We start from the raw sequence: 69,186 nt of genomic DNA, 5'->3' as shown, positions 1-69,186 counted from the left end.
AGCGGCTGGGCCCGTGAGCCATGGCCGCTGAGCCTGCGCGTCCGGAGCCTGTGCTTCGCAACGGGAAGAGGCCACAACAGAGGGAGGCCCGCATACCACTAAAAAAAAAAAAAGAAGAAAAATGAAGGATGATGCTGTATCTTATCTCTTAAATTACATTAACATTAAAATGGTCTATGCAAGTGACAATAACACAAAATGTGGGGTCTTATAATTTAATAAGTTTTCACTTTTTAATTCCTCTCAACTTTAAATGCAACTAATTCAAATACTAAGGATGAAAAAATTTTAAATATTTTATTGAAATAAAATATAGGTACAGATGAAGAAACATTAAATGACCAGTATCCTCAGAAGCCCCCTCCATGCTCCCTTCTGGAAAGTCACTATCCCCAACAAAAAAGTAACCAGTATCCTGACTTCAAACACCATAAAATACTTTTGCCTGGTTTGCATTTTATGTAAACAGAGTCATACAGTATGTGCTCTCTTCTGTGTATGGCTTGTTTCACTCAACATCACATTTGTGAAATTCAAGGAATGCTAATTTTGCGGTACGCGGGCCTCTCCCGTTGCAGAGCACAGGCTCCGGACGCGCAGGCTCAGAGGCCATGGCTCACGGGCCCAGCCGCTCCACGGCACGTGGGATCCTCCCGGACCGGGGCACGAACCCGCGTCCCCTGCATCGGCAGGAGGACTCTCAACCACTGCGCCACCAGGGAAGCCCAAGGAATGCTAATTTTAAAATGACTTTTGTTATTAAATAAGTAATATCTAGTCAACATTAAAAAATTGGAAAACACACCATCATTTTTAATTAGTTTAATGTCTGTACATAATTTATTTGATCAAGATTATAAGCTTTTACAAAGGTCCTGCATAAAAAGTTCGCGTTTTTTTAAAATTCTAAAGAGAGCAAATATCCATTTCTTTTTTTTTAAATTGAAGTATAGTTGATTTACAGTGTTGTGTTAGTTTCAGGTATACAGCAAAGTAATTCAGTTATATATATAATATATATATTCTTTTTCAGATACTTTTCCACTATAGATTATTACAAGATATGGAATATATCAATAATTCCCTGTGCTGTACAGTAGGTCATTGTTGTTTATCTATTTTATATATAGTAGTGTGTATCTGTTAATCCCAACTCCTAATTTATCCCTCCCTCCCCCCTCCTTCCCCAGAAAAGTTCTCATTTCTTTTTTGACCTTTTTATTAATCCTTTTATCCTGGCCTATTATTATGACTATTAATCCCATTTCTCCCAAACTTAATCCTTAGTCAGCTCCTAGTGCTTTACAATCCTTGCAGCATGTTTATAATAAGAAGAGGAATATAAGGATAAGATACAGGAGATTATTTTCCAGCTGGTGTGCTCACTGGTAGCTGGTAGCCACAACTACACAAGTAGTTGTGTTGCCAGCTCCGCCCCTGTAAGGACATCTGTCATCTGTCAGAGCAACACTCTAGGGCTTGCTCAGAAGAGTGGTGTGCATCTAAGACTTAAAGTCAAGAATCAAGGTTTGATTGTGTCTACTCACCTCATTATAAGCATTACTCCAATTCAAAATTGTCCATCTATCTCATAAACTACCCAGTAAGCACAGGAACCTCCGCCCTTGGCAAGACATTGTGTAGATTTGTGGCTTAATTGTCCAGGCATAATGTAGTGCACAGGTGCCTGTCACATAAATTAACTCACCGTGAACCACAACCATGCCCAGCACTGCCCTGAGATACAAGCTTTTTTTTTCCAATTTTTAAAATTGTGGTAACATACACATATAAAATTTACCATCTTAATCATTTTTAAGTGGTACTAAGCGGTACTAAGTACATTCATGTTATTGTGCAACCATCACCACCATCTATCCCCAGAACTCTTTTCATCTTGCAAAACTGAAACACTGTACTCGCTGACTAATAACTCCCCATTTGCTCCTCACCCCAGCTCCTGGCAACCACCATTCTTCTTTCTTTGAGATACGGACTCTTAAAACACAAAATGCAAAATTCTTTCTCATGCACTCAAGCCAGGCTCCTGGGACACAAGTTTTCCTTATGGGAAGTTGCTCTCTGCCCTCCAGGATGAACCCCAGCTCATTACCTCCGCTGTCTTCATCTTTACAGAGGTCATCATCCTAATGTCTGGATCCCCTTTGGTGAAATCAGACCACTTAGGCAGGAAGGAGAGGTTACTTCGTTTAAATGTAAGGACCTAGATGGTATCTCACCCTCGGCCATCTCTTAATGTCAATTCCAGTTCTTCCCATTCCAGAAAGTGCTCCAGTGGATTGCACTGGTTCACACAGTGCCTTCTGCTGACTTAGGAATCTTCTCAAACTCCATGTGGCAGGATGGGCTGTGAGTAACTGCTTTCTGCAACTAGGAAATTTCTGACCTTGTTCTAAGATTCAGTCCTTTACTTCTTAATTCTTGGCTACCTTATCCTGCCTGACCCAATGGATCTGCTGTTAACTAAAAGCCCTGCCATCAGAGACTTCCAGCCATAGCTGGTTGAGAAGATCAGCAATGATCTCCCCAAAATGCAATCATAAAACTGGACAAAACTGACCAAAACGAGACTTCCCTGGCGGTCCAGTGGTTAAGACTCTGCGTTCCCAATGCAGGGGGCACAGTTTCAATCCCTGGTCAGGGAACTAAGATCCCGCATGTTGCAGGCCTTAAAAAAAAAAAAGACCAAAATAAACTTTTCAGCCCTCTGAGAATAGATCAAAGACACACAACAATCTGAAAAGTGCTCATGCTTGAACTTCAGGTAAGAACAGTGGGAGTCTGTGGCATTCTGGCCCCTCCCATTTTCCTCCCTGCCCCCACCCCAGGTTGGCCAATGTAGATGTTCTGTCGGGGCAGAGCAGGCTGTCAGTACCAACAGTACCTCTGCCACAGTTGAAGGGGCTCATTCAGTTTGGAGTGCCCATACCCACAGGGAGAAATGAAGATTACCAGAGATGATAATTATATGGGCTAATATAAAAGACTGCAGTTATCTATTTCTCATGTCTTAACTTCTTTAAATACATACAATTATTTAAAGCAATAATCACAACATTGTATTGTTGGTTTTATAGCATATATAGATGTAACATATATGACAATAATAGCACAAAAGGGGAGAAGGGAATAGAGATATACTGAAGCAAAGTTTCTGTATTTTTCTAGAATTAAATTAGTATTAATCTGAAGTAAATTGTGATAAATTAAGATGCATATTGTAATCCTTAGATTATAATCCCTAAAAAAACTAAATAATTTTTCAAAATTAACAGAATAATTTAAATGTTACACTGAAAATATTTAACACAAAAGAAGCCAGTCAAGGCAGAGAAGAAGAATGAAAAAGAGAATTGAGCTATAGAAAACAAATAGATAAATGGCAAATATAAGTCCAACCATATCAATAATTACATTAAATGTGAAGAGTCTAAACACCCCAATCAAAATGCAGAGATTGTCAGACTGGATAAAAAGGCAAGATCCAACTATATGCTGTCTACAAGAGACACATCTTAGATTCAAAGGCATAAATAGGTTGAAAGTGAAAGGATGGAAAAAGATATTCCATTCAAACAGTAACCATTAGAGAACTGAAGTGGTTATATTAATATTAGACAAAACAGACTTTAAGACAAGAAATATTACTAGAGACTAAGAGGGACATTTCATAAAGATAAGAGTCAATACATCAGGAAAATTTAACAATTATAAATATATGTGCACTTAACAACTAGGACTCAAAATACACAAAGTGAAAACTGACACCTATCTCAGAAATAACCCAGGTGAAAAAAGGGGAGGCAAGGTTACTGTTTCCTGATCCCACCAACTCTGTCATGTCCCCCACCTTATTCTGCCAAGTTACATAGCATTTATCGTGACATGTTGTAATCATGGATTTACTTATTTAGCTTACTTAGAGCCTTTTTGCCATTTGTATTCCCAGTATATTGCACTCTTTAGGACATACAGTTTGTTTTTAAAAATTAATTGATTAATAAGTGAATGACAACCCAGGCAGAGTGAGGAGAAACGAAAGAGAGTATGGCATATTCCAGGAACTCTGATGCCTTCAGTAGCATTTCCCAAATTGAATTCCTTGAGATGTTAATAGAGTTTGGTGCTCAAACTTGACCCACTCTGTTCATTTCTTGGACAGTCTCAATGCATATTACTGTGTTGAAATGTGTTTTCATCCTTTCTCAAACTCATTTGCCCAGACTTTTATTAATATCTTGAGGAAGTGCAGCTCAGAACAGCATTGGCGATGCTGACCTAGAGAGTAGGATAGCTATGAGGGGTTGCTGGGAGAAGAGCCCACAGAGTTGAGTCGTGGCCAGGCCGTGAGGAACCTGGTATGAAATACAAGGAAACTTGAACTTTACTTTGCAGACTACATATAGTCATTGAAAGATTTTTAGACAAGGGAGTAACACTGTCTAAATTATATTTTATAAGGATCATCCTGGAAGTAACATAGATGATAAATTGGAGGGAGGCCCAACTAGAGGCAGAAGGAATGGTTGGAAGGTGATGGCAGTGAATCCAGGCAATAAATGATGAAAGTCTGGACCATGGCAAATGGGAGCAGGGAGGAGGGACTAAATTAAGAAAACATATTTAGGAAGCAGAGTTGACAGATCTTTGTGATTAATTGCATCGAAGGGTGAGAGAGAGGGAGATATCCGTGAAACATTCCAGTTTTCTGACTTGGTGGGTGGGGGTGATGTTCACGAGACAGGGAAGAGAGGGACAGAACTATGGAGGAAGGGGTTTAGTTTGCAGTACCCAGGAGTGTCCAGCTGGAACTTCAGATGTGGAGCTCAGGAGAAAGTTCTGGGCTAAATGTGAAGAGGGGAGAGTCCCTGGAATATTGGTTCAGTTGAAGCCATAGGTTTGGATTAGGCTACTCAGTAACAGTACACGGTTTGAGAAGGAAGTGGGCAGGAGACTGAACTTTGGGGAACATCAATGTGTAAGAGATTAACAGAGGAAGAGGACACTGCAAAGGAAGAAATGGAAAGTTAGAAGGGAAACCCAAAAGGATAACAGGAAACCAAGGTGGGTAGGAAGAGAATATTAACAGATCAACATCTAAAGCTAGAAAATCATAAAAAAAGATGAAGCATGATAAGGAAAGGAAAGTACCATTGTATTTGAGAATTTGAATGTAATTGTTAACTTTAGGAGAGAAGTTTCAGTGGAGTGGTGGACTGGGGTAGAGATAGTTGAAAGTTAAGGTAGGGTGAGCCAAATGATGATGGATCGAATTAGAGATGAGGAAGTGTGGATGAGGAATGCATATAACTCTTCCAAGAAATTTAATTTTGAACAGAGAACAAGAGAGCGAGAGAACAGTAGCTCAAGGGCTGGGGTTTTCAGAGATGCTGTTTTCTTAAAGTTGAATGACATTTAAAAAGAGGGGAAAGCCTGCAGATGTGCCCACGGGAAGCCAGAGAGCGGGAGCGGGTGACATGGCAGGGGACTGAGCAACACCGCTGAGGAGGCAGGATAAGTGGTACAGGTGAGGCCCCTGCAATAGACCCGGCAGTATTTTCTTACACTAGTCTTTTCACCGTCATTTGGTGAATATCCCTAGACACAATTTTTAGAATAGATTCAGTAAATTGGGTAGAGAAGTCTTCTTACATATTTTTGGATTCCCTACCATAGTATGTTAGATGCAGCAGGTATCCCTGAAATTTTTTAAATTCATTAAATCATTCCTCTGATCAATAATCAACAACACCCTATTGCTTACAGGGAATAAAAATAAAAACTAATTCAAGCCATTCAGAATCTAGCTAAAATCTTGGTCTCCAGCCTGCTTCTGCTGCAGCTGCCCTCCCCAGCCAGGCTGCTGTGTTGGCTTGCCCACAGACATGCCTTGCACATCCTGCTCCTTTGCCCTGCTCTCACCCCATCACAATATCATCCCTTTCTTTACTTATAGGGAGACTGAGAATAAAATTCCAACCTGTCATGGCCTACGAGGTCCTCTGGGATCTGCCTTCTGCTTATGTCTCCAATTACGAATGCAACCACTCTCGCCTTGCTCTCTTCTGTTCCTCCAATAGGGAAGTATTTTCTTGCCTACAGATATTCACGCTTACTCTGACCGCTGCCTGGAATGCTCTTTCCTTAGCACTTTTCGTGGCTGGCTCCTTCCCATCTTTGGGTCTCATCTCATCCGATCAAAGTAGATCTTTATAAAGTAGATCCCCCACCCCATTATGAGTGATCATAATATACTTTTAATTCCTTCAAAGCACTGAGAACAATCTGTACCTATTTTATTCATTTATTTGTCTACTGTCTTTCCTCTTTCCCCCCAACAGAATGGAAGCTCCATGAGGGCTGTACCTGATCTGTCTTATCTCTTCTTTACCCCACAGTGTCCAGTACAGTGCTTGACAAGTGCTTGACAAATACGTTTCATGAATGAATGAATGAATGAATGAATAGTTCCTCCATAGTTTCAAACTCCAGCTTAAATCCCCACTCCATAGTGAATGATGGTAATAGCTTATATGTCTTGAGTGCTTATCTTGTTCCAGTGGTTACATATATTATCTTACTTGATGAGCCCCCTTCTCTTCCCTCCCAATTTACCTCCTGTAATCCACATAGTTATTATTCAGGCCATGCAATTTAGCCTCTTGCTTTGTTATTTAATATATTCCTCTTTTTGCTCCAGTGAAATAAAAATTCTTAGTGCTCCTGCATAGCATACAGAGAGTGCTCAAAGTATGCTGAGCGGCTGAAAATGGCCCCCCCAGGGTTATAACATTAACATAATAAGAATGTTGATAAGTTGTCTTTATTATAAACTTCAAACTACTCATCCGCTAATTTAAACTTCAAATCTAACTCAGCTTGCAAGTGGACAAACTCTATTCTACCTGTCGAAAGACATTCTAAAATGCCGAAAATGGTTCAGGCAAGACAGTTTGCGTTTTGAGGTAGAAGACATGCAGTTCAACACCTCATTTTCGAGAAGAATTTCCTAAAGTCTTAACGTTCTAGAAAGGATTGTCTAGTCTGTCAAAAATCCTTGCAAAACCAAGTTATTTTACATTGAGAAGCCATAAGAAAGGTTCCTAGCATTGTGTTGACTGCTGGGTTTTGAAATATCTGCTTTGCAGTGTTGTGGAATCCCCAGCTGAAGAGCCCTCCAGTCCCTTTGCACATCTAGGCAGTGGCCTGGGGAAACTGGAATCTATCCTGATGGAGATGACAGGGAAGAGAATCCTCCCAAACTCCTCTAGATGCTTCAGCAGTCTAGAAAATTCCATTCCACACCCTACTCCACATTTTGAGCTCGGATCAAAAGGAGCATCCCTAGACTCCAGAGTCCTCCCTTCACTATAAATGATGACTTCAGGGGCAGTCTGCTCTGGTCACCCCAACTGGGTGTGACCCTCCCCAAGGCCAGCAGTAAGCTTGGAGTCCCCAAGGGCCCTTGTTTCTAGCACTCTACACTTGAGAGTCATAAGAGTCATTGCTGAAAACTTCTCGGGCTCTGTGTACACCCAGTAGTGATTTTCTTCTTGAGTTCCACCCTGGAGCAGATGTGTACAGTCAAAAAATGTCGCCCAACCTGTCTTTCCCCATCTTACAAGTCAGCTGGAAGCACCTGTCCTACTGGGTGTCATACTGGGTGTCCTTCCTTGAAGAGAACCTCCCCCTATTAAAAAGGTGTCTTCTCTTAATTAAATCTTAAACTTGACAGATCCAACTGTTCATTGCAGTAGAGTCTGGGCAATGCTTTACCAAGGATTCTGTTTTTTAGCTTCTTCAGTGGCCAGGGATGTAATTAAATGCCATTGTTCTAAATGACATACATTTTCTGTTTCAGCTGCTTGAAGTTCCTTCTCTGCTAAATAGTTTAACAATTATCTCTTTGGCCACCACTTACATCCCCTGGGAATGGCCTGCCAGCATGACCTGTACTCCTGCCATTTTACAGAGTCCCTGCAAATTAGGAAGAACTCCTGCCATCTCAAGTAATGTCATGATGTGGCTTATTTATTTATTTATGAGAGTGCAACATGGCTATCTCTTCTCACTTTAAATTAGGACTACTGGGGACAGGCACCATCAAGGTGGCCATAACTTACCAGAACGCCAGTTTTCAAAATTCTTAAATGTACAACATTCTGTAGTATAGACAGAGTAAGAGGAAGGGAGACAAACTTTGTCATGATCTTGCAAAGAAGGCTAGTCTTGGGCAGAGCAAAGTCCTCGCATTCCCTCAAGGGCTCAAATTTAGATCCTGACATTATCTAAAGTGAGACTGTACAGTAACAGAGATTGCGTGTGTTAATAAATCATTTATCAAGTGTAAATAAACATTTAAAATATGCCACAACGTAATCCTGCTTTTGTATTGCTTTGTTTATTTGTTCATTTACAATATCAGGGACGGGAAAAAAAAGTTGTCTGAACCAGTCCCAACCTCTCGGAGGTCATGGCTCAGGGTCCCATGACCAGTGGGGTCGGGATGAAAGGGGGACTTGGAAGGCGGGGTTTGGGCAGCAGGAGTTTCAGAGCCAGCTCCCAGGCCTCGGGGATTTGGGCTCCGCGCTCCCGCGGAGGCTCAGGGAGGGCGCTGCTAGAGTCAAACGGACCCCGCGTAGCCCTGCCAACCCCGCCACCACCTAGAAGAGAGCATCCGGCGAAGCCTCCGTGAGATGCAAAACGGGGCGTGGCCGTGGGCGGAGTGGGGCGGGGCCGCGGGCGGCGCGAAGGAAAGGCCGGGGCGGGGACACAGTGGCTGGTCTGGCGCGAGGGATGGTGTCAGGCCCTACCCCCACCCCCCGCTGGGAGCACCAGAGGTGACCTCGGCCTAGCGCTCCTGCTCCGGGCGGGGCCGGCGGCGTCGCCTCCAGGCCTTGGGCGCCAGTGGTCTCCCAGCGCCGGAAGGGCCGGGCCTGCGCGCTTCGGGGACTTGCGGGCCGACGGCGCGGGCGCGGGCCGGCGGGAGGGGCTACGGCTGATCTGTTTTTCGTTTCCTTTTCCACCCTTTCTCAGTGTCATCCTGAACACCAGAAGGTGCAGCGGCAGGGCTACGGACAGACCCACCCACTCTGCCCCTCTGTTGTGTGGCCACGAGGACGCCCATTCCTCTCTGGACTCCACCCATTAAAGCGGTTTCAGGGTACGCATATATGGCCATCTGTCACCAGAGTGAAAAGTCTGTGTTTAACCGTTTAGAAATTGGTACTTTGGGAGAAGGAGAAACACTCCCATGGGGCAGAGGAGTTTCCTGGGGAAGAGCCATAAGGAACTCACGGATCCTCACTCAAGAAGCACCTCTTTACAGGTCCCCGGAGCGCGCAGGCCCGGCCCTTCTGGCGCTAGGAGGCCACCGGCTCTAGGAGGCCCCTGGCGTGCGGTTTGACAGGCCCCGGACCCCTGGATTTACCCCTTCCAGAGTTCGGGATGCCCGTCTGGGAACAGCTTAGGGGCCGTAAGGATTTCATCCACTTTAACAGCTTTACGTCCTGATTTTTGTCTCCCATCTAGCTCTTCGGCTCTAGATGCAGAGCTTTTCAGGGTTGGCTGGAAGCCACAGCCCAGCCTCCTGATGCAGTCTGAATCCAGCCGGTGTGAAGAGGAAACTCCTTCCCTCTTGTGGGGTTTGGATCCTGTGTTTCTAGCCTTCGCAAAACTCTACATCAGGGATATCCTGGACTTGAAGGAGTCCCGCCAGGTGCCAGGTATGTGGCTGGTCGGCCTGGTGGCTGCTCTGTGCTGCATCTGCACCCCACCCTCCCTTCCCCAAAGCTATAGAAATCTGGGGCTTAGGGGCTTAGCAGAGCCTTTCCAGCTGCAGGCTTTGAAATTGACATAACCTGGATCCTCAAACAAGTTCATTTCTGTGCAAGTTAAAAACAGTCTCTTTTTTATTTTTATTTTTTAAATAGATGCTTGGGGGAGTAACTTTGTACTGAAGAATGTTTTTTACATGGGTTTGAGGTCTTTCATATTTGAAAATACTCAGTTTTTCTCTCGGCCTGCTTGTGGTGGAAAGCTCAGGCCTTGCTCCCTTTCCTAACTTCACCACTTACCTGGCCTGGGCATGTGACTCACCTGTAAAGTTTAGGTGTCTTCTTTGTAAAATGAGGATTAACCGTGCCTAATTTTCTTGTGGGGTTTGGTTTTATTTTGAATAGATGAGAATCAAAATAAAATAAGCTCCCTGAGAGGAAGGACATCATGTGCCTTGTTCATCTGTGTAATCCCAGCACTTAAACAGTGCCTGGCCTCTGGTGGGCTCTCAAGTAGTAGTAATTGGAGCAACAAAGCATTATAAATATAAAGTTAAAGAAATCATTTTTTTAAATTAGAGTGGTGGTCACTAAAGATAGGATCGTCATACCCCCAAATATAGTTTAGGGTAAATTTAAGTAATTTACATAGTTGTGGATGTTTACTGTGCTATATGAGAAGTTTGGTTAAACTCTCTTTGCTATTTTGAATGAATAGAAAGCTATGAGTCAGAAGTAGTTAAGAATCTCAAGCATGCAGTTTTAATGAGACCACGTTTTGTGTGTTTCCCATTCTATGTACAGATATATTTGGATGACCTTATACTAAAGCCTTTTGTACAGATTTTTCACCACACCTTTATTTTCTAAGTATTGTTGGAAATGATCTGGTTTTTTCCTTGGAAGGCAGCCATCCTCCCCCACTGTTGTCTGTTTTCCAGAACAGTCTGGTAGTCTTCATAGCTTATCTCCTCAGGAAGAAATTAATTCACACCAAATGCCAGGCTTGCTTAAAGATCTTCTGTAGGTACTCAAGGAAGTATCAGGGATGCTATAGGAGCTTAACTCTTCCTGTGGGTGAAGAACTGTATAATGTATTAACAAACCAAGGAAAACTTCTTCCAGTGATCTTTGTTATGTCACTGGTGGTAATGTTTCAGATGTAGTTTTTAAAATGAAACTGTTGTCAAACCCAAGTTTGTGTGCCTGACACACAGTGAGACCAAACAAACCAAAACGTTGGAGTTTGGAGCAGAGAGAGGTTTATTGCAAGGGCCAAGCAAGGAGATCAGGCAGCTTAGGCTCAAAAAACCCAAACTCCCTCATGGTTTTCAGGGAAGAGTTTTTATTTATTTATCTATTTATCTATCTATCTATCTATTTATTTATTTATTTACGGCTGCGTTGGGTCTTCATTGCTGCGTGCAGGCTTTCTCTAGTTGCAGCGAGCAGGAGCTACTCTTCGTTGTGTTGCACAGGCTCCTCATTGTGGTGGCTTCTCTTGTTGTGGAGCGTGGGCTCTAGGCTCAAGGGCTTCAGTAGTTGTGGCACGTGGGCTCAGTAGTTGTGGCACACAGGTTTAGTTGCTCCGCGGCATGTGGGATCTTCCTGGACCAGGGCTCGAACCCATGTCCCCTGCATTGGCAGGCGGATTCTTAACCACTGCCCCACCAGGGAAGTCCCCTCAGGGAAGAGTTTTTAAAAGCAACATTTGGGGTGAGGGCTACAGGGTTTATGACTTTCTTCTGATTGGTTGGTGGTAAGGTAATGGGGTGGTATTCCAGGAATCTCAATCATCAGCTTTCTGGTTCTGACCAGTCTGGGGTCTCAGCTTGTAGTTACCATCCTCCACCTGGGTGAGGGTCTTAGTGCCTGCAGAACAACTCAAAGATGTATATCAGATAATTAGGTATATCCCTTGAGGGGGAACTAGGACTCTGTTTTATTGCTGCACTATTGTTTCTTGACTGCTTTTTCTTTGTTTCTGCATTCCCTCACTCCCCTAATTAGTAACTACTTGAATCTGCCCTTTGGAACTCAGGGAGGGTCTAGGATCCTGAAGCCTTTTTCCTACAAAAAAGAAACAAGGGACATGGAAATGCTTTTGTATCCAGGAGGGCCCTGCTTGGTTTCAAAACCTCATGGTTGAAGAAGACATTAACCATAATTTCATAGAGTGATCTTCTTTAGACTATACTCTAGGGTTCTGAGGGGTGGGAAATGCTACTAGTCTAGGTTTTTATTTTTGTATTATTTTGTTGTTGTGTTTGGTTTGGTTGTCATAAAAAAATAAACCTTTTATTTTGACTGCATAAAATTTAGAAATGTTTAAACAGCAAAGAATATCTTACGCACACAAAAAGAAACAAATGTGTAATGAAGAATTTGGCTGGCCTGTGTTCGAGGTTCCTGAAGATCTTTGGATTTCTGGAATGATAGGAGTGTTTTGGTTATTCATGGTGGACCCCTTGAACCACATCTAAGTTTATGCTGATGAGGTGCCTCATGCTGGGCCCCTAGGTAGCTTCAGGGTGGGGGGCCTTTCAGACCTGAAAAACCAACCATGTGATTAGAGGGTTGGTTTTGAGCCAGGTGACATCAACCCAACCCCGCAGGAGGGGAGGGGGACTGGAGATTGAGTTGTCAAGTGGGCAGTGATTCAGTGTAATGAAACCCTAATTAAAACTCTGGACATTGAGGCTTAGATGAGCTTTCCTGGTTGGTAATCATACTTGATGTGTGAGGGTGATGTGTCCTGAGGACATGGCAGCTTTATGCTTAGACTCTCCTAGACCTTGTCCTATGCATCTCTTCATTTGGCTAGTCCTGGTTTGTCCCCTTCATTATAAAACTGTAATCTTAAGTATAGCACCTTCCTGAGTCCTGTGTGTCATTCTATTAAAGTATCAAACCTGAGGTGGTTGTGGAGGGTGTTGGTAGCCAGTTGCTCAGAAGTGTGCATGGCCCGAGGACCTTCAAACTTGGGGCTGATGGTTGAAGTGAGAGTCTCTTGTGGGAGACAGTGGCCTTAACCTGTGAAATTCAACCTTACTCTGGCTAGTTAGCATCTGAATTGCCTTGCAAAGTGGTTGTAGAATGTCAACTCCCCGAAATTAACCTGTGAATTTAGAGTTAAACTAATAGAATATCATGAAGTTTGACTGTGGGTTTGGTTTGGGATGTGTCCCCCGTGTCCCCTGCATTGGCAGGTGGATTCTTAACAACCTCGCCACCAGGAAAGTCCCAAAAGTACTTTTAAAAAAGAGAAAAAAGGCAGATGTCTTGCTGTGGATGTGGCTGTCACTGCTGTGAAAGCAGAATCAAAGCTACCTGTGACCCTGGGTCCCTGAGCCCTTCCAGAGTGACCCTCCTCCTTCCTGGGGACCTGATGATCCAGGGGATGGATCCCCTGATATGGTTGGAGCTCTGTGGGCTGCATATAGAACAAAGGCAGCAGGAGCGAAAGGACCACTTGGGAAAGGCTGCAAGTTAAACTCAGCATTAGCCAGTATCTGTTGTTATTTTCTTTTCTTAGCTCATCAAGCTTTCTCAGACAATAGAGCTGCCATCCAGCTTTCTCAAGTTCTTTTCTCATAGAGGAGATTCTAGTGTTAATAGAAGGAAGTGGTTCTCTCCATTGCTTCTTCCATGTCCTCCTTCTTTTTTATTTTTATTTTTTTTATTTTTTGGCCACACTGTGCAGCATGTGGGATCTCAGTTCCCTGACCAGGGATCAAACCTGCACCCCCTGCATTGGAAGCATGGAGTCTTAATCAGTGGACCACCAGGGAAGTCCCATCCATGTCCTCCTTCTTCTTGTTCAGGTTGTGCTTCTGACGTGTATAGTTCAAGTTTCTCTACACTGGGGCAACTTTCTTCTCTATTTCCAAGCAGTTTATATCCTCCTCAATCAATTTTCTCTTTGTGATTTTATTCAGACCATCTGTTTTCTGCTAATTTGTCCTCCATTGTTCTTTTTGTGTTGCTTTTATGATGTTTTTCCTTGTTTTTTTGCATCTTTGAGCGACTCTCTCCTTGAAGACAAGCATTGTCAGTCTATGAGATGAAAGTTTAGGGGCTTCCTTGGTGGCGTAGTGGTTAAGAATCTGCCTGCCAATGCAAGGGACACAGGTTCGAGCCCTGGTCTGGGAGGATCCCACATGCTGCGGAGCAGCTAAGCCCGTGCGCCACAACTACTGAGCCTGTGCTTTGGAGCCCGTGAGCCACAACTACTGAAGCCTGTGTGCCTAGAGCCCATGCTCCGCAGCAAGGGAAGCCACCACAATGAGAAGCCTGCACACCGCAACGAGGAGTGGCTCCCGCTCGCCGCAGCTAGAGAAAGCCCGCACGCAGCAGTGAAGACCCAATGCAGCCAAAAATAAATAAATAAATAAATAATAAAATAAATATTTTTTTTTAAATAAAGAAAGTTTAGGGGGCTCCCTTTTCTGTCTTTTTTCAAGAAAGTCTATGGTGTCCTCCAGTGGAGACCTGTTCAGGTTTTTTCAAGTGTTGCCCAGTGCAGAGTTGGTAATGTTGGAGGACTGGCGTGTACCACAGGTGACTTGATGACTTTGTTGGCTTGTGTCATCAGTCCAGTCTTCTCTGTGTACTTGCCTTTTCTGTATACTTCAGCCCAGGCAGAACACCTTTGGGCTGGCTCTTTTCCCCTTCTTAAAGCGTGTCGGCTCTTCATTATAAAAACCACCATAGCGGCACATACCAGGGTGTCCCAGGAAGACCCAAAGAATCCTGGGGCTTGTCTCAAGCTTTCAACATCACCAGCAGAGCACCCCACAGTGGCTTCTGGACCAGCTGGAAAGACTCTTCACGGGCAGGCATCAGGCCCTCCATGGGTCCCCAGGGCCTCCCAACTGCCGGTGTCCTGGGAGCCACGCCAGCCGCGCAGAGCCCTGGGGGGTGTACCGTCTCTAATGGCACCAGGAGCACACTGTCTCTAATGCCCGGCAACCAGGACAGACCATCAGTTAGGCTGGGGGAGACAGAGGCCAGTCAGGTTCTAGGAAAGGGCTCTCTTTAACTTGGCTCTGCTCAGCGCACAGATAGAAAGTCCAGTGCATTTGGGAAAGCAGAAAGGGCTGACTGCAGCCAGAGACCAGTTTGGAGCTCAGGCCACCCTCATCCCCCCACCCCAGCCCTACAGCAAAGCTGGACCAAAGCAGGGCCATACCATAGCCTGTCTCTGTACACAAGCGTGTCAGGGCATGATGGTGGGGCACACTTCAGCAGAGGATGCCATGCCCCTGACCCTGGGGTAGGCTCATTCTCCCCATTTAAACTTCCCTTCTGCTGCAGGAAGCCCCGGTCTGCCAGCAAAGGTCCTATGGGGGTCACCCTCCTCTGAAGGTGCCCTCTCTCCTTTGTGTCTGATCAGTGCAGGCAGGCATGGCTGGAGGACGGAGGGTCTCCCCACAGGTCATCACTGGGTTTCAGTGGTAAGAACTCAGGAGAAGTCAGTCAACTGTCCTGCTCTTAAGATTTCATGGATCTTCTATGGAGCCAGTTTGACCCTATTCAGTCCAAGTGTTCCTGGAGGGAAGCAACTCTGCTCCGGGGATGACACAGGGACCCAGGCTCCTTCCCTCATGTGGCCCTGCCATGTCAGCCCCTAGCTCCCAAGGTTGCCCTCTGCACGGTCTCCAGTCCACTAAGTCATCTTTAGAAGTATGCCTCTGCTAGGGGGAGGGCCCTTCTTTCGGCTGAATTTGACATCTTCAAACCACATCTCACTCCCCTGGAATTTCTGGCTAACTGAGGCTCAGAAGCTCCTTGTCCATCCCCTGGGGACTCGGCCATGGGCGGTTGGTCCCCAGCCCCTTTATCCACATGGGAAACAAGAGAACCATCAGTGGAGGCCATTCTGGGGGTTCTGAAGGGCTTCAGAGTTCAGGCTGCGGGGTCCCCTCCCCCCATGGATGTGGAGAAGGCAGACTCTGACCAGACTTGGCGAGGACCAGAGACGGTGAGGGTGGCCAAATACCTGAAGTGATGACTGATTCTTTGTTTGCAATTCATGTATTTATTTGAAAAGGAAGTCGCCATTGAAAAGTTTATAGCCTCTTTCTGAAAGTAAAGAACTTGATCATCGTAGGGAGAAAAAAAAGCCTGGAGAGGATTTTAGTCCAGAGTCTTTAGCTGCAGGTGACAGGAACACAATGCAAGTAGCTTAAGCCCAAACAGGCAGTTCAGGTAAGGATGTTGGGGGCCCCACGGGAGCCGGGACAGCGCTGGGGTCTCCGGTGGAAATCGAGGGCTCACCGCTGCCAGGAGTCCCTCTGTTCCATCTCCGTCATGGAGTCCAAAAATGGCCTCTGGGTGTCGGTGGGTAGGGTTCTTCCTCTTACGCTTCTCCTCTGGCGGGAACCTGCCTGCTGGCATCTGTTGCCTAGGCTTTGAAAATAGGATTTTAAAAAGAGAAGTTTTTGAGTCGTAATCTGCTGGCCCCAAACGGTAATGTTTTGTAACCTAATTATCTTCTCTTTTTCTTAAAAAAAAAAAAAAGTGCTACTGCTAATTCGTAGAAATGATGACTGGTTTCCTAGAAAAGCCAGAGAAGCCTTTTCTCGTGGTTTCCTCTCTCTTTCCTTTTCCAGTCCCTCAAAATATAGTACTGTGTTGTGTCTCATAATACTGCGGCTGTTTTTAGGCCCCTTATGAGAGTTCTACAGGCAGGTGCATTTCATTCTCACAGGTGGAAAGAAGATTAACCAGATCTAGTTGGACAATATTGGTTTTCTCTTTCCTGTGCTAGTACAAGCTATAAAGCCACACTTTCTACTTATAACCCTTGACGAAAAGACATCTGAATTTCTTGGGGGTTTGGCATTTGCCAAGAGCTGATCCTTAAGTCTGAAATTTTAGCAAGCAGCATGCCACTGATTTTGGACACAGTTAACATTTACTGAAGCGGAAAACGTCATCATACGTTATATGGACTTTGCCTTTTTTTTCCTTTAATTTCAGGTGTATTTTTTTACAGTGGGCATCCAATAAAACAGGTAGATATCTTGGGAACTGTAATTGGAGTGAGAGAAAGAGATACTTTCTACATATATGGAGGTAAGAACAATTGTGTCTGACATTGAGTTTATGTGGAAGGACCCCACTTAGCTGGACATTGAATTTGAAGCAACCCCAGCCTTTCAGAGCAGCTGGGGCCTCTCATAACCCCCATGCACTTGTCCTCTATTGGGAACCATTTACAGCCACCAACATGGACTAAGTGTAAAATGAGGCAACGGGTGGGAATGATACTGATGAATACTGTCAGGTGACAGCTGCTGGGGAGCTAGGAGGCAGAAGAATTAAACTACAGTCTAGGGTCACTGGTTGATCAGGGACAGATACCTGATACCTAGGGCATAGCTATAAATAGCAAAGGATGGTAATATATGTTTATATTGATACCTTTAAAATAAAAAGGCCAGATTAACATGAAAGTAGACTCTTTAAGAAGACAGGGAGATATGAAAAATAATTTATAAGATTTATATCCAGAACAGTTAATAAAAAAAAGCTTTTTGGTACCCAAAGGGGTAAATATCCATTATCAGAAATTTTCCCTTCCCTTATGATGATAGAAACTAAATAAAGGGTTTCTGTAGTTTGGACACCAGCGAACTATTAGAATATGATTTTAGTGTCATGGGTCTTGACTTTTTTTTGCATTGAGTTTAATGTAATCATTTTAATATATTGCCTAAGATTCTCTGTAGTTAAGAGGCCAAGCTGGATATTTTGTGGGAAGCTTAACTTTGAATTCCAACCTTTGCTATAATTGACATTGTCACTTTTTGTTGTATTCACTTGGATTTGTATTCTTTTCCTACTTGGGGAAAAACAGAAGGCAGTTGAACTAGGTGACCAAGAACATTTCATTGGCAGTCTGTGCATGATTGATAATTTACAAATACAATTTCTTTAACATATATTCATTTTCCTGGGGATGATTGTCTCGTGCTTATAAAATAACGTGTGAGAGATGAGATTTCTCATGCCCTCTGCTTTTTCCCAGCTTATATTTTTTTAAAACTCTGAAATAGATAATCTTGTCATGCATCCCCATACTGGATCTCTTCTCTGCTTTATTTTACCAAAGATACTGGTTCTGTTTTTCTCCAGCTAGTTCAACAAACATTCACTAAGTTCCTACAGCTTACCCAGCTGCTGGCAAGTACGTTATCTGTAGTAAATTGTAGTACTTCCTCTCCATGTACCAGTGATGAAATGATAGTATCTGTCAGTTTACAGAGCACTTATGCATGCATAATTTCATGTTATTCTCCTCCCAATCTTTTGAAATGGAAAAGACAGATATTATTTCCATTTTATAGATGAGAAAACTAAGGCTCAGTTACTTGCTCAAGGTTCCACTGATGGGTCCAATCTCTTTACTGACTCCAGTGTGCTGTGTAGTCCCCATATAACTCAAATTCTAAAAGAAAAAGAGATTTTTCTATCAGTGTTAATCAGGGGCTAGGGGACAGGGAGGGATGAATAGGTGGAGCACAGAGGAATTTTAGGGCAATGAAACTATTCTGTATGATTCTTTAATGGTGGATGTATGTCATTATACGTTTGACCAAACCCACAGGATATACAATACCAAGCGTGAACCCTAATGTAAACCCTGGACTTTGAGTGATAATGACGTGGCAATGTAGATTCATCAACTGAAACCAATGTACCACTCTGGTGGGGATGTTGGTAATGCGGAAGCTATATGTGTGAGGGAGCAGGGGATAATGGGAAACCTCGGTATCTTCTGCTCACTTTTGCTGTGAACCTAAAACTGCTCTAAAAATAAAGTCTATTAAAAAATTTTTTTAAAAAAAGAAAAAGATTTTTCTCTGTCCCATGCCCCTCCTCCCAACCCCCCCAAAAATCAGCTGCATCTGGTTTTTAATTTTCTGATTTTTAGATCAGAATGAGGCTATTTGAGGACATCAGTCCTGGCTGTAGAACCAGGCCAGATATAATGCCTCTGACCTAAAGGGGTTTCATTTAACCCCTTTTCCCATCATAAAGAGATGAAGGCAATATGGCTGAGTCTTCCCCAATAAACATTTCTCTTAGACTGGATTTTGTGAGAGCATGGCACATCTGTGGTTTGTAGGGAAATGAAAAGCATCTGAACGCTGAAGTAATTGAGAGTATAAACACTTGGGACTTTAATTCCTGTGAGGCCTGTTCAAGGGAGAGCTGCACATACCCTGATGTTCTCAGGCCCAGCTTGGCTCTCGGGCCACCTGCCAGGTGGCTATTCCTGCTGTCCCAGGTCCTGTTCCTCCTGACTCACTGCAGGCCTATATGCTGGGGTTGCTTCCTGCTCACCCTGATTCGTCCCATGGCTGAAACAGAAGGCCGACCGGTAGCCCAGGCCATGCTGCCCAGCTAGGGAGGACACTGCCCAGCATGGAAAGGACACTCCCCTTCCAGGGCCTTCCAGTAGCCAGGCCTCAGGATGCCAGGGCAGTGTCTGCTGGGAGAGGTTACCAACCAGGAAGTCAGAGAGTTTGGTGGCAGTGCCCTGAGCACACAGAGCACCTGGCAGCAACTCAAGCTCAGACCTAGAATCCTGGGAGACTACAGTCAAGACCAGAATGACCTCACATTTTCTAGAACAAATGCTCATGTGCTAATATTTTTTGACTTAGAATTATACGGCAAAATTTTAAACTGGCCAGAGAAGTAGCGTGCCCAGAAGTGTCATACATTATTTTTTAATGCAAAATGTCCTTATTGATTTTTTGTTTTGCTTCTTAAAATGATACTCACTATAAAATAAAATTTAAAGCTAGAGAAGATTTTAATGAAGCACATAAAGCTCATGTGAAATGCTGTAAATCAGATAAAAACAATATCAGTGTTTAGGTGAACATCCTTCCTAGTTTTTCTAACATGTTCCTAATATGAAGAAATATAGACATGCCTTATTTCTTTCTGTTTTTAATGTTTCTGGAATTAGGCTTACAGTCAATGTATACATTGAATATGGGGTTCCTTCTACATACTCCAAAAGAAACTGCTATTAGCATTTTAATGTCTTAAGATCATTTCTGTCAAAACACACTATTTAATGTTTTACATAAATTAGATTATATATGTTATATATGACTATATATATATAATTTCTGTTTTGCAATGAGATTAATAGCAATGACCATGGATCTTCATTATAACTTTGTATTCTCATATGCCATGCCATTGTAATTTATTTAACCACTTATACATTTATAAACATTTAGGTTATTTCCAACTTCCAGTACTATAAACAATATTATAACGAACAGCCTTATACAAAATATATATATCTGTGCATTTGTTCCGTTTTTCTCTTTAGGATAAATTACTGGAAGTAAATATTAAGTCAAAGGATATAAACATTTCAAAATTTGATACACATTTCCAAACTTAGTCTTTAGAAATTTGGTATGAGTTTACACTCCTGCTAACAGCATATGAGGGTATCAGTATTTTTAATATTTGTCATTCTAGTAGTTGAGAAGTTATTTAAATTTGCTTCTTTTTTTCTGGCAACTAGTGATTTAGCACGCTGACATATGTCTGCTGGTCATTTTTATACCTTCCATGAATGGCGTATTCTTTTTCTTTGCCACTTTTTCTCTTACAGTTTTGGTCTTTTCCTTGTTAATTTGTATGAGTTCTTTATATATTAAGGTATTAACTCCATTATTTGGAAAATTGCTCTACAGTGTTAGTTTTTAGTGGTCAAACATATCAGACTTTTAGAGTGAGTTGTGATTTTCAGGTCTGTTTAAAGAAGCCTCCCCCCACCAACTGTAAGCCCAGGATTGAAAGTATTCACCTATATTTTTTTCTCATCTTCTTAAGTTTACCTATATTGTATTTAATAAAATAAAATCTATCTAGAATTTATTTTAGTATAGTATTCTTCTCAGCTTCTGCTTTAAACACAGATTTAAACAAGCAATAAAGAAATTTTGCCATATGTTTCTTCTATATTACATGTGTTTTTACAACAGTCTAGCTGATGATTTTTTAAAAATCATTAAGCCCACTGAACCCATGTTGATCAACCTCTGTTCTGAGATTGTCAGAAATTAGGCAAAGAGAAACACCTCTCATCCTTGATCCTATCATCCTTGAAACATCTGCAAATTTTTCTGCAGTTATAAATGTGTGACCAAGGTATAATTATTTTTTATTATGAAAATAAAACTTTGCCCTTCTGTGATATGCTTAGCTTTCCTTACATCCCCTGCAGTGGTAAGGACTGGGCAGAAGCTCTTTCAAAGAGAAGCCCAGGCCAAAAGACTTGAGATGCTTTGTCTTGGTAAGTCAGCAAGCTAGCGAGAGAGCACATGGTGACAGATGGCTGTGCTCTGAGTGCCTCTAACCACAGATCAGGCCATGGTCTCTGGTTGCAGGTTGGAGTGCAAGGCTGATTTTACTTGTTAGCAGATATTGAGATCTTTGCACTTAACTTCCTGAGGACAACATTTTTAGGAGAGGTTAATACCCTTGAGATAGGGTAAGAGAAACGCTGACTACATTCTGCTGGGCTCATGTATTACACTGACATTGCAGACAGGCAATTCCCACTGGAGTGTGGTGAGAGATTATTTCTAAGGGTGGAAGAAAATTTGCTCAGGGATTTGCCCAACCAGGCTATTGAAAATGTCATCTTTCAGTTCGGCTGAATGCAATGGCAATTTGCTAATTCACCTGTAATGCCCATATCTCTGTTCTACACTTTTACACTTCTCTTGCAGTGGATGATAGCACTGGAGTTATAAACTGCATCTGCTGGAAAAAATTGAATAACACCAAATCCTCATCAGGTAATTTTATTTGCCATGCTTCTTTACCTTTACAGCTAACCAGTAGATTTTACTCAGGGTAGCTCAGCAGAGTAGCTGTAGTACTAATTTTCACATTTATTCTTTGGTGAATTACATTGATCAACTTGAAGCACCACACCCAGAACTTTGGCTGCTCTGCAAACTGATATTAGTGGGAAGCCAGCTGCTTTTCGTGCTCTCATTTCTTTGGTGCTCACTTCCTCCAAGCCTCCAGGAATGTGAATAGGTTACTAGAAGTTTCAGTGTTTCATTTTTACCATGCCAGTTATTCCACAAGTCAAGACAGTTTAGCCTAATTGCTGATCAGGTGAGAATCCCCTTGCTCTGGGCATATCACTTGACCAAAGCTTTTTTGAAAGCTTTTGCCCTGACATGGTTGCCACTAACATCTGTGCTCCCATGATCTAAATTTTCTGAAATCTCTAGCTGTTCAAACAAATATGCCAGGAGTTCTAAGACTGATGAGAAGGTAAGATAGGATTCCCTTGAAGTTAGCCATTAAATAATATAAACCAGAAAAGACCTTAAAAATAGTATATTGAACTCATTGACTATAACTGAAACAGCATTTGGAATTTCTTGAGTCTGCTTTAATAGTCCTTAGGTAGTTTTTTGAGTTGTATAAGTCCATAATATTAAAAATATATATATTGTGCAAGAGTGGTGATCATTTTTGGTTCTAGAGAAGCTATGGAGACTGGGGCCTTGTTTTTCTCTGTTTTATAGCATATGCATTATGATGCCATATACACTGGGGTTATTCAGTAAATATTACCTGCTCTGATATCTAACATCTACTATCTATGTCCTCCTGTTATACGCGTGGTAAGAATGTGTAACACTTGGAGTAGTTTCTTCTTTTTTTTTTTTTTGACATTACCTGTCAGAATCTCAACTTCCTACTTTGACTGTACTGACCAGTGAAATGCTCCTTTGCTTAATTTTCTGATGTATTTATATTTAGAATTTGGCCATCACTTTCATATAACTTTGGTATTCCTATTTCCTAATTTGGGAACATCTATATCAGTGGTACTACTTAGCTTAGGAAGCTTTGTAGATTAGAAAAAACTTAAGGCAGACAACAGGTTTTTGTGCAGATATCTCAGAGGTGGGAAATAAACCTATAAGGCAATCAGATATTTGAACTTTCATATGTGTCCAGGGTATTAAAATTATTTTCAGATTTATGGTTGTGTATTGTCACGATCTTCAATCAGAAGGTATAGTTTCAATATGCATACTTGTTTTAAACCAAGGGTCAGCGGACTTTTTCCGTACAGGGCCAGACAATAATTGTCTTCTGGTTTGTGGGCCATATGGTCTGCATCTCAACTATTCAACACTGCCATTGTTAACACCAAAGCAACTATAGACAGTACATAAACAAACAAGCATGGTTGTGTTCTAATAAAACTTTATTTACAAAACCAGATTGTGGGTAGATTTGGTCCATGGGCTGTAGTTTATCGACTGTTGTTTTCGACATTGTTTTAATTTTCAAAATCAACTCTTTTTTTAAAATAAATGGCAGCAGAAATATTATATGACTCTAATTTTTTAGATAAAATGTCTATTAATACTGAAAGTGAGATTTTTAAAATATCTGTAAGTAGATGAATAGATGAACAGTCACAGTTGGTAGCCTTAATCAGAAATTGCTTTGAGAATAAAAAGTGAGGGTAAGGGTACAAGGAGAAAGCCTGAAAGTGATTCTCATCATGTTATATATGAAGTGATATTTTAAAATTGTTCCCAGCTAGCCCATTCTCTCCTTTTAATTTAATCGCCCTCGGTTTTAAAGCTTTCCACTGGAAAGTGGCCATTGAAGACTAATTTTTTTAAACAAAATTTAGTCTGAGTCAAAATCATGTTCTAGTCAGTTACAGTATAAAAATATATTAACTCCTATAAATGTCACACTGAATGTACCATTTGGACTTAGCTTATGAGAAAAGTTAAGAAAGCTTGGAGCTTAATATTAGAATTTTAAAGAGGATTTATCTTTCAGCGTGGAATAGGCTACTTAAAATGAAATTCTGTCAGGCTCCAACTATCTCACTATACTCATTAAATTACACAGCTTGAGCCCTTCTTTTGGCAGTTTGGTTCACCCTTGAAATGAAAGCTGAGCCTCTGTTTCTCAGACCAGCCCTCAGTCTGAATATTTCAGCAGTGCTGTATGAGGCATTTATTATCACCTATAATGTCTAAATCATGGCAGTGAAATTTATAAATACTTTTAAAATTCAGCCTAAATGGAAGAGGACTTAGGGATAGGAACCCAGACAGAATAACCTTTTAAAAAGTAATACTTGGGTATTTTCTGAAGAAACCCAGTAAGTTGAGTAACATTAATGCTGATTGTGTCTAGATTCCAAGCTATTGGTTACTGGTCTATGCAGAGTTCTCCGAGCTCCTTAGGTTGCTGTTTCCCTTACTATAGTCAGTGTGTTAAAAGTAACAATGCCTTTGCACATTACAGAGCCATGGTTGTCTAAGTTGTATTAGATTAAGAAGCACAAAATTTGATCAATAGACCATTATTCATTCCATTATAGGAACCCTAGTATATGACAAAGCAGAAATAATACAACAGCAGGAAATAAGTAAGCATTTAACAAATGTTGTTGGTTCAAGTAGATAACAATATTAAAAAAGAGGTAACTGGGCTTCCCTGGTGGCGCAGTGGTTGAGAATCCACCTGCCGATGCAGGGGACACGGGTTCGTGCCCCGGTCCAGGAAGATCCCACATGCCGATGGCTGCTGAGCCTGTGCGTCCGGAGCCTGTGCTCTGCAACGGAGAGGCCACAGCAGTGAGAGGCCCGCGTACCACAAAAAAAAAAAAAAAAGTAACTGTGATCACTGACTTACAACTTACATAAAATAACCCAAAGAAGATAAGAGTTGTGTATTTATCACAATAAATATGGGGGTATCTATGTTAAGCTCTTATATGTTAAGCTGTTAAAGCAATGAAAGCTATCATCAGTGACAAGAGGGATAAACTAAAACATTTTTTTCAAACTTTTATGTATTAAAATGAAATCAAATAAACATAAAAAAGAAAGCAGTGGAATGGGGAGAGTGGATGTAATAAGCATAACTGATAAAGCTTCCCTGCATTTTTTTCAGAAATGAACATAAAGTGTTCAAAATAGATGAAGGGCTTATACATAAAGAAATGCAGAGAGCAGATCATCTTATATAAAAACACGTGGTCTCTCTGGCAATTTAAAAGCAAAAATAAAACATTATAGAATCATTATGTATTTTTTAAGGTGTTAAAAATCCAAATGACTGAAGTCAGTATAGGAGCTGCAAACCTACACACATTGCTGGTGACACCTTGTAAAAAGAGAATGGCTTGATTGGGGCTTTTTGGCAAACATTCTGATAATATGTAAGAAACTCTAAACCTGTTTGTACTTTTCTATCCAGTAATCCCCAATGAAAGACCCCAAAGAAAACAAAATTTTTGTCTTGAGGGCTTAATTGTTCATTTTCACAAGTAGCTGACATTTATTGAATGTTTCCTATAGATCTGACATTGCGCTAAGCTCATGATGTAAGGGTTAACTAAGATCATGCACAACAGCTCCATATGTGAAGGGGACTGTTAAATCCACATCATAACTGAGGAAACAGGTACAGCGAGGTTAAGCAGTCTGCCCAAGGTCACACAGCTAATAAGAAGTGACCTGACATTCAAGCCAGGTCTGTCTGACTCCCTTTACCCAAGCTGACCTCTCAGCCCCATACAGTGCTAGTGATAAAAACCAAAATAAAAAATTATGAAAGAAGGAAGAAATATTTAATGAGATTAGCTAAACAAACTGTAGCATATGAACATGACAGAATGCTATTTTGTTATTTTAATTGCTGAGTTGTATAGATTCTGTGGATACATATGTGTATTTGAAGTGATGCTAGACAGAAAAACAACACAAAATTGTTTACACACATGAGCTATAACCATGGAAAATATAAGTATACTCATGGGGCAGGCAGCAGAGAATAAAGAATAAGCAGGAAGGCTCTGGAGTCAGAGACTGCCAGGGTTTGAACTCCAGCTTTGTTGCTAACTAGTTGTTTTACTGTGAGCAAGTTGCTTGACCTCTCTGTGACTCAGTTTCCTCATCTGAAAAATGCGGCTAATACTAAGAGTGGTTGTGAGGATTAGATGCACTGATAGGCTATAAAGTCCTTAGAACAGAGAGAGAGAGAAAGAGAAGGTTAGCCTAGTTACTCAACAAAGAAAAGTGAGAGAGATTAGGGTGTTCAGCACCTTGGTGGAAAATCAAACTCTGGCCAATTTGCCTTCCCCATAAACAACCACAAATGGAGACTCTTGGGCACCTTTCCCCTCAGGCCAGGCCTCTATCTCCCAGCAAGGACACTTAAAGGGTTGTTTAGAGCTATTGCCACCAAACCCGGCTGAACTCACACAGAATTCAGCTCAGGCAGGCATAGAGCCCTTTGCACAGGCGATGCAGCGGTAGGAAAGAAGACATTGGAACTCACCCACTGGGTTGTCAAGCCTTATGCCTTTTATCCAGTAGAGGATTTCGAAAGATTACACAGATTTCCTACAGTAGAGCAACCAATCAGAAGTAGAATAAATAAATGTCTCATGTCCGTCTTACCACAGACTCTCTCCCAAATGTGGTGGAGTGATTGTGTTATGCATTTCTCTCCTTCCTTCTGGCCCCAACAACTACAGCTGCTCCGAGTGCAAGAGAGCTGAGCTTAACCTCACAGCTTAAGAAGCTGCAAGAGACCATTGCGCAGAGAACAAAGGTAGAAATTGGGGACATTATCCGGATCAGAGGTCACGTCCGCATGTACAGAGGAGAGCGAGAAATTCATGCCACTGCTTATTGTAAGCACAAGATATCTCTGCCAAATTGGTTGTTATTCTGTGCGTGTGTCCAGTAAACTCATTTAGCGAAAAGTCAAACTTCTAAAAAGTTCAAGTAAAAAGATTTAACTCTAATGAAGGAACAACATGCTTTCTTTAGAAAAGTAGCATTTCTTAATTTTATTTTGAAGAGAGGTAACTATAAATAAATTGGGAAAGAAAACAAGTGATTTATTGTATATGGCTGACAAATTTTATTCAATATTTGGACAACATCATAGAGTCTGAGTGTGAATCCATTTAGGATTTAGTGTTCATAGTCTTCAAAATGATGGAAATTTCTTGAACACCATTGAGTCCATTAACTTTGAAAGAAAACAGCTAATCAAAAGTGTGACAGTTCTCTGTCATCTGAGTGGTGCCCTTTGCACCGCTCTGGCTGGTTTGTACTTGGAAATCTCAAGGACAGCCCAGTTGTCCACCATTGTACCAGATCAGTGAATACACTCATGCGCTTTCCCTAGCCCTGGTCTACTCTGGCCATGCCTGTGTCACTTAGGGTATCGCATCCCCTCTCGCAGGATGACTGGGAACCATTCAGTGCGTTTAGACTGTGATCCTGGGCATCCATGAGGAAGGAGACCCACCAAGTGCTCCGTTTACTGTTGTCCTGGCAGCAATCTGGACATGGGAAAGAACTAATCTCAGTGTAATTTCTGTGGCATGTTTCCCCCCGTGACTTGTTAGATAAAGTGGATGATCCAGCGTGCAACATTCAAATCGCAAGGATGCTTGAGCTGCCCACCATCTACAGGAAAGTTTATGACCAGCCTTTCCGCAGCCCAGCCCTAGAGAAAGAAGAGGCACTGAGGTAAGTTCTGGACTATGACTGCTGAGGATGTGAGCACAGCAATGAAGCCAACCAGTGGGATCCCAGATTCTGGGGTGGGCCTGGGTCCAAATCCTGAACTGTCCACTCACTCACTGTGGGGCTCCGGGCAAGTCTGTCCCCCTCTGGATGCCTCAGTGTCCTCACCTGTAAAGTGAAGGTGTTAATAGTGCAGGCGTTCTAAGGTTTGGTAAGGAAGATATATGGGTAATTGGAGTCTCTGAATTCAGAGTGGAGGGGGGAGCAGAAAAAAATATTTGAAGAAATCATGGATGAAAATTCCAAGTTTGATGAGAACTGTAAACTCACAGATCCAAGAAGCTCAATGAACCCCAAGGCAAGAAACCTGAAGAAAACTGCACCAAGGCACATCATAACCAAAGAAACAATACCAGTCACTCTCAACCAGGGATGATTTTATTCTCTTTCAGGGATAGAAAAATAAACAGGAGGAGTAAGAATATATTTGTTACTATATGCCTCAAATAACTCAGAGGAGACAGAAATAATCATAGTGGCTGCTGGCGGGGGGGGGCGGTGGGAGGGGGAATGGAAGGAGGATAGAAAGGAGACTCTTCACCATGTACCCTTCATCTTTTAAACATATTCAATATTTACAGATTACATATTCCAAAAAATTATATTAAAAAAACCCCAAACTGTAGACCTGTATAAAGTAAAATGTGAAAGTTCTCCATTTTCCTGTCTCCTGCCTCAGTACCATTCCCCAGAGGTTACCACTGTGTAGAGGTTGATGTGTGTATCCTGTTAGACGTTTTTCTTTGGTTGCATACACAAGCATGAATATCCACCCACGTATTTTGTGGGTTGTCATTTGCTTCCTTACAAAAATGGCACTGTCCCTTACATACTATTCTGCAGCTTGACTTTTTTCTAAATCTATCACGAATATCAGTTCCTGTAGTTCTGCCTCATCCTTTTAAACAACCACACAGTGTTCACTGGGTGAATTGCTCCTTACGTCAAAAACATGCATCAGTATAGTATTGCACTTGCTAGCTGTTTCAGTTTTACATGCGTCCAAAAGGAACAAAAGTAATAGTTTTCTGCAGGGCTTGTTAAAACTTTTCCCCAGCAGCAATCCAGGCGCCCTGGACCTTGACAGTCTCACGTATCTGCTGAGTGAAAAAGTCAAAGAATTCCTTGTGGAGAACAGAGTGCAGACCTTTTACCAGCAGGAGTTGGAAACGGTGGAGTCCCTGCTGTCCCTTGCCGACCAGCCTGTGATTCACAGCGACTGCTCCGGGCGAGTAAGTGCGGCATGCCCATGTGAGAATTCAAGGCCCCTGCCCCAAATCTGCAGCTGGAGGGTGTGGGTGGACATGACTGTGGCATTGAGACTCACAGGGTGTACCCGGAGTATAGAGGTTATGTTGATTCTATTCTGGAAAAGTCACTGACCGCTGAGAATTTGAAAGGAGAATGGACATGCCCTTTTCCCCTCCTTAATCTCATAAAGCTTAATCTTCGGGTAGAAAAAAAAAAATAGTCTAAGGTTCATAGCACTTAATACTCACTGAGATGGGTATTTAATGTCAGCAGGAACCAACTGAGGGGGGAATAGATGAGAAGAGCTAAAATTATCCTTCCAAGATTATTTTTTGATCAGCAAGATGATTCTTGAACTCGAACCAAGGTTTTTAATGACTTGTTCTGTCTTCTCCAGAATAAGGTTGATCTATCGTGTCTTAGGAGTTTGAATAAAGATCAAGTTGTATTCAGTCTGGTTTATAAGTAAAAATTGCAGGGAATACTCAAGTAATTTTTTATTCATCCTAGAAAGAGCTGTCCTCATTTTTTAACACCCGTAGTGTTAGAGGTGAACTCAAGTTGTTTGGTGTTTACTTATTTGCTTGGAATTAAGAATTATCTGAGACTTTGGTTTTAGGCTTTCCTTTTCATTGCAATTCCTTAGTTTTTTTGTTGCTGTAACACCGACTCGTATTTATTTATTTCATTTATTCTACTGGGAATGATCTCTGCTTGAATGTCACCTTCTTGCCCTCCCTGACCTTCTGCTCTGATAGCCACCAGCTTCCTCACTGTGTTATCACTCTGTTTCCACATTTCATGATAGCACTGGTATTTATTTGTTTGTGTGCCTATTACCCCGCCAGAATTTAAGTTCTCTAAGAGCAGAGGCTTTGTCTGTCTCCTTCTTTGCTCTCTAGAACAGGGCCTAGAACAGGGTTGGCATAAAGTATGCTCTCCACAATTATTTGTTGATTGAAGGAATGAATGGTTTTAAAAATTCAAATAGTCCGGGAGTTCCCTGGTGGTCCAGTGGTTAGGACTCGGTGCTTTCACTGCTTTCGGGGAACTAAGATCCTGCAAGCTGTGTGGCACAGCCAAAAAACAAAATGAGAAAACAAAAATAGATAAATAAAAAATAAAAATTCGAATAGTCCAGGAAACTGTCTAGTTTTTAAGTTTCCTTCCCATCCTCCTTCCTCCTCCCCTTTCTACAGAGATGAGCACCATTACTAGTCTCATGAGTATCCTTCTGGAGATAATCTGCATATATAAACTAGAAGTAGTTGTATCCCCTTTTTTACACAAATGGTATCATACTAAACACTATATCTACCTAGGTTTTCATTGGACAGCATGTCTTATAGGTCCTTTCCTAGCCACTTACATATTTGCCACTCTATAATAATCTTTTACTATGTGTATCATAATTTCCTTAAGGGGTCTCTCCATTCCTGGACTGTTGAGATGTTTTCTAGTCTTTTGCCATTACCACCAGGGCTGCCATGAGTACCCTTGTGAGGTAACATAATTATTCTTTGTGATTCTGGTGGAACAGATACCAGGTCCCTGTCCCGACCTCCTAAGCACGACCACTGCTTCTCAGTTTCGTTCGTGAACTTGATTGTCTCTTCCTGTCCCAAGGCTGTGTGCCCAGTGACCCGCAATTTCATACATGGAGATGAGGGATATTGTTTCAGGAAACACCGAGGTGGGGAGGGTCAGGACTGGCCGCTTTGTTCTGGGCCACCGTTGCTTCTGCACAGTTGTAGCTCCCCAGCTGTCCACTGACAGCAGGAGTGACCTTCTTCCCATTTAATCATTTAGAGGAGGCTCAGTGCCAACTTGGCCTCCCAGGACTTCTGACCACTCTCTTGGCATGTTTAGAAGGAAACTTTGAAGCTTAGCAAAGACCACATTCTTCCTGTGAGCCAGCTCTTCTGCGATAATTAGGTAGGGAGAATTGAGGACTAAAAGGCCCCTCCATTCAGAACATTCCAGGGAGGACTTTTGGTGTGATATCTTTTTGAGAATGCTTAGAGCAGAAATTTGTGTCTGCCCGGTACTATATGTTTAAAAAGAAATGAATATGGCAGTATATCTGTTTTGTCTTTGGAAACTACTTTTCCATCAGTTATGAATTATTCCCTCACATGGCTCTGGTTGGGGAGGTCAGTGTCATTAAATTGAATTCTGTTTAATAGAGCCTGGGAGACCCAGGATGCTTTACAATGATGGTGTAACCTTAGATCGTTTGGCACTTTCTGTAGTCATACAGATGAAAGCTTAACAAAAAAAATCATTGTGATGTTGTCTTAGCTTAGAGGCTGGGGAGAGTGGGTTTGAATGTTTTCCCCCTTTCTTTTTTTCCACAGTGGCCCTTTTTAGCAAATCCAGAAACATGATAAGCAAACCTTGCAAAACCATTGTTTCTTTGACAACTCGATAAATGTTGAGTTTGTTTGGGAATGAAGACTATATATATATTTCAGAGATCCACCCAGTTCCTGACCTGCCACAAGGAGAGGCCCGCTAAGGCTCAGCCCGTTCAGCCGGTCACTGTTTTTGTTCTGAACAGTTTCGGTTTCCTGAATGGGACGACTCTGTGACTCTGTCATTGCTCTTTAGAAAAAGACAAGAAAGACACACCTCTCAGGCCAGGAAAAACTACTAGCTAGAGGAATGATTGGAGGCTTTATCCTTGAGACTGTGTCTTTATAACCAGCAGGGAATTATGTCCTGAGGTCAGCTGAGGCAAATGTTTTTGGAAAGGAAGCTTCACATATTGTTTATATTTACAGAGAGGCTTTTCTGCTGGGTCCTCCTTGTTCACAGCTGAAACTGCTTTTACTCTCCCAGGCCTCACACCCTCTCTTCCTGCTGCTTGATCTGACTGAAATCTGGGAGGAGGAACCAGGCTTTCTGTATGGTCTGAGGATAACCAAGAGTCATTTTTAATGACAGGAATAATCGTGCAACAACATTTCTAGTCAGTTTCCAATTTATTTCTATATTGGTAAGAGACATAATAAACACGACCCTTAGGATCCTTATATTAAATTGACCAAAGAAGACGAATCTCCTGAGAATTATGAAGATGAAGTAGTTATAAAGTCATGTAGGGGAGCCTGTGTTGGGTTGAGCGTTCTTTTCCTAAGTGAGAGCACTCACGTATGAAATTAAAAACAGCTCTGCCGGGGCTTCCCTGGTGGCGCAGTGGTTGAGAGTCCGCCTGCCGATGCAGGGGATACGCGTTCGTGCCCCAGTCTGGGAGGATCCCACATGCCGCGGAGCGGCTGGGCCCGTGAGCCATGGCCGCTGAGCCTGCGCGTCCGGAGCCTGTGCTCCGCAACGGGAGAGGCCACAGCAGTGAGAGGCCCACGTACCGCAAAAAAACAAACAAACAAAAAAAACCCAGCTTTGCCTCAAGCCCCCCTGAATAAAAAGATATGTAACTGAGGATTGCTGGGTGAGGTATTTATTCTAAACACACCCAGATAGCTTTTCTGCCCGTGGGAGTCATCACATATTTCTCAACCTATTCTCCTTTCAGAGAATGGGTGCTGTCATAACCTGGAGTGCTTGTCAACTCTCAGGCCCTCCTGTTCTACTGGCCGGGTTCTCCAGGCCTGTTCTGTTGAGGAAAAACCTAGGCTATTAATTAAGAATTTAGTCTCTCCTGTTCAGCTCAGGAGAGCACATTTGTGAAACATCACCCAGATCTGTTAGATTCAAACAGTGCCTGTCTGGGAGGCCTCTTCTAGAAAGCGAAGGTTTCTTTCGGGATGGAACTGTCAATACTTGAGGCCATTTGGGAGTTCCTTTCCTCTCCCTGTCACTTTGTGGGAATGTCATCCGCAAATCCCAGGCCTGCTCTCTGTTTCAGCATCTGTGGGTGCTGCCCCAGACAGCCTCCCTAAGGACCTTCCATTAGAGGAGTAGGACTGTGCCTTCAAACACTCTTTTGGAAGCTTTGCCACGTTTCTTTGGCACTCTGATCTTTCTAGTATCTTGATATATTTCTGTCACATTACAAATGGATCTGTACCTTGAAGGACAGTTATTACTTACCACTTCCTTTGTTTTAGGAATGAACTGAAAATCCCTAATGGAATAATTAGAAGGATATCGCCTACCTATATAGGGTATTTCCCCTGACTGCACACATATTTTCTCCATCACCCACTATGTGTCAGGGAGCGGGTGGCCGAGATGAGTCCCCAACTCAAGAAGCACACAGTCTAGTTAACCATGAGAGGACATAGCTGAAAACCTGGCCTCCTTGAAATAAGAAGCAGGATGACCTGGTAACCTCTCTAGGCAAACTTGACTCTTAGAGAAGGGAAGGGATACTGAAATTGAGGAGAGAGCAAACTGACAGCAGTAGAGGCTCCTTCCTTATAGTGTTCTTGCTTCCCCTAGGGCCCTGTCCACCTTCAGCCCATGGACCCTCCCCTTTGTCAGATCTCTGCACAGCTGTTTGTCTCCACTGTCCTCCATTTAAAATAAGGAGTCTTGGGGCTTCCCTGGTGGCGCAGTGGTTGCGCGTCCGCCTGCCGATGCAGGGGAACCGGGTTTGCGCCCCGGTCTGGGAGGATCCCACATGCCGCGGAGCGGCTGGGCCCGTGAGCCATGGCTGCTGAGCCTGCGCGTCCGGAGCCTGTCCTCCGCAACGGGAGAAGCCACAGCAGAGGGAGGCCCGCATACCATAAAATACACGGGAGAGGCCACAACAGAGGGAGGCCCACATACCACAAAAAAAAATAATAAAATAAAATAAAAAAATAAAATAAAATAAGGAGTCTATTTAATACTCTCTATGTGCTGGAATACCCAACTTACTATTTCAATGTGTGTAAAATTCTTTGATGTCCGTAGGAAGAAGTTGTATATATGGCCACAATTTTAATGAAAAAAGTGAGCCAGTAGGTATAGAATTTTTGGCTCTGTATAAAAAATAAATCAAAGATTGTCATTTTGATATTTCCATTTTATATCATTGAGTTAAATGAATTAAACAAACAAAAAATCATAACCAAGGTGTGAAACAGTTATCGAGTGTGATTCTGCCAGAGCAAACTTCCCAATCCTCCTTAAATACCATCCTGCTAGGCCCGTGCATACCTGAATCTTTTTGACTCAGCAGGTAAAAAGCCTGTTGGGTTAATTTATAGCCAGTTGGTCTAGGGAGTTGCCCTCAAGTGCTGTAAGATGGAACTTATTTCTTTTCTTCTTTTTTTTTTTTTCCTTTTTTTCTTCCTACAGGTGGATTTTAAGAATGACACCACTTCCAAGGCAATTCATAGTATATTTAGGAATGCTATAAAGCTGCTGCAGGAAAAAGGACTTGTTTTCCAGAAAGATGGTGGTTTTGATAACCTATTCTATGTAAGAGACCTGCAACTTAATTTTTTTTCTTAGCTTTAATTGCAAATATATTCATTACTTAGGATTGTTTATTTACTGTTTTTTAAAAATCAGTCATTAGGAGGTACATAAAGTAAGGAGTGAAAGTTGGCCCTTATCTTTCCTCAAGATACCGCTTTTAACAGTACAGCCTTCGGCACACATATAAATATATGCTCCTGTTACCCAAAAAATGTGATCATCCTCTAAATCAGGATTTCTCAACTTCAGCACTGTTTGAGCCAGATGATTCTTTGTTGTGGGGTGTTGTCCTTTGCATTGTAGGATATTTGGCACATCCTTGGCCTTCACCTACTAGATGCCGGTAGCAGCACCCCCAATTGTGGCAACCTAAACGTCTCCAGACATTGCCAAGTGTCCCCTGACACAGTTGAGAACCACTGCTCTAAATAATGCTCGGCAACTTTTTGGGATACCAAAATAGCACATCACAGTCATCTTTCCATATTAGTCCTTATAAATCTATCTCATTCTTTTTGACATCTGCCTGGTTTTCTGTATTGTGGGAACTTGCCATAAATTGTTTAACCACTTATCTCTGATGGACATTTATATTGTTTCCAACTCTTGTCCTCACATATAGTGTTGCTATGTCTGTTTTTTTTGTGGACTTATGTTAAGTATTTCCGTAAGATTGACTCTTGAAAGAGGAATTGCTGGAGTAAAGGGCATGTACCTTTAAGCTTTTGATTGCCTCCTCCAAAAGTGGTACCAATTAACATTCCCACCAGGGGTACAAGTGCTTGCCTGCCTCATACTTTGAGTTAAAAGTTCACCTCTCACTGCCTACCTTTAATATTGGAGGAGCCAAGCTGATACTGATGTTGTTATCGATATTGATGTCCACTTTAGTAGCATAGATGTAGCTTCAGCTGTGAGTGATTCTCCTGAAGACAGATCAGAACTCAGAGATCCCAGAAGCCTCATTCTTTACAGGCATGATTCCTGAGGGGAAGCTTTCCTTAATAAGCACATTTTCTTGATGTTGATTAACTCTAGTGATTCCCCATTTTAGAACATTAAAAAAAAAATAAGATATGTTTTAAATACTATTTAAATAACTTCTGAAAAGGGTATTCCATTCCGTATCAGGGTGAGGGCAGCCCCCGCCTTCCCAGGATGGTCAGGCCTGGTGGGAGCTCGTTGCTTCTTGTGGGGTTGGAGAAGCTCATGCTGGGCAACTCACCCTAACACCCTCCCACCCCCACCCACACCCTCACATCGTCCCCCAGGAGGCTCTGCGTGGCCTCCTGGGTCAGTAGGAAGCCGCTCTTCCTGAGGAACAGCAGACCATGGGCAGCAGTCCAGGGGTGAGGTGTGGCCGGGCTGGGGCACTTCCTCCTGTGAATCAGTCTGAGCTGGAATGGGGTGATCCAGCTCTAATAGCTCTATTTTCCTCAGCAGAGCCACCCTCCTTCTCTGACTTCACTCCCCCCCTCTACCTCAACCCTGGCTCCTAGGTTTCTGTTTTCCTGAGGGCATTGCCTCAGGGACAGAGTTATCTTCTCTCTGTATAGTGCTTTCCAGCTTTCAGCAGCTCTCCCACATTACCTTACTTAATCTTCCCAACACCCTGTAAGTCCAGAGAAGGGTCCTTATCAGAATCCCCATTCTTAAATATCATTCCAAGTCCATCAGTCCAAGGAGCATTCCTGACATATGTGTTTGTTTGCGTACTTTTTTTTTTCTCCTTCGGTTCTTCCTTTTTTCCCCTTCCTTTCTTCCTCTTTTTTCCTTTCTTTCTCTTTGATTTTAGATTTACTGTTGAACATGAAGGTGAAACCCATTTGATGGCTGCTTCCCTCTTACCGGAGCTGGCTGAGAAAGGAACCTTGGTTATGTTTGCCTTTGAGAACAGACAGTGTTTCCATTTATAAGCTAGATTTACTCTCTTGCTAGCTTTGCCTTACAGTTTTATTTCTTTTGTTTTTTTCCCTATGGTTGGGTGAAGGAATGTGAAACCCAAGACAGAAAAGAAGAAACACAAGAGGAAAGAGTCCTCGGGTTTGATCACTTGTGCCTCCCTCAAGAATATAATGAACAATATACATTTTATTAATGTGTTATGAATATTTAAGAAGAAAGTTGCTTCTTGAAAGCAAGGGATCCCAGCTTTTCTTTCTATCATGGCCCCGGTAAACCACCTCCCGAGGGAATATGCCTGTGGGTGGACTTCAGAGCAGTGAGCTACTTAGGGACAGAACTGGTTTGACAACTGGCCAGGTATCAAAAACGACACTCATTGTTGGAGTAGGGATGAGGATTGTTGTGAAATCTTTAGGGCTTCCCTGGTGGCGCAGTGGTTGGGAGTCCACGTGCCGATGCAGGGGACGCGGGTTCATGCCCCGGTCCGGGAGGATCCCACATGCCGCGGAGAGGCTGGGCCCGTGAGCCATGGCCTCTGAGCCTGCACGTGCGGAGCCTCTCCGCAACGGGAGAGGCCACAACAGTGAGAGGCCCGTGTACTGAAAAAAAAAAAAAAATCTTTAGAAACTATCCTGAAGACTAATTTGGGAGTCTGGATGACACAACCTCTGTTTTACCTAACATTTCTTTCCGAACTGTTTTTCCTATTTAGGTAACCAGAGAAGACAAAGAATTGCACAGAAAGATCCACCAGATCATTCAAGAAGACTGCCAGAAACCAAATCGTAAGTGGTGTAATGTACATGTGTCTCGGTGCCCTGGAGGGGGCTGTTCCCTCCCGGAGAGCACTAGATGGAGAGTCAGGAAACCTGGGGCCTTTCCCAGTAACAACTTGGAAGCATGACTGGTCAGGATACCTGCCCTCTCTGAGCCTCAGACTCCTCCTTTCTAAAGTGAGTGTTAGCCTTGCACAGTTGTTCTGACATGGGCCACACGTAAGAGTCAACCTTGGAGCTTTTTTGAACATACAACACTCAGGTCCCACCCCTAGGGATTCTGATTCACTAGGGGCTGGGATGGGGGCTAGACAGGTGAGCTCTTCAAGTGATTCTGATACAGCAAGGTAAGCTGTTAGGCTAGGACTTTTTAACATCTTTCTGGTTTCATGTCCTCTGTAATTTGTGTTATTTCTTGTTCCACTCTTCCTTCTTGCCTCTGAACCGAAACCTGACATTTTCCTCTCTTCTAACATCAAGCCCTTCAAGGTTGGGAGGAATGGTTCTAGACATTACAGTTTGTGAACACTGTAATTCAGTCATCTTGAAACCTGATAATTTGCAAAAGAAATGGTTGAGAAAATAGTTGGTTTTAGTGGAGTTAGGTCAGCCCCTAGTGGTTAGAGACTCAAACTGTAGAGAGTCTGACAACGGACATTACCATTTTCATACTAGTTAGAAAGAGAAGAAAGCATTAGTCCTATGTTTAAATCCTGTGTAAACGGATCGCTCTTAAAGGTGACTTTTCAAAGTCTACCTTTTGCAAACACGTGCTAGCAACGAATGTTGGCATATGTCAACAAATGACGCCAGAAGAAAAGTGGAAAGGCTTGATAATGAGCACAGGCCTCCTCATTCTGCTTTCTTTCTCTCCCGGGAGGTCCACCTCCAGTCCTTAAAGCCCATATATCCCTGGGGCCTGGACCTGTTCCAGGCTGAGTCAGCAGGTGGAGCTGGACCAGATCTCCAGCCCTGATGTTTATGGTATGCAGCCTTATTTAGCTTTTAAAGACCCATGAAGTCACCTCCCAGAGTGGTGTGACAACAGCTCTTAAAATAAACTGAAAGCAATCTATTATTTTAATGCAAGGTTTCTATAACAATTGTTCACTTCATTCAGAACAAGAAGGATAAATATCCTTTAGTTGGGGGAAAAACCACCTATCCCCAATTTAAGGAGCTTTTTAGAGCTGTGAGATGTGGGATTCTTCAACCAAGAAGGGATGAGAGGAGAGGCTGGTCCCCAGGTGACATTCCTGCACTCATGGTAGTCCCATGCCATCTGGCCAGATTCTTATTTTGATGTGTATTAGGAACAGGGTGGATTAAAGTAATCCTAGGGCCTCTGCTGAAGCAAATGAAAGCAACTCACACTTCATTTCTTAGGAGAACCAAACAGCCTTGGTGACCTGAGGGTCTATAAAGTGGCAGGTTTTATATCCACTTCTAATCCACAGGCCAGCTCCTGCTTTGGTGAGTGTGTGTGTCAAGGTGGACAGGCTCTGCTACTCAGTCTGTAAACGGGAGCCTCTAAAAAACATAAGCCAATTCCCTGGAACTAGTGAACTCCCAGGAGACAAATTCTGGAGCATGAATAACTGAGAATACCAGTAAACATACCTTGTAGGAACTGTCAGAGTCTGTTGCAACCACCCCTTTTCATAAGAAATACCTATGACATTAAAAAATTATTCTGAATAATGTATGCACAGGGTAAAAAGTCAAAAAGTACAAAAACACACACAGAAAAAGTGAGACTCCCTCCCAACACTGAGCCCCAGGCTCTGTGTTCCCCATTCCAAAGGCAGTGGATGTTACTAGTTTCTGGCATATCCTTATTCACTTATAAACATGTTTGTATAGTTTATCCTTTCTAAAAAACATAAGCAAAGCTTAGCATACAATACTCAGTGTTTTATGCCTTGTATTTTAAATCTAACATTGGCTTCCAGTGGTCACTCAGCTACAGTATGTGTAAAAGTACCTGTCTTTTTAATGGCTGCACAGTATTCCACTATATGTATTGATAGATATTCGACCATTTATTTAATTATTCCTACTGAACCTTTAGTTTGTTTCTAACCTTTCAGTATGAAACATAGCATTGAGTTTTCCTTGGCAGGATGATTGGTAGGAGAACTTAAAACCTTTAGTCACTTATGAATATTTCAGCAGAGGGTAAACCTACAATAACGAAAGGATTATAAACTTGGGCCAGTTTTAGGTCCCTAAAGCACTGATATAGGGTTTGTCTGAAGATGGGCCGCATGGCATAGTTGTGAAGAGCTGGGCTCTGGAGCCACCTTGCTTGGGTTTGAATCCCAGCTCTGCCACTTTGTAGCTGTGTGACCTTGAGCAAGTCTGTGCCTCAGTTTCTTTATGCGCAAAGCAGGGATAATAATCGTACCTACATCGTGGGTTGTTATGAGGATGAAATAAATTGGTGTTTTATGAAACTCTTAGGAATATGGCAGAGTAAGAACACCAAGAATCCTTCCCTCCACTTAGACAACAATTGCATCTGTCTGATGTAGCCATTTTGGAACTCTGGAGTCTATCAAGGCTATCAACTTCCAGAGGAAGGTTTGGACAATAAATTGGGGTTAATTTCAGTCTATTTACAGATCTTAGTAGCAGCTACTCATCCCTCATCCCCAGCTACATGGCAGGCGGCTGTGCATGTGTTTCTGGAGCAGCTTGTACAGAGCTTGTGGGAGCTAGCGGGGGCAAAAAGGACCCAGTCCTCCACGTATCAGGGATTTGTGCTCTGATCACCAGTTGCTGCTTCTGATCACAGAGGTGCAGGCAGAGAGGTGGGTGGCCATTGTTGTACCTCCTCCCATTGTTGTAAGCTCCTCACCCAACAGCTGAAGTGACTTCCAGGGGATTTAAAAGACTGGCACCCTTTTTTTTAAAAAAAACCCTTCATTTCTCTTTTTTACCCCTTTTGGAGCCAGAAAAGAAAGACTGGAACATTCAAAAGCAACTGCATATATGGGGAAAATTAGAAAGCAACCACACATGCCCAGGGAAAGGCACAGGCTCAGAAATAGACCTGAGAAGACCTTAGGTTTCCATCTCAGCCTGCTCCTTGGCACAGAGACAGCCTACAACAACCAAAAAATAAAATAAAATAAAATAAAATAACAAAAAGCAGCAAACACCACAGAAGGTGAAGAATCTAATCTCCAGAGTTACCACATTATTAGATTCAAATGTCCAGTTTTCAACTAAAAACAAAAGACATTCAAAGAGACAGGAAACTATGGCCCATTCAAAGGGAAAAAAAAGCAACAGAAACTGTCCCTGAAAAAGACCTGATGGCAGATTTATTACCCAAAGACTTTGAAACAGTTGTCTTAAAGATGCTCAAGAAAATAATGGGTGAACAAAATAGAAAATATCAATAAAGAGATACAAAAACTAAAAAGAAACCAAAAAGAAATTCTGAAAAGTACAGTAACTGAAGTGAAAAGTTTACCAGTGATTCAAAGGCAGATTTGAGCAGGAAGGATCTGAAGAAAAGTGAACAGAACCTAAAGAACCTGTGGGACATCATCAAATGGACCAACATATGCATTGTGGTAGTTCCAGAAGAAGAGAGAAAGGGGCAGAGAGAATATTTGAAGAAATAATGGCTGAAAACGTCCCTAATAGGATGAAGGACATGAATATAAACATCCAAGAAGCTCGGTGAACTCCAATTAAGATGAACTCAAAGAGACCACACCAAGACACATTGTAATCAAATCTTTTGAGAGTCAAAACAGAAGAAAGAATCTTGAAAGCTACAAGAGAAAAACAACTTGTCACATCAGTAAGATGATCAGATTTCTTATCTGAAACTTTGGAGTAGGCTGATGTATTCAAAATGCTAAAAGAAAAAAACCTGTAAACCAAGAATCTTAGGAGCCTAATACATTTAAAAGAATTATTAGTCTGTGTTCTTGGGCACAGTGTATCAAGTTGTGGTTTTGTGACATCAGCAACTGAAAGGGGTGGGGACAGAGCTGCAAAGGAGAAGGAACAGAGGTTTTATATATTATTGAAGTTAAACTAGAATAAATTCAAATTAGAGTGTTATAACTATAGGATGCTAAATGTAATCCCTGTGGTAACCACAAAGAAAGTAGCTCTAGAATATACACAAAAGGAAATTTTAAACATTTCACTATTAAAAAAATCAACTAAACACAAAAGAAGACAGTAATGCAGGAATTGAGGGACCAAAAGCTATAAGGCATATAGAAAACAAATAGCAAAATGACAGAAGTAAGTCCCTCTTATCAGTAATTAGGTTAAATGTAAATGGATTGAACTCTCCAATCAAAAGACAGAGATTGGCAGAATGGATTGAAAAAAAAAACCCGAGAACTCCAACTATATGCCAACTACAAGAAACTCACTTTAGATCCAAAAGCACAGATAGGTTGAAAGTGAAAGGACAGAAGAATATATCCCATGCAAGTAGTAACCAAAAGAGAACAGGGACGGTTATACTAATATCAGACAAAATAAACTTTAAATAAAAAATGTTGCAAGAGGGCTTCCTTGGTGGCATAGTGGTTAAGAATTCGCCTGCCAATACAGGGGACACGGGTTCGATCCCTGGTCTGGGAAGATCCCACATGCTGCGGAGCAACTAAGCCCATGCACCACAACTACTGAGCCTGCGGTCTAGAGCCCACAAGCCACAACTACTGAGCCTGAAAGCCACAACTACTGAGCCCACGTGCCACAACTGCTGAAGCCCATGCGGCTAGAGCCCATGCTCTGCAACAAGAGAAGCCACGACAATGAGAAGCTTGCACACCCCAACGAAGAGTAGCCCCCGCTCACCACAACTAGAGAGAGCCCACGCACAGCAACGAAGACCCAACACAGCCAATAAATAAATAACTAAATTTAAAAAAAATGTTGCAGGAGACAAAAAAGGACACTATATATTAACAAAAGGTTCAATACAGCCAGAAGACATAGTAATTTTAAACATTTTGTACCTAATGACAGACCGTCAAAATATATGAAGCAAAAACTGATGGAATTGAAAGAAGTAAATGGTTCTATGATAATAGTTGGAGATTTCAGTATCCCACTGTCAATAATGGATAGAACAACTAGACAGAAGATAAGGAAAGAGAGGACTTAAATAACACAATAAGTCAGCTAGATCTAACAGACGCACACAAAAGACTACCTGACAACAGCATACATACAGCATACAACATGTACATGGGACCTTTTCCAGGAGAGACCACTAATTAAGTCTCAATAGATTTTAAAAGGTAGATATCATACAAAGTATCTTCTCTGACCAGCATCTTCTGAAGTTAAAAGTCAATAACAGAAGTAAAACTGAAAAATTAACAAATTTGTGGGAATTAAACAACACACTCTTCACCTGTAGACTAAAGAAGAAATCATATGGGAAATTAGAAAATACTTAGAGATGAATGAAAACAAAAACACAAAGTACCAAAACTTCTAGGACACAGAAGAACTTTGTATGAAGGGAACTTTATAGCTAAGAACACTTATATAACTTTATAATTTAAGGAACTAGAAAAAGAAGAAGAAAGTAACTCAAAGCTAGCAGAAGGAAGGAAATAATAAAGATTAGAGCACAAATAAATGAAATAGAGAATAGAAAAACAATAGAGAAAATCAGTGAAACCAAAAGTTGGTTCTTTGAAAAGATCCCTAAAATTGCCAAACATTTAGCTAGGTAGACTAAGAAAAAAGAGAGAAAACTCCAGTTACTAAAATCAGAAAGGAAAATGAGCACATTAGTACTGATTCTACAGAAATAAAAAGGATTATAACAAAGTACTGTAAACAATTGTACGCCAACAAATTGGATAACCAGGTGAAATGGAAATTCCTAGAAACACAAAACCTACCAAGACTAAATCCTGAAGAAACAGAAAATCTGAATAGATACATAGTAAGGAGATTGAATCAATAATCCAAAATCTCCCAACAGGGCTTCCCTGGTGGCGCAGTGGTTGAGAGTCTGCCTGCCGATGCAGGGGACAAGGGTTCGTGCCCCGGTCCGGGAAGATCCCACATGCCGCGGAGCGGCTGGGCCCGTGAGCCATGGCCGCTGAGCCTGTGCGTCCGGAGCCTGTGCTCCGCAACGGGAGAGGCCACAAGAGTGAGAGGCCCGAAAAAAAAAAAAAAAGAAAGAAAAATCTCCCAACAAAGAAAAGCCTTGGACCTGATGGCTTCACTGGTGAATTCCAAACATTTAAAGAACTAACACCAATCCTTCTCCCCACGTGAATGGAAGGTCACTTTGTGAACAGCCTTACCAGACAACCCTCGACGCCAGAATGGCCTTTGTGAAGAAGTAGTTTAAGGCCTTTGGGGCAGTCAGCATTGCTGACCACATATGCCTATAAGTCACCTTGAGCCCTGAGCCTGAGCACCCAGGTCTTAAAAGAACTAAGATCACAAGCCGAGCAGTGCTGAAATTCCCAGTGCTTCCTCTCTGCCGTGTGCAAGCCCAGTTTGGTTGGAGTCCTTCACCCTCCGTCATCAATCCTTCCTCTCGGGAAGAGTCAAAGCTTCTTTAGAGCAGGGACAAGGTTATGTGCATCTTCTTAGGTTATGGATATGATGATAGAATCATAGTAATTCTCCATGGAAGAAGCCCCCACCATGGGTCTCCTTTCACCCACACAACCACGAGTGAAGTGGGTGCTTTTCTTCCCATTTAACAGATGAGGATGCGGACTGAGAGACCTGGACCACTTTGCCCCAGTCACAGAGCCAGCATTTTTATTCGGGTCCTTTAGACTCCAGAGTCAGCTCTCTGTCTGCACTCTGTACTTGCTCCTCCTTGCTCAGCGCTGCCCATGTAGTAGGTGTTCAGGAAATCTTGATCGAATGAATGTTGAAGAAATAGCCTGGAAATGTGGAGACCAGGGGAGGTGGCGAGTTTCCCAACAGTGACCCAGTTGGGAGGAATAATGAGTTGACTAGCCACTAGAGGTCAGAATTTGCAAGTCTTTGTTAGCCCAGGACCACTGTCTGTGAGCATCCCTGACCCTTAGCGCTGGAAAGGACCTCAGAGGTGCCCCCCAGCCCCACTCCCCATGGGTCAGAAAGCTGAGGCTTAAAGATGCAGTGACTTGCCCAAAGCCACAAAGGTGCACGGAATCCCAACCATGCTTTGCCCATCACCACAACCCCTCTTTGAGGACTTTCCTGGAGCCTAAAGCATTTTATCATCTGAAAACAACATTCAGTGACTGTGCAGAGCACTAGTGGGCCAGATGCTGGGGATGCGGCGGTGAGAGGCCTGGCCCTGTGAATGGGGCTTTGGTGGAAACTGGGGAGGGTTTGTTTCCAGGAATGAGGTTTGACTTTGACTCGATGTTACAAATAAATTTTACATCATCACCTAGTAAATTATATAATTTTATTATAAATTTTATTTCAACTATACATATACATATTTAGTTGAATATAAAATTTCTCAATATTCATCATACCTAAAATGCAATACATTCTGTAATCTCATACTCTAGTCTGTTTGGTAAGAAAAGAATGCCAACCACAACCCACTAAATTGATTTCATGATCTTCTAATGGTCATAACTTCACTGTGAATACCACTACTCCAAATCATTGATTTCAACGAGGAAAGCGGTCACTCGTCCTGAACTGCTATGAACGGTCTCATTTGTTTTGGGTAGAGGGTGGGAGGTTCCTAGAATACAGCCATCACAGGCAGACTTTTTGGAAGCCTAGGCAGAGAGGAGAGTGAGAACAGGCCAAAGGTCACCACCGCAGTCCCAGGATTTACAGAAGGAATATGGAGGCTGCTGCAAGCCGGCTCTGCTGTCAGCCACAAGAGGGCTCCCGCCTGGGAAGCTAGGGGGTTAGAACTGAATGCATGTGCTCGTACGTGTAACTTCATTAGAGAAAAAAGCCTATCAAGCACTAAATCCCCCCTGGGTTATGAGTAGAAAATTATTGATTGGGAATCCTGGAAGGTGGAAGGCCTGCATCCCCGAGCAGCGGTCCATGGCACAGACCTGAGAACAGGTGTTTTGGTTCGTTCTCACTGATAAGCTAGGCCAGGGCATCTCCTACTTTAATGTGCGTAAGAATCATCTGGGGATCTTATTAAGCTGCAGGTTCTGATCCAGGAAATATGAAGAAGGACTTCCATTTAGAGGAGAGGACAGGGGAGAGAGAGGAGGGTCTGACAGGTGTGTCCAGGCTTAGCCAACTCCCTTTTTCCTGCAGACGTGGAGAAGGGCTGCCACTTCCTGCACATCCTGGCCTGTGCTCGCCTGAGCCTCAGCCCAGGCCTGAGTGAAACTGTGCTGCGGCAGGTGCTGGAGCTCTTGGAGGACCAGAGTGACATCGTCAGCACCACAGAGAACTACTACACTGCATTCTGAGGAGAGGCCGGCAGGCAGCACGAGTGGAGCGGGGGAGGAGGAGAAAACAGGTGGCATTCACTCCTGGGCTCTGATTTTAACATCATGCTGAGGCTTATAGGTCTGGTGGCAATTATCTCATAATAAACTATGAAATATGGTAATTTGAATAATGGAATTTGGCATGAATTCTGGAGGCTGCCTTCTGCCTGCTGTATCCTGGGATAAAAGACTTAGCCACGACATACAAGAAAACCCTCCTCATTGGCCTCCTGGCTGGACCAAGCATCACTCACAGAGCAGAAGAGGAAGAAACAGTGTTGATAGCTTAACTGGTTGGAGGCTCTGTTGTGGTAAAGGGGCATCCCGTGGAGAAGGCGCTTGTACTGCGGGAGCTGAAGAGCGTACAGATCACCAGTTCAGACACTTTTTAAAACTTCAGACTATCAGGTACTTTCTTGGTGTATCTTGATGGTTAAGAGCCTGGTGTAGAGGACTAGTTCTCTCTGGATGAGTGTCACTGACCTACAATTTCTGTGGGTCAAACACCAGTGATGCGTCCAGAGTCTTGGGTTGAATTCTGTCTACAGACCAACGCATCCATGGGAATAAACAGGATCCAAGGCATGGCTCTGTATTTGTCGTTTTCCTTATTTTCCTTCTAAATCAAGTGGTGTTTCAGTACATTTCCCTGTGCTTGAGGACACTGTGACTAAATCCATTATCCCTTAATACCCTGAAGTTCTTGGCAGAGGCTGCTGACCAGTTACTTGGCGGTGGTAGATGTTATTTTCAAGGTTACCATTGAACGTGCAGGATGTCCTGACACCATCCAGACACTCAGTATTTGCCCAGACAGGTGATGGGTCCTGCTTTTGCTTGGAATGACAAGGTAAAGGGAAAAAATCTGAGGTATGTAATAGGCTTGTTCTTACAGGACGATGACAAATCCAGCCAGTGAAAAGAAAGTTCGGAGAAAGATTTGGCGTTAATTACAGTCATTTCACAAAAGGCACATCTGCCTTTGGCTGCTGCATTTGCACTTGATGTATAAGCTTTTAGTGGCTCTGCTGGAGAGCCTGCAGGCCTGGCGCCTTGCTCTGCTCTGTGTGGAAACGGAGTGGCTTTACCCTTAGAAATTGGCTGTAGCTCCATATTTCAGACCAAAAGCTAGTACCGACAGATTGCTTCCTGCCTTGGACTTTTCTGACTTGACCTAAACCTCTGTGCCTGGTTGCTAACAGCGACTACCCAGAAAGCTGCCCCGTGTTGAGAGGGGTCCCTGTAGAACAGAGTTTACCTGGAATGACATCCTAGTAGTTCTTCCGTAAGGTCGGCAGCTGATCCATATTGAATATATCTCAGATGACTGGAGCTGCCGGGAAGGAGTCTTGCATCAGAACATAAAAAGGGCACATCCTTGCCCACAACCGTCCCACTTCTAGGGTTTATCCCAAGGAGGTGATCACATAGATGGGAGAGGGTGAATGCACATGATGCCCATTGCTGTGTAATTTAAAATTCCGTAATTGGGAAAAAATATTTGTCTACAGAGGAAAAATTAATCATGGTCATGTACACTATGAAATACTATGCAGCCATTAATTTAATGGAGCAGACAGATCTTTTCACCATGGAGCAGTATTCCCAGTAGATTTAGTGGGAAGAACGTTGAGATCTGTTCATGTAATACCACTGATCTGAAACTACCTGTGTGTGTATGTATATATCTAAACAGAGAGCGTGTTTCTGCATATCCATCTGTATAAATGTTGCGTGTATACACGTACATACAGTTGACCACTGCACTCCTAGCGTTTGGTCCCAGGCCTCTTTCCTGTTTAGCTTGCTCCCATGGGGATCTCAAGCAGTCTCAGATCCTCTGTACGCTGGCAAACTCCCCAGCTTACATCCCAGTTCGGACCTCTTCGAACTTCTGACCTACACCCAGCCTTCTGCTGACAGCCCCACTCTGGTCCCCAACAGACGTCACACACATCAGATGCCCAAAGCCAGGCCCCCTACCACCCCTGACCCCAAATGTGCTTCTTCTGAAGTTTTCCCTGATTCAGGAAAAGGCAGCTCCATTTTTCAAGTTGCTCAGGCCAAACCCGTTGACTCCTTTCGCTCACATCCCACATCCGACCTGCGCACAATGGCGGCAGCATCTCACTCCTCCACCGCCACCACCTGGAGAATTGTGGGGCCTCCTACCGCCCTCCCTGCTCCCCTGGCCCCTCTTCAGTTCACTGTCAGCACAGCAGCACAGCTTGACTCAGACTCTGCCGTCCTCTGCTTCCGGCACCTGAGGCAGCACAGTGTCACCAGGGCTCTGCTCTGCGGGGCCTCCTCTCCTGCCATTTCCCCTTCACCTCAGCTCTGCTTCTCAGGCCCTGCTGTTCCTCACACACACCAGGGACATGCCTGACTCAGGGCCTTTGGACTTGCTGTTGCCTCTGCCTGGAATGTTCTTCACCTGGATAACCATGTGGTGGGCTTCCCCCTCCCCTCCTTTGGGTCATTCCTTGAGTGTCACCTTTTCCGTGAGGCCTGCCCTGATCCCTCTTTCGCTGATTGCAACCAACCCCTTCTCCCTCCTCCCCAGAACTCCACAGTACTTATTTTTCTCCACATTGCTTGTCACCGTGGAACACACTCCATATGTTTCTCACTTACCCTGCTTATTATTCAATATTTATTCTCCCCAATAGAAAAAAATGCTCCATGAGGGCAGGACTTTTTCTCTGTTTTGTTTCCTACTGTGTCCCAGCACCTACAACAGTGCCTGGCACATCTTCCAAGCAATACCACTTCTATGTGTGTGTCTGGCTGCCCTCCACCTGCTAATAGCTGCCTCTCTTTCCTGGGGGACTTTCTCCAATGTCTTGGAAGGCTGTTCAGGCTGGAAGTACTCAGAATTAACACCCACCAGGGGCAGCCTCAGCCAGTGGGACCTGGGGTATACATACTTCTGCTCCCTCACCCTTCCATTGACATATCTCTGAGGCTCGTGTTCTACAGCACTTTCCAGAGTTTCTCTGTGGGATTCAGCTCCATCCACCCACAGCAGCAGCTAACTTGATAAACACCCTTAATTGGCTGCCTTACCCTCCTGTCTTACTTTCCCATTCTCCATTACCTTTTGCTGCACCTTGCAAATGAATTGCCTCCTTTCTGATCCTTGTCTCAGGGTCAGCTTCTGGATGAATGCAACACTATGTTCACAAATATATTTGATAAATTCTTATGAATAATTATGCACATCAAACAGAGATTACCAGAAATGCTCACCAGAGTGACACACTTGTTACCCCTGAAAGGTGAGATGTCAGATGCTTTTTAACCTACGTATCTGTACTTGGATAGTTTTACAATTAGCAAGTGTCATTATACAGAAATAACAAACCCATCTCTCACTTGCCACCCCCTACTCACATAACCTAAATTGTGAGTGAACCAAGAATGCGATGAGACTCTTTTCTCCACAGCAACGGAAGAACTATGAGAAGTTGAGGGAAGCTCTTGGAAAACTCTCTGGGGCTACAGTTGGGTCACCGCTCATGTACTGAAGAGCAACCAAGGGGTCCCCCTGAAAAGGAGGGAAACTGAGCAGACATCCTCCCCCTCTCTCGGTGCGTACTTTCAGGAGCTGTGAACACTGTGTATAGTTAATGTAGGCGAGAAGACAAATAGTGCTCTGTCTGGTCGAGGGTTTGTTTGAAGATCCATGACTATCCCCATCTGGTAAGCTACCAGTGCTTCTCATCCCTATAAGACACTTCTTTCTAATTATTTCCCCCTCTGATAGTGTGCCAGGACACTGGCTGGGAGAGAGCAGAGCAGAAAGAAATCTATTCAGTGATGAGGAACCCAGGACTTGGTGCCAAGGATGAAAACCACGCAAACTTGTAATTTTCCACTGGAGAAAACATCCACACTTTTTTATTAGCTTGGTCTCTTCTCTACAAGTGGCCTCTAGAGCAACTGCCTCCAGAAAAGCACCTCATCGTTTCCTTACTAGATTTACATGAAGCACACAGGCAAACTCAGGAAGACCGTGGTGAGGCTTGCTGGAGGAGACAACAGCAGGCACCGTGAAGAGAAGCAGGACCAGCCTGAAGGGAAATCATGTCTGTGGACGAAGAACCTTGCAACAGTGTTTTTGTTTGCATAACAGTCTACTGATTGAGGCTCTAAATGTGATCCCAAACTCCCACATAAGTGAGTTTTTACTTAATCCAGAATTTAAAAACAAAAACAAAAAAAACCAAAACAGCCTATTTTTATTGAACTTTTATTAGGTAAACCCAAACAGATCAGTCCCAGGTTTTACGTGTTCACAAGAATTCTAAATCAAACCCCAAATTCCTGAAGAGACTCCAGCCTCTCCCTGTATGTCAAATTAAAAAGATAGGTTTTACTTTGAAACATCAAAAGAGGAATTTTGAAGACAGCATAATAGCCCTAGTTTTTTTTTAGATAGAAACAGTAAAGTGGTGTCTCATTAATTCAGACTGATGTGGTGAAAGGTTTGTGTAAACTAGTGAAAAACCTGGGTTTGAAATAGTGCCATTTTATGACTTTAGGTCTACCCAGTGTTTCACATTATGTCTGGATTACTCTAACGGAACAGATTTGCTGCTGAGGAAAGCTGCTTTAATGACTAAGGATTATTTAAATTATATATCATTTGTTATCATTCAGTATCATTTAATTTTTATGTATTATGTACCATTTAATATTAATAGGTGATTTTAAAGTACTTGAATTTAAGAGATTTGAAAACATACATCCATACAAAAACTTGTGCACAAATGTTCACAGCAGTATTATTCCTAATAACCAAAAAGTGGAAACTACCCAAATGTCCAACTACTAATGAATGGATAAAAAGATGTGGTATAGGGGCTTCCCTGGTGGCGCCGTGGTTGCGCGTCCACCTGCGGATGCAGGGGAACCGGGTTCGCGCCCTGGTCTGGGAGGATCCCACATGCCGCGGAGCGGCTGGGCCCGTGAGCCATGGCCGCTGAGCCTGCGCGTCCGGAGCCTGTGCTCTGCAACGGGAGAGGCCACGGCAGAGGGAGGCCCGCATACCACAAAAAAAAAAAAAAAAAAAAAAAAAAAAAAAGATGTGGTGTATTCATACAATGGAACATTATTCAGCCATAAAAAGGAATGAGGTACTGATACATGTTACAGCATGGATGAGCCTTGAAAACAGTATGCTAAGTGAAAGAAGTCAGATACAAGAGGCCACATATTGTGTGATTCCATTTATATGAAATGTGCAGAATAGGCAAATCCATGAAAACAAAAAATAGATTAGTAGGGGCAGGAGGAGAGTTGGTGGTACAGGGTTTCTTTTTGGGGTGACAGAAATTTTCTGGAATTAGGTAGTGATGATGTATGCATGACCCTGAATATACCCCAAACCACTGAAATGTGGGTTAGGTTGGGATTCCTCACAGTGTGCCCTGTTCCCAGGGCGGGCATCCCAAGGAAGAGCACACCCCAGACAGAAGCTGCGTGGTCATTTTGTGCAGAGCCCCAGAAGCCGCGCAGTGTCACTTCCATGGCATTCTGATCGTCAGCGCTGTCACAAAGTCACAAGCTCACCCACACTTCGTGTTATCAACAGTTTACATCAGTGTCCATCTGACAGGTGAAAACGATTTCTGGGTTTTGTTTACATTTTTACTTCTTTAGGTATGAGTGGCATCAAGCATCAGTTCATTCCAGGCAACCTTTGGACAGATGCATTATGCCCTGGACATTAGCCATTGCTTCCAGCAGAGGCTGAGGGAGGCCCGGGTCATATGTTCTAGCAGCGGTGTCAGCTGCAGAAACAGTCCAAGTCCGGACACTGAGGTGCTATAGCTAATACACAGCTGGGATAAACATCCTGAAGAACTCAAACCTCAGTGTTCCCAATTTGCTAGCTACTTCAAGTGCTTGGACACATGCCTGCCCAAATGTTATATAATACACGAAGGCAGCAATCTTTTAAAAACCGATCACCATATTATGAACTGAGACCTCTCATAAACCAGACGCCATTCAGCTCTGGTTCAGTGACTCTGTCCCCAGTCAGATAAATGTGAAAAACTAAGGATGTTTTTAAGGAAGTGCTAATTGAGTGGAGAAGATAGTTTTAGTAATAGAAATGGTCTTGATGCTGCTTCCACTTTAATCAACATAGCCTAATTATCATAATAAGGCGATGCTTGCATTTTCATCATTGACTGGGGTTTGGTACAGTTAATTGGGGCATTAGGCAGCACCCATTTTGATAATCTTCTTGGCTAGAAATTGCATCCTCAGGGAGAAGCTTTTTCATTTTTGTTCTGAGGACAATCAGTGAATGGAGGAAGTCAAGGAGGGGTGAGGACAGAGCATCCTTCCATTTTTTTTAGCTCTACTTTAGAGCAAGGCAACAGCAGTGTCACATAAGCTGTGATACGTGGCACAGTTAACTTGTGATAAGTACTAAGTTTTCTCATGTACTGAAATTTGTGAATGATTATTCTATTCTAATATAAATTCGTGGCAGATTAATATATTGAGCTGTTAGCATGGGATTTGTTTTTCCTGTCTTTTACTTCTGCTGAGCAAGAAGCCAGCCTTGCCTCCGGGAGGTTTGGTTTGGAGGCCAAATCCAGAAGTTGTTTGTGCAGACAAGCTGGCTTATGTTTTCTGGAAGCCTGGAGCCTGGGAGGGATTGGAGATGAGTGGGCTGCAGGCATTGCAGACCAGGATGTGCTGCCCATGGTGCCTGCAGCAGGTGGCAGGTTGGCAGGACTTCTGTGGAGAGGTTTTGCAGTGTCTCTTGCAGACTTAAAGCCTTGGCCTATGATCCCCAGCTTCAGCCGAGATTCCCAAGCTTGGAACGGAAGCTTCTGCAAGCCTCCTTCTCTAAAGGGACACACTGGGGATATCAGCAGAAGACTTGGTCTCAGAAGAGTGGACACATCACCCATTTTCCAGGCACCACATACCCTCTTATGTGATGGTTTTTCACGCATCTCTAGAGAAGGGGAGAGCCTGCCCCACCCAACTACTACCAAAATTATTTTCTTTCCAGCACAGAGAATGAAGGCACCAAGCCCCAGCTAACTTGAAATAAAATAAGGAATATGATGTCTCACCCATCTGAGTTTTGGGAGTAGGATTCATATCACTACAGTTAGAATCAAGTCAAGGTGAATTTTTGAACAATGTCACATTCCCACCCACTTGCATTCCAGAATGGTCTCTTAGTGGTAAAGAAAGGTACAGTGTCATGGTAAGATTCCAGGGAAATTGCTCATGACCCTCCCACAGAGCACACTCTGCACGAAAACCACCAGTCCTGCGTCACTGTGGAAACAATTGGAAATCACGGCCTCAGAGGATGGGGGAGGGCAATGTGATAAGAGTTTGTTATGCTTCCTCAGTGAGGTCCACCTTATCATGAACTGAAAATATCACCGTGTCCTGCAACCATCATGTATGCTGATCAGCCAGAGGTGACCTGGACCACAGGCAAGTGAGCAAAGAGGATCTAACTTAGGAGAAGGCTCCAAACCACCTGAACAGTGAGTCTTCTCCCAACATGAAGAAGCTTGAAAAGGCCTGACTCATCCAGCAGCCAGCCCAGCCCAGCACCTCAGGAAGAGTCAGCAAGCAGCCTGTGTGGTTTCTGTCCAGTCCCAGCTTGCCTTGACCTGGTGGAGGGCAAGAAATAGAAACGCCGCTCCTGAGAATGGCAGCCGGCTTGAGAATGCTGGTATCAGCACTCTGTCGGGGGCTGGGCTGTCAGCCCAAGCACACACCCCGTTGGGGCGAGACTGAGAGTGGGAGTGATCTGCCTTTTCTGTCCATTTCTTGTGGACCCAGGTAACCAGGAAAAAAATGGGAGGTGGGCGTGTTCTGAACCTATAGCCAGCTGAGTTCTGGGACTTAACTAGACTTAACTAGCTGTTCCCATGTGTTCCCTCAGAGGTTGCCCACATCACAGTTCACCTGGAATTCTGTGATGGACCCAGCAGTAGGCACAGAGTGGTGCTTGATAAATGTTTCAGTGGATGGGCAGTGTACTTACTGAGTGCCAACTGTGTGCAAGGCATTGTGCCAGGTGTAGAGGGGATGCCAAGACAAAGCTCCAACCCTGTCTCCAGGGAACTTTCAGTCAAGTGGATCATAAGCACATGCCTACATGACTTAAAACCCATGGATGCACATGGTCTTGTTTGACCCTTGGAGTTTAAAAATATTAAAACTATTATTGTTAAAATAGTAAACCAACATAAAAAAAATTAGCTACCATATGTATTTTTTTAAAAAATGTAGTGTGCCTGTGTGTTTGAAAGACCACAGAAGAAACTGGTATCAGGGTTGGCCTCTTCAGATGGGGAATTGGGAGCAGGGAGTGGGTAGCAGATTTATTGCAATGTTTTGTAATTTTTTTATTGTGTAAAATGCTATACCTCTACAAATAAACAAACAAAAAAGGGATGGGGAATTCACACCAAAATCCAGCTTTCTGGATTTTTTTTTTTAGAACATTTTTTAAATGTTTTATTTATTTATTTATTTATTTATTTATTTTTTTACTGTGTTGGGTCTTCGTTGCTGCGCGTGGGGTTTCTCTAGTTGCGGCGAGCGGGGGCTACCCTTCATTGCAGTGTGCGGGCTTCTCATTGCAGTGGCTTCTCTTGTTGTGGAGCCCGGGCTCTAGGCACGCGGGCTTATTTTTTTTTTTTTTTTTTTACTGTGTTGGGTCTTCGTTGCTGCGCGTGGGGTTTCTCTAGTTGCGGCGAGCGGGGGCTACCCTTCATTGCAGTGTGCGGGCTTCTCATTGCAGTGGCTTCTCTTGTTGTGGAGCCCGGGCTCTAGGCACGCGGGCTTCAGTAGTTGTGGCACGTGGGCTCAGTAGTTGTGGCTCGCGGGCTCTAGAGTGCAGGCTCAGTAGTTGTGGTGCATGGGCTTAGTTGCTCCGCGGCATGTGGGATATTCCTGGACCAGGGCTCGAACCCACATCCCCTGCATTGGCAGGCAGATTCTTAACCACTGTGCCACAAGGGAAGTCCTGGATTTTTCTTGGCAACTCAGGATTCTGACAGTACTGGGAACATTTAGTCTGGAAACAGCGTGTAGGCGGGCAGAAGGGCAGCATTAAAAGATTTTAAGATGAAAGCTTGCATCAGATTTACATTTTGGAAAGAATATTTTGGCAGCAGAGTAGAGGAGCATGGCTCAGGGGCAGGTAGACCAGAGAGACGTGACTGCAGTGATCCGGGGAAGGGTAGTGAGGACCTAAACTGGGACGGTGTCAGGGAGACAGATGACAGAGACATTAATGAAACAGACCTGAGGTGGGTAACTGATTTAGGAGTGAAGGAGTGTGGAAAAGGCCAGGGTAACTCCCAGGTCTGCAAGACACACCACGGTGATTGCCACAGCAGCCTTAAACTAATGGAAGGGAGAGAGGGAGATCTGTGGGCCTTCTCAACTGGATTCAGAAGAAATCCTGAAAGAGCACATCTCCTGAAATGCAAGGAAAAGCCCACATAGGAAATGCACTCTCAGAGGCAAATAGCTCCTGTCACCCATTCCAGGCACCAGTAGTGTCTCAGTGATTTTCCAGAGAAAACAGCCTCTCTGGAGAACGCAGCATGGGAGAACTAGAATTTCAAACAGAAAAACTTAATGCTTGTGGTTAAAAAGACAAAGAAGCACCAACTGAGAAGTAGTTTAAATCATATTCCTTTAGGGAATGGATTTTCTTGGATCTGTGTGCATCCTTTACAGCTTTATTAGTCACTGCTAAAGCCCTTTTTGGGTCACAGAGCCGCCGGCAGAGTGCTGTTCCTGGGAGGATGACCTTGAGCAACCAGCCCCAAACAGCAACCCTGCATGTCAACAAGCCGGCCTGCCCTGGCAACATCACCATCCAAGAGGAGGGGCAGGTCCCCCAGCCCTGAGGTTTGAGGCAACCAGTAAATGAACTAGCCTAGAGCCTCTGTGATTCTCTTTCCCTATGCATGACAAAATTTTATCTCATTTGCTACTTGAATCAGAGTTGAAAATATTTTCCTTTTGAGACTCTGTGGTCAGATATCAATTTATTAACACTGTGGCCTCACCTCAGACTTAGTCCAAGAGGTTTAAAGTAAAATCAGGGGCTTCCCTGGTGGCGCAGTGGTTAAGAATCTGCCTGCTAGTGCAGGGGACATGGGTTCGAGCCCTGGTCTGGAAAGATCCCGCATGCCGTGGAGCAACTGAGCCCATGTGCCACAACTACTGAGCCTGCGCTTTAGAGCCCGCAAGCCACAGCTACTGAAGCCCGCGCCTAGAGCCCGTACTCTGCAACAAGAGAAGCCACCACAGTGAGAAGCCTGCGCACCGCAACAGAGAGTAGCCCACGCTCACCGCAACTAGAGAAAGCCTGTGCACAGCAACAAAGACCCAACACAGCAATAAATAAATAAATTTTTAAAAATGTAAAATCACACTAATGTTAAGTACTTAATAATAGCTAATGATTATTGAACAGTTATGTACCAATCACCCAACCAACTTAAATCTTCACATAAACCTAAATAGGTAGGTATTATTATCATTCCCACTCTACAGATGAGGAAATTGAGGCCAAGACTATCTTGCCCAAGTATATGCAACTAGTAAGTGGAAGAGCCAGGTTTCTACCCAGTGAGCTTAACCACTAGGCTATATTGCTTTCATGATCAGAGAAGCCTATTCTCTGGTGCCTCTGAACTGTGAACTCAACACAGTGTCTTCAAATTTAGGCTGATATATAGATTTTATTTTTGCTACAGCTGACCTGCACTAAGAACACCACTTCTGATGATAAAGGTTATATGGGACGCTGGGCTGAGTGGGTGGGGTGATATCATGTCACACTGGTGGCAAGGAGGGAGCAGGTATTTACTGAAGCAAGTAGGAAATCTGGGGCAAGGCAGCAAACATTCCTATCTAAACAGCAATATGGTCCCAGAGGAAGACCAAGAGAATATGGTTCAGTAACCTCCAAGGGATTCGGTTTAGCCCATGCAGTATTGGTATTCTCAGGTTTTGGGTTTTTTTTTAATATTAAAGATGTTTAATTATGAAATATTTCAAACATACAGAAAATAATGAAGCAGAAAACCTAGATACCACTGAGATGAGGCAGCTGATTAATGTTTTCCCATCTCTGCTTCAGTTCTCTCTCTTGAAAGAAACATAATGTTAGAGATACAGATAAAGCCAAACCCATTCCTTCCTTGCCTCCACTCCCACAGGTAACAACTACCTTGAGGTTGATGTGCATCATTCCAATGCAGGTATTTTACTGTGGCATAGCTTACAAGTAGTAAATTGTACAAGTCTTAATCATACAGCCTGATGAATTTTTACACATGTGAATAAGACAAGACCCAACACAAGATATAGAACAATAACATGTCCAGGACCTCAGGGGACTTCTTTGCCTCACATTTCAAAAATAAATTGACAGAGTTGCCAACATTTAAAAAATTTTTAAAAATCCTTGTAAAGCAACTATACTCCAATAAAAATTAATTTAAAAAATAAAATAAAATTCATTTGCTCAAAATAAATGAATAAATAAAAGTTTAAAAATCTAGAGATTTAATATAAAAATCCAAATTTCTAGCTTCTCTTGAAATTTTGGGAAATCTGGCCACATTAAGCTCATATTCTGGCTTGGAGGCAGAGTAGATCTGCCCACTTTAGATGAGGTGTGTGAGGTCCCTAGTTTACCTACTGCAATCATCATGTCATATTGTTTTATCCAGCCCACTTCATTCGTTTGCATACGCTAACCTGCGACTCATCCCCTGAAAGGTGCCACCGTATTTATAATATTTCAAAAATACTGCAAATATAAAAAGGCTGAGAACAATTGCCTCATCCATCCTAAAGAAAGCAGAGTTAGAGAAAAAGTGTCCTCCTCTCCAACCTGCTAGGTGATTTGGGAAGCTGCTGACCATGCCATAAAACAAAAAGGAATCTGATTCTCCAGCTCTTTGCTACTCAAAGTGTGGTCCTTGGACCAGCAGTGTCAGCATCATCCAGGAGCATGTTAGAAATACAAAATCTCAGTTCCCTCCCCAGAGCCACTATATTAGTCTGCGAGGGCTGCCATAACAAAGTACCACAGACTGGGTGGCTTAAACGATGGAAATTTATTTTTCATAGTTCTGGAGGCTTGAAGTCCAAGATCAAGGTGTCAGCAGGCTTGGTTTCTTCTGAGGTCTCTCTCTTTGATTTCTCCCTGTGTCTTCACATGGTCTTTGTCTGTCTGTGTTCTCTTCTTACAAGTCATATTAGATTAGAGCCCACTTCAGTGACCTCATTTTACCTTAATTACCTCTTTAAAGACTGTATCTCCAAATGCAGTCACATTCTAAGGTAATGGGGATTAGGACTTCGACGTATGAAATTTGAGGAGACACAGTTCAGCCCATAATACCTACTAAATCAGGATTTACATTTTAACAAGATCCCCAGGGCACTTGTGTACACATTAAAGTTGGAAAAGTACTGCCCAGTGCCTGCTCCCCAGTGGATAAAAGCACAAGTGGGTCTGTCGGGGTGGAGGCAGGGAAAGGAGGAGAAGCTGGGGTGAGTTTTTAGATGAACTTTCTCTCCATTCTACACGTCTGGTAGGGTGAGACTATTGTAAAGGTATTCCCTCTTCTTGAAGTTGAAAGAGGTCAATTCGCTCTTGAGGGGGAGTCCCTTCCTCTCATTGAGGAACAGAGACCCTCTGCACTTTGGGGAAGGTGGGCAGGTAAGGTTAACATGTGAGGCTTGATGAATCAAAGCTGATATGAATCTGACCCATGGGAGTTTAGAAGAGCCTCATTCTGAAAACATGTTGGAATGCTGGAAATGTGACTGCTCTTAATAGAGAGGTCATTTTCATCTGGTCATTACCTGCAGGCTTCCTCTATCAAGGTGCAAGGCATGTCTTTGGGATTTCCTAGAAGGGGGACCAGGAAGATACCACACTGCATTCCTCCCTACTCTGTACAAGTTCATTTACCACCTCTGTCATAGGCCTGATGCTATGGTGACAGTTGCCATGGAGACACTGCTATGCATGGTTGAAGCTAATCCTGACCCATACTGTCAATCACATGGTTTAAACTAGAGATTTTCAAGCTGTGTTCCATAAAACTATAAGGTGCTTTCAGGGTTTCACAAATATTTTATTCAACTCTCAATTTAAAATAATTTAAATTTATTTTTTAAATTACTAAGAGTGTATATGCTTGGGTGGGGGGGATCAAACAGTATACAGAATGAAATATATACTACAAAGTGAAGCCCAAATTCCCATCTGACAGAGTAGCTCTTTTAAGGCTAATCCTTTCTACAAATAATAATAATAAATTCTGGACCCCCTCCTCAAAAAAAAAACCCTATTTGATAGCACAGAAAGGCATCTAGACAGTAAAGGAAGGGAACCACTCTGGTGAGACCCACATTTTTATAGCTTTACCACTAAGGCAGTCAGTCTCAAACTAGAGTTTGTTAAAATACAGATTGCTAGATTCCACCTTGAGTTTCTAATTCACTAGGTCTGGGATGGGGCCCCAAATTTTGCATTTCTAACCATTCCCCATGTGATACTAATTACTGGTCCAAGGACCACACTTTGAGAACCACTGTCAGCTCACACAGGGTAGAGGTCATTGAAGGATTAAATCCACAGGCTTAGTGGCCTGATGATTCTGAGAAGGAGTTTGCAAATAGAGTGGCTGGAAACTGTGGTGAAAATTCTGGAGAGGAGAGAGTCACAGAGGGGGAAACCCCCAAATATGTGTATAAATTCTCCTCAAATCCTTGGCTGACTCTTGAACTGTACATGTCCAAGTGAGACTCCAAGGGATCCATGGGAAAAACAACAGCTGATGGCTGAAAGAGATTGAGCAGAGATTTCAGCCATTGCCCATCACGGGGGTGACAAAGTTTGGATCTGAAAGTCTCACCAAGTGATAGGGGTTTGGTAAACAACTGCAGCTTTCAACTGAAACCATGGAAGGGCTACACTCTAAGAGTAAAGGCTACATCTCTGACTATGTTGACCAAGAAGGCTGCAAATAAGAAAAGAATTTATTTGGGGTCTTAGGAATTGCAATTCAGGAGACACTGATTTGGGTAAAACAGTAAGAGTGTTCCAGAGAAGAGAAGGAGTCTGGGGCTTATACAGGCAAAAGCCACAAGGTTGTTAAAGTTGTTTGGCAAGAATTATGATTGATCCTGATGCAAGAAAGGAAACATTTGTCCTCAAGGGATAGATTGTGCACAAGTTATTTAGGGTCGAATAAGTAGGTAGGCTCTCATGAGTTATCTTAGGGTAAGGGTCCAATAAGTATCTTGAGTTTCTGGAACATTGGGGAGACATTCTGGAAGCCTTCATTAAGACAATAAGTGGTCAAAGTTCACATTCCACTGGGGCTGAGAGATGCATCAGTCACACTTCTTCAGTGCCCTCCCAGCTCCATTTTAGAGAGCTCTCTTAACAATACCATTCCATTTTGATTTTTTTTCCACAACTAAGGCATTAACCCTAGCACTAAGGTTAAAACTAAAATAGGCCCATCCTAACCAGACCTACAAGCAAGTTTTAAGTGATGTGATCCACCACTGGAAGAAAATGCTCATCAGAGGAAGATAACAGAATCCAGTCTCTAGAACATGTTCACAATGTTCACTCTACAAAAATTATTAGACATGGGAAGAAAAAGAAAAATGTGACCCATAACCAAGAGATAAATCAGTCAATAGAAACAGACTCACACAACCCAGATGTCAGAATTAGCAGACAAGGACTTTATAATAACTTTGATTAATATGTTAAAGAGTCTACGGTAAAAGATGCATATACTTGGTGAAAAGATGAGAAATTCCAGAGAGATCTGAAAACTGTATAAAAGAGTCAAATGGAAATTGTAGACCTGAGAAGCACAGTATCTGAAAAATGATCCTCCTGTTCCACATCCTCATTCCCAATCCAGCTTTCTGCCCCAGAGTTAAACATCCACAACAGGGTTCTTTGCTTGTAAGTGATAAAGACTTTAGCTAGCTTATGCCCATGTGATGAGGTGTAGGGCAGCCTACATAGCCAAACTGTGGTGAGGGGCAGAGCGGAGCTGGTTTAGGATCATCTGCCCTAGGGATTCAAATGCCATGAAGATGCTCTTGTCACTCATCCCTCGCCTCTGCCTGAGAATTAGCTCTATACATTCTCACTGTGAGCAGGCTTCTCTATGTGGTGAGAGAGGTGGCTGAAGTGAGCTGTGGGCTCATAGCTTCTAGCTCTGAGAAGAAGGGGGATCTCTTCCCGTAGCACCAGTTAGAAAATCTCAGGAGAGGTCTCTGATTTGTCCAATGTTGGTTACATTCTCTCCATAGACCAATCACAGCTGCCAGGGATTGGGTATTGTTACTAGCTTTGGTCAGATCCCCAACTCCAACCAATAATGATGGCCAAAGGAGACAGTTCCCTTTGGAAGGAGAACAGTTCTTCAAAGGGAAAGAGGTAGCATATATGTGGTAAGTGGAACAACTATTGTGAGCTGGACAGCCATTTCAGATTGTGCTGACTACACCATTATCAGTTAGGTGTGAATCCACATCATTTAATATGTATTACATAGTGTCTCACTGTGGGTTCCCCTCAAAGCAGCCCATGTCAGTGATCTGGATGCAAGTAATTTTGGAGGGACATGATCCAAAGAGCATGGTGAAGAAGTGGGAAAGTGAGACAGGAAAGGGAGAAAGCCAATGAAGGTGTGTTAATGAACAGATTAGCATTTTGGGCAAGTGGTCTCAATTCCACTGTGCCCCTTGAGAGATGGTGTAGAACACACCGCAGAATTGTCCAAGGGACAAGGAAGTTAGGGAATTTATCCACCACTCCCATCCCTCATGGTTGTAAGTTGCTCCTGTGGGGCTAGAGCTTCTGGAGCATACAGCCGGAGAAAGCTCTCAAACAGAGAGACACAGGTGCTTGAAGGCGGAGGCTGCAGTTGCATGAGGAAAGTCTGCTGATGCTGCAGATCTGTGCAGTGGCTGAGGGGAAATGGGCAGGGCACTGATAGTGCCTGATACACATCTGTAAATTCCTTTACATAAACAGGATTCTGTTACACATTATTCTGTAAAAATTGAAACTTCAAAACTATGTTTTAACTGTTTAAAACTCAAACAACAATATCCACATCCCAATGAGCTATAATTCCACATGGGAATCCTGGTGACCACAGGGCTAGTGCCCTCATTATAGTTCAATAGTCAGTCCTGCAATAACTAGTTTATATGTTACACCTCTCATGGAGGTGCTATCCTACTCTAGCTATTAGATATGAGTGCCTGAGTAGCTAATGTATATTAATGTAAGATTTTCTTCAAGCAGACTTAAACAACTACCCTTAAAACTGACAGTGGATTTCACAGGTGAAAAACAGGACATTTAAGAAGAAAATTTGGTTGTGATGAGTTCAGTCAGGACCAAGATACCAAATATCCCACCTTAGACCAATTCTTCAAAGCATCAGCCTCACTGACAGTAGCTGATGAAAGCAATATGCTGAAAATGCTCATGAAAAAAAAAAAAGCCACTCGAAGACAAGAGAGAATGATAATATTTAGTTGTTTGGGAAAGTCACCTTTTATGGCAGTAAAAATTACCCAAGTCCTAAATATGTTTTGTGTAGTAAATTTTGCACATTAGTTTTATAGACCTTGCCAAGCAGCAATGCCATTTTGAGACTAAACACAGTGGAGCATAAAAACAAACTTTCCATTTCATTCCACGGAAAATGAACAGCTTAATGTTTTTGTAAAAACATACACAAAGAAGTCTGGCGATGAAAATGCACGTACAGTGCCACACATAAACAACACATTGAACATGAAGGAGAAGAACATACCGTTAAGGAAAAGCTTAGGAAACCTCGAGCTCTTGTTAATAAGACCTATTAGTAATCAGGCAACAAGAACATGGAAAGAGCAGACTGCTGGGAAAAGGCGATAACTGTTGCCAGATCATTCTGCCCAGAGAGAAATTTGCAAATGCACAAATTGCACTAGAAATGCAAGTTCCCTGAGGGCGGGGCTCTGGTCTATCTTATTCACAGAGTAAATACTATGGTCGCTCGGTATCCATGAGGAATTGGTTTCAGGACACCCAGATGATATCAAAATCCACAGATGCTCAAGTCCTATATGTAAAATGGCGCAGTAGAGTTGGCCCTCTGTCCCTGTGGATGCGGAACCCCGACTGTACTCAATGTTGAATGCATGAACGAATCCAACTTGCTTGATGTTTGAAGATTAAAGTTATGTACGATCTGTACAGACCAGCAGGACCAGAGAACAAATGGTGCTTCTTTTAGTAAATGATGATAATAATAGTAATGATAATGACTAACAGTTACCAAGGATTTACCATGTGCCCACACTGTGCTGACCATTCTATGTGAGTGACCTCATGTTCACCTGACAATGACTCCATAAGGTAAGCATTATTATCTCCACTTTACAGACAAGAAACAGAAGCTTAGAAAGGTGAAACAACTTTCAAAGTTGCACAAAAAATAACAGTAGAGCAGGAATCCAAACCTAGACCCACACTTTCTCCTCACCTCACTCCTCTGCCATATATGCAATTCAGAAAAGCTATCAAGGGCTTCCCTGGTGGCGCAGTGGTTAAGAATCCACCTGCCAGTGCAGGGGACATGGGTTCGAGCCCTGGTCCGGGAACATCCCACGTGCCACGGAGCAACCAAGCCCGTGCACCACAACTACTGAGCCTGAGCTCTAGAGCCCGCGAGCCACAACTACTGAAGCCCGCGCCTAGAGCCCGTGCTCCGCAACAAGAGAAGCCACTGCAATGAGAAGACCACACACCGCAACAAAGAGTAGCCCCCGCTCGCCACAACTAGAGAAAGCCCACACGTAGCAACAAAGACCCAACGCAGCCAAAAATAAATAAATAAATAAATTTAAAAGAAAGAAAGAAAGAAAAGCTATCAAGAGAAATATCTTTTTTTTTTTTAACCTGCCATGAAATGTTGGCAAAAATGTAGTAGTGACATTCAGATGGGGAGAAAACAATGATGGGGGAAAAGTGAGGAAGCAGTGGCTTCTATGAAGTTGTGCCTGTACCAGGGCTAAGCCGTCATTATACGATGCACACATCAAGCGTTAGCCATCATCAAGAATACAGCATCTTAATATGCATTTCATGTGGCATCTCAGTGATGCTGAGGTGCTGTCTTCACACTGAAAACTTTTCAGACATTTCTGGGTTACTGTAATAAAATGGGCGGTGAGATCCAGAATTTACTTTTTACTTTCCAGGCCAGAGCAAAATGCTGGTATGACTGTTTCAGTTGAGAAAAGAAATTACTGCAAGAAATTGCTCTCTATCTGATTCAAGAAAAGCTGTTATTAGCTAAATCCTTCTTTTATTTAAATGAACATGTGAACTTTGCAGGGACACAAACAGTCCATAGCAAGCTGTAACATATATACACTGAAGTGCACAACTCTGGTGCACAGCTAAAACTTCCACTCAGTTCAAGATAGAAACCACTGCCAGCACCCCACAGTTCTCTGTGCCCCCTCTCAGTTCATACTTCTCGGAGGCAACCACTAATATAGCCTCTAGCACTATAAATTAATTTGGGCTGTTTTGAACTTTATGTAAATGAAATCATACAGTATGTACCCTTTGTGTCTGCTTTATTTGCTCAACATTGTGTCTGCGAGCTTCAACCAGTTTGCTGCAGGAAGCTGTTGTTTGCTCTTTATCATTGGTATATAGTATTCTGTTGTATGGATGTAACACCACTACTGACCCACTCAGCATTGGTGGACATTAGGGTGGCTTTCAGTTTTGAGTTATTATGAATAGTGCTGCTATAAATACTTTCACACATTTTTTTGGTGGACATATGTACTGATTTCTCTTGGATCTATATCTAGGAAGGAAATTGCCAGGTCATAGTATAGGTATACTAGACAGAGTTGAGTAGTTGCAGCAGAGATTATATGGCCCCCAAAGTTGAAAATATTTACTGTTATTCGTTTAACAAATATTTAGTGAAAACTTGTCATGTGTCAGCCGTTGTTCTCAGCACTGGGGGTGTGTCATGGTGAGAAAATAGACCAACATCCCTGTGCTTATAGAGCTGGCATTTTTATATTTCAGTAATATCATGAATTAATATTCAGACATTATGGGGACTTCCCTGGCAGTCCAGTGGTTAAGAATCTACACTTCCACTGCAGGGGGTATGGGTTAGATCCCTGGTTGGGGAACAAGGATCCCACGTGCCACACGGTGTGGCCAAAAAAAAAAAAAAAAGTTGAAAATATTTACTGTTATTCGTTTAACAAATATTTAGTGAAAACTTGTCATGTGTCAGCCGTTGTTCTCAGCACTGGGGGTGTGTCATGGTGAGAAAATAGACCAACATCCCTGTGCTTATAGAGCTGGCATTTTTATATTTCAGTAATATCATGAATTAATATTCAGACATTATGGGGACTTCCCTGGCAGTCCAGTGGTTAAGAATCTACACTTCCACTGCAGGGGCCACAGGTTCGATCCCTAAATCGGGGAACTAAGATCCCACATGCCTTGCAGTGCGGCTAAAAAAAAAAAGAAATCATACATTATCTACATGGTTTCTTAACTATCCATAGGTGAGATTTTTCTATTTTGTTTCTAAAGGTCTGAACAATGATGATCCCTCATGTGTTAGGCAGGGTAGACAAACTGGCCTGAAAGACTGGGATTTTCCAAGGCTCTCCTGGCACAAATGGTCCAGTTCCTTCCACAGTAAACAGCATCCTCAAGTGGAAATTCGAAATCCCTCCTCACTAGCACATTCCATCTCTGTGGAGTATTCCTGCAGGGTGCTGGTGCAGGATGGTTTGCCCCTGTGGGCTGGGCTGGGCCAGCTCTGACTCCGGCCAGCATACAGCCCAGTGTGTCGGCAGTAGTCACCCCCAGCTGCAAGTTCAAGGTCAACGTGCAGTAGTGCAGGCCTAGTGCTGTTTTCTTGGAAGGAATGATTTGTGTTAAGTAACTTCAAACCTTTTAATACGCTTCCCAAGAAGTTAACTATTCAGAAACTTCCTCCTCTTCCCCCAACCCCTCCAGATTAAAGGGAAAACAAGAACTCCAGAAAAATAGGAAACATCTGACCTCCATTAAAGTGAAAACAAACAAACAAACTCTTAAAACATCTCTAAAGAGTTTAAAGCTGTATCCATGTAAGTTACTTTTACTCATAGCAAGCACATGAGTGACATTATCCAGGTATGAAAAAAACATGAAATAAAAGACGGCTTAGAAAATACTGCTTTCAGCCCATGTAATAAATACCTTACTTTGAATGTAGGGAAAGAAGTGCACACTTAATAGAAAATTTATTTCTTCCAGTCCTCATTAAATAAATGATGAACAAATATTTTAAAAATACTAGAGAGTCGAAGGGGCCCAAAGTCTTGTGTTTTGTTTTGTTTTTTTTTTCTTATCTAATTCATCATTTCTTCCACCTAGACTGTGAGCTCCACAAGGGAGGGCATTCTTGTTTGTGACTAAATTCCCATTTATGGAATAAATACACGAACATAGTGCTTTACTCTGCACAATGCCTGGTACAACACATAAGGGCTTAATAAACAATTGCTGATATTACTATTGTTATTGTTACTATTATTATGATGATGATCATTATTACAGCTAAAGGGAACTTTTAATATTGACTAGAAAAGCTCCCGTATATTACAGGCTAAAAAAATTAGAAAACTAAGTAGCACCATCATCCCTCCAGGTATGCAGACCAAGAAACTATGATTGTCCATAGCACCTCCATTTACCTCATCCCTGACAAACATCACCAAACAGAAGCCACTTCTAAAGTTCCCTTCGCTCTACCCAGGACCATCAGTCTAGTCTAAGCTATCGTCACCTCTGTTGTTTTTTTTTTTTTAATTAGGTCAACACTTTATTTTATTTTTTAATTATTTAAAAAAAATTTTATTGGAGTATAGTTGATTTACAATGTTGTGTTACTTTCTGCTGTACAGAAAAGTGAATCAGTTATACATATACATATATCCACTCTCTTTTAGATTCTTTTCCCATATAGGTTATTACAGAGTATTGAGTAGAGTTCCCTGTGCTCTACAGTAGATCCTTATTAGTTATCTATTTTATATATAGTAGTGTGTATACATAAATGTCGTCACCTCTTGTATCCTACTGCAGATCTACCAAATGCCCCCCTCATCCTCCAGGCAGGCACCTTCACCAGGGGACCATCCTGACCCTTTTAAAATGCAAATTTTAAAAAACCCCAAACAATCCTTTTATGATTACAGAAGGACATGTATACAGTACTATAGAATTTTTTAAGGTTTAAATAAATTAATCTTAAAATTTTTAAACTTATATCTCTACCCCCAGAGATTACCACCATTCTTACTTTAGTATATGTTTGCTCCACCTTGACAATATTTGTCACAATTATAATTTTACATTTATTTGGATGATTTGTAAAACAATGTATATCTTCACCAAAGGTGATAAAACTACCTAAGGACAAGGACCTTTTCTGGTTTGCCCCAACTGTAGCCCCAGTTCCTAATAAAGTGGGTGACACAGGTTGGTAACTTAACAAATAGTCATTGAGTGGATAAATAAAGGAATAATGTCCTTGAAAAAGTAAACAATAATTTGGTAGGTGTGTTTTGGGGTGTGTAAGCCACTCGCACCAGCCCTCTTTCTTAGAATTAATTCCCCAGCCCAATGAGTTAGCTCTCACCTTTGCGCTGCATGACTCCACCCCCTGATAATTGACTGGCTCAGGGTGGACACATGACCCAAGCTGGGCCAATCAGATTGTTTTTCCTGGGAACTGGGATCTAGACTGCAGAGGCAACCAGTCTCAGGTGTGTCTGGAATTGAGGGACTGATAGACATTTGGGCAGAAGGGGACTCCTGCTATGTGGGTGAAGAAGCAAAGAAAAACCATCTGCAGATAGAGAAGAATAAAACAGAAACATAGTGCTAAGCAGAGATAAGAGATGGAGAGGGCTTCCCTGGTGGCGCAGTGGTTGAGAGTCCGCCTGCCGATGCAGGGGACACGGGTTCGTGCCCCGGTCCGGGAAGATCCCACATGCCGCAGTGCGGCTAGGCCCGTGGGCCATGGCCGCTGAGCCTGTGCGTCCGGAGCCTGTGCTCCGCAACGGAAGAGGCCACAACAGTAAGAGGCCCGCGTGCCGCAAAAAAAAAAAAAACCCAAAACAAACAAACAAACAGAAAAAGAGATGGAGAAAAGTATCATGTTCTCAAAGATTTGCTGCTTCCTGGTTCTGCTCTGAGAAGCCCAAGTATCCATGGGTAGTGAGACACCACGGTACATTGGAAATAGAGCCCCTTCTCTTTTTTTTCAGCTGGCTCAGCTCAATTTTTAGCACTTGTAAACCAGAGTCTCAACTGAAACGTGCTATTTATATATTAGGCAGTAAGACTAATCAAAGTGATCATAGTAATCTGCCTAGGGCCACACCTTATGGATGACAGTCAGAATCCCAGTCAGATTCACCTAGGTGGGAAAACCCAGCCTACTAAATCTTCCTCTACCTGCCCTAGCCTATTGGGTAAGAAATGAACCAACTATGGGGATATCTTCTGCTTGAGACAGAGAGAGCAGGACGTGAGCGGGAGCCAGACTTGACTTTTGAGAGTCTTGACTCTTTCACCTGAAATAGACATGTGGATTCAAACAGGATGAAGAAGAGTAATTTCTAACATTTCTGAATAGAGAACTGGGGGGAAAAAAAGCGATCAAACCAAAACCAGACTCATAATTTTGGTTATTGGTGGCTTCAGGCTATTTTAAGAAACTGCCTTTGAATTCCCCAAGGGATTTTTTTTTTCCTGTTCTTTTTGTCATCCAGTGGACAACTCAGGGTTTACTGGCTCCTGGAAAATCCAGGGGATTTTGCAAAAGAAAATCTGTGGTGGCTTATGGTTAAAATGGAACTATGCACACTGATCTTTTGTACCAAAATGATCCTGGTAAACCCCTACCAGGCAGAAATACACTTGAAAGCATGTTCAGTAGTTGAGATAGATGTGTGAAACCATCCACACCCTCATCCTTGAAGTTCTTAAAGCACAGTGTGCTAGTTTGGGGACCAGATGTCCCGTCAGTGTTAGGGATGCAGCCTGGAATTATGGAATAATATTTTTTTTGCTCTGTGACTCTAATTGTGTCCTTGGCTTCTTTGGCCATGCAAGTTAGCAGATTTCCCTCTGGTATTCCAGGGCCATGGTCATTTGCTAAGGCTGGAACTTGACATGGTTCTATCAAAAAATTCTGCTGCATAAGGGCCCTCACCAGAGTCAAGGCTAAGACAGGAGGCTAAGACTCTCAATGGCATCTTGTATAGAAGCCTGTTAAGATTTTGCTGATGAACTTACTGTGTTGGGAGTCAGAGGAAGGTGGTTTCCACCACCTGGTGGTTTGGCAAGCAGAGGGGCCTGTTATTGTGGCTGCAATTAGCAAACAATGGGGCTAAGTAGACAGGGCAATTCTGGGGTCTCATCCTGGTCCCATTCCCCAGCAATCAAGGAGAGGAGAAGTCTGGCCAGTAATTTACTTCCCTCTGGAGAAAACGGAAGTTGATCTTACTGTCTACTCCAAATTCAGGAAAGACCATTCTCAAGACACTCCCCAAACATTTGCTTATTAGGGCTGATTTGAAAGAGAGAGAAGAAAGAGAGATGCATGTACACCCTGGACGGCTTATAGTCTGTAAACTGGCAGGTTATTGGTACCAGGCCCTCCTGCTTTTTCCTGCCAGAGGTCAGCCAGGGATGGAAAGGGATACAAAGCAGGGCCAGCTGCTTTGAGTTAAAGGTGCTAAAACAATTTTGGCCAGGAGGGGGCTCCAAATCTCATTCAAATTTGTACATCTCTGGGTAACAGACCCATTA

General features: G+C 42.9%; 1 protein-coding gene and 1 long non-coding RNA gene across 6 annotated transcripts; one reads left to right on the top strand and one right to left on the bottom strand.

Moving 5' to 3' along the window:
• The first annotated feature begins 8,878 nt into the window (after window positions 1–8,878).
• On the top strand, window positions 8,879–49,772 carry STN1 (STN1 subunit of CST complex). 5 transcript variants are annotated; one of them, XM_028481830.2, is made up of 10 exons: window positions 8,879–9,184; window positions 9,553–9,746; window positions 16,782–16,877; window positions 21,575–21,643; window positions 26,389–26,547; window positions 27,274–27,397; window positions 28,512–28,686; window positions 33,953–34,075; window positions 36,693–36,765; window positions 38,143–38,291. In XM_028481830.2, the coding sequence occupies exons 2-10, from the start codon at window positions 9,614–9,616 to the stop codon at window positions 38,274–38,276; spliced, it is 1,086 nt and encodes a 361-aa protein (XP_028337631.1). In that variant the 5' UTR covers window positions 8,879–9,184; window positions 9,553–9,613; the 3' UTR covers window positions 38,277–38,291. The 5 variants fall into 5 exon arrangements, with proteins under 5 accessions (XP_028337631.1, XP_028337634.1, XP_007130633.2 ...); XM_028481833.2 differs by lacking the exon at window positions 38,143–38,291 and adding an exon at window positions 48,638–49,772 and having other exon boundaries at window positions 8,880–9,184; XM_007130571.4 differs by lacking the exon at window positions 38,143–38,291 and adding an exon at window positions 45,013–45,776 and having other exon boundaries at window positions 8,880–9,184; window positions 28,515–28,686.
• LOC114484590 (uncharacterized) lies at window positions 15,861–36,118 on the bottom strand. The gene is made up of 3 exons (XR_003677700.2): window positions 34,905–36,118; window positions 18,176–18,252; window positions 15,861–16,208 (listed from the first exon to the last, which is right to left on the bottom strand). It is a non-coding gene; the product is annotated as an uncharacterized lncRNA (long non-coding RNA).
• Window positions 49,773–69,186: the final 19,414 nt, after the last annotated feature.

Source organism: Physeter macrocephalus, chromosome 20, assembly GCF_002837175.3.
Source record: "Physeter macrocephalus isolate SW-GA chromosome 20, ASM283717v5, whole genome shotgun sequence".
Classification (NCBI taxonomy): Eukaryota; Metazoa; Chordata; class Mammalia; order Artiodactyla; family Physeteridae; genus Physeter; species Physeter macrocephalus.
This window is presented reverse-complemented; position numbering and strand designations above follow the sequence as displayed.

Coding starts and splice junctions, on each gene's coding strand:
- STN1 (XM_028481829.2), top strand. CDS start 9,614: ATGCAGTCTGAATCCAGCCGGTGTGAAGAGGAAACTCCTTCCCTCTTG. Junction 16,878..21,574: donor TACTTTCTACATATATGGAG/GTAAGAACAATT, acceptor CTTCTCTTGCAG/TGGATGATAGCACTGGAGTT. Junction 26,548..27,273: donor AATTCATGCCACTGCTTATT/GTAAGCACAAGA, acceptor GTGACTTGTTAG/ATAAAGTGGATGATCCAGCG.